This window comes from Conger conger, chromosome 1 (assembly GCF_963514075.1).
Source record: "Conger conger chromosome 1, fConCon1.1, whole genome shotgun sequence".
Taxonomy (NCBI): Eukaryota; Metazoa; Chordata; class Actinopteri; order Anguilliformes; family Congridae; genus Conger; species Conger conger.
In genome coordinates this window covers 62,998,423-63,061,416 of record NC_083760.1, presented here as the reverse complement: position 1 = coordinate 63,061,416, position 62,994 = coordinate 62,998,423, and the positions used below count along the sequence as shown (strand labels likewise).

Here is a 62,994-nt window from a genome sequence, read left to right as displayed (position 1 = left end):
CAGAGAATGGTGCAAAAAAAACAAAAAACTTGTTATCAGATGACACAGTACAAGAGGAATATTTCAAAACTGCCCCCATGAACGGTCGGACCCCTGACACAGGCCAGTGTCAGAATATGCAAAGGTAATGGAAATCAGTGATACTCTTAAAATTTACTCCAACAAAATGTACTGCCAGCATGTTCATGTTGTTGACAAAGCACAGAGGACAAAGCCCACTTTGTATCATTAGTTAATTTACGCAGAATATCAGCAGAAAGTATGTGTACCCTATATCAGTCACACATTTGCTTGTGAGTGTTATTCTGTGATGTGATGCGACATGTGCCTAGGGTGTGGAACAAATTATGCCAATTGATGCCAAGCAGAGAGAAACAGAACAAATAAGTTGTCAACAAATTCCAGACTAATGAGATTGATTTTCAGTGAGGCGTGAAAGCCCGTCAGGCAGACCTGCAACAGCAAACGTCCATCTCAGCAAGAAGCACTCCGTCCTCTTCAGGCGACTCCCTGGGGGCACCACAGGCAGGACTCACGCTCTATCAATGCAAACCTTTGTTTATGGGAGCATCTCGGCCATTTTGTTTTCTCATAACTCGTTTTGCTCCTGTGCAAAATACAGGAACAAGATGGCCTAATACAACCGTGCACTGAATGGTAACCCCCCTACATATTAAATAGAGAAGTCCTACATGTAGTGCATGCAAAGTTATAAACTGTCTCTCATTTCAACAGTAGATTCCATACATATTTCCCACAATCTCTCTGAGGTTAAGGGAAGTAACAAATGCCCCTGTGTTTTCTAGAGCCCGTCTCAGTAGTGATTCAGCTCTGCAGTTCTTAAGCCTCATTAATCATCAGAATGTATGATACTGTTAATTAAATCTGATGGGGTGACCCATTGGGCAAGTGAGGGTAAGTTGTGAAGCTTAAAGGGTTAAACTACCTCTGTTATTAAACCTTTCAAATCCCTCCTGCCCAGTACCATCAGAGCAAGGCACTGCTGATTAGAGTTGTCACATTGTCAGAGAGGGTCCAATGGCCTCTGCTGCCACCCGTTAGCCTTCCAACTAATTACAAACACAACCAGAGTCATGACTGTGACCAAATAGTGCAAAGCAAGCTGGGATGCTGTCAACAGTGAGAGGGGACACCTTGTTGCCTTGGCCCTGTTCTCCATTATTCCTGGCTTCTATATCAGCCTTTGTGCAAAACTATCCTATCCTGTGGTTGTACTGTCTCTCACATATTATTGTTAATTTGATTAAATACTCAAAAGGGTTGGGTGAAATAATCCTAGGGATGAAAACACTTCTAAAAGCTTTACATTTATTATTATTATTATTATTATTATTATTATTATTATTATTATTATTATTATTATTATTATTGGCGGCACGAATGGTGCAGTGGGTAGCACTGCCGCCTCACAGCAAGGAGGTCCTGGGTTCGAATCCCCGTCGGCCGGGGCCTCTCTGTGTGGAGTTTGCATGTTCTCCCCGTGTCTGCGTGGGTTTCCTCCCACAGTCCAAAGACATGCAGGTTAGGCTGACTGGAGAGTCTAAATTGCCCGTAGGTATGAGTGTGTGAGTGAATGGTGCGTGTGCCCTGCGATGGACTGGCGACCTGTCCAGGGTGTATTCCTGCCTTTCGCCCAATGTATGCTGGGATAGGCTCCAGCCCCCCTGCGACCCTGTTCAGGATAAGCGGGTTCAGATAATGGATGGATTATTATTATTATGTGTTATACATAATGTTATAATTACAACTGAATGGAGATGAATGAACTGAGCTAAACACAGTTAAGAGACAGTTAAGACTTAAGGTTTAAAAGATGAAGACATAAACCTTGAATTGTTTGGTATTTCAGCATTGTCCCTAGGGAAGGTATAAAAATCTAGCTTTTATTAATAAAAACTTTTTCAGAACATGCAGAATGTACAATAAACTGTATTTTCCACATTGTAGGTGGTGTAACTTTTGTCCTGCACTTGTATTTTTAACAATGGTAATAAAAACACTTTCACATCAAACAATCCCCTTCTGAGTGTGAGCCAACCTGAACTAGTATGAGCCACTAAGGTGCTGTAAAACAACAGATATTTTCTGATAGTTAGTCTATGAAAATCACCCAGAAAGTTATCTTCATGACTCATGGAGCACAGCAATCTGAAGCCACAATAAACACTATGTGTGGGGATACATTTCACAGAGCAGATATGAGTCACTGCATGCGAGATAGCGTCATAAGAATTCTATCCATTCCTAAGGAGCCAGCCTATTGCAGGTATTCATACCACAGAAATAAAATGTTCAAGGTCAAGTCAAATGTAATAAATACACAGGTAATTGTGACCCACATACCCTTCTAAAAAATGCATGTACATTCTCATAACTACACAAGACACACTTAACTGCATTCCCAACACTCTGATGTTCACTTTCCATATATTACCATTATGTCTATGACAATATTTGAAGGGAAATATGAGTTACATGAGCCATAAACAGCCAAATTCTGGCCAGCTAATCATAACCAAGCAAGCAACTGTACACAGCTATCCTAATAATACTGGAGACATACAATGCACATTAATCAAAACCTGGCAGTAGTAGCTTGCTAGTTAGCTAGATAATGTATGCTATAAAGACATGAAATCTTATTATAAATAATGTATTGCCCTGTCCCTTCAATAACAATGTTAGCAAGCTGGATATGCATTGAAGTTGTGTACCTAATGATTGCCGCAAAAGGGAAAAATGACCAATTCTTCATTCAGAACTGACCACCAAATATTGACTTACAGGCCTGAATACTAAAGTAATTTTAGTTTTACAGCTTTTCTGACATTCAGCCTTATGTGGCACACAACAATATTACATTTTAAAAAAAGTTGATTCAAAGGGAATTGTTCATATGAATTCTAGTCAATCACAATGTGAATGTTTAGTATGGGGGGATACTATTAGATTGTACACAGAGTAGGCCCCAGAGCTCAGTGCATACACCTGGAGGAAAGTGAAAAGATAACAAAAAAACAGATTTATAGCAGAAATGTTTACTTGTAAAATAAATTATTCTCACACTTGACACCCGTCTTGGTGATGGCAGACATTATTGCATGGTATTTCACGTAATTCCAATTGAAGCACACTACATTCACTTTAACCTGCAGCTCTATGGCCAGACTGACATTAGGTGTCTCAGAGGGTAGCTGACCTGTTACAACAGGATGTTTTTTCCCCACAGTCCCACCCACAACCAGAGCTGCAGCACAATGACAAACTGAAGAAATCCAGTTATTTGGACTGAAGTTCATGCGCTGGACTTCAAAATGTGAGGTAACCCTTTCCCCTCCTGATTATAGAACTTGTGTCTTCGTAATGATACTAATATACACATAATTATGTGGCTTGTGACTCCACTCCCAGCACATATGTAAATGTGCCGGCACCAGTGGCCTTACTGAGCTGACCTGAGTCAACAAGCAGCAGAAAAACATGAACTGATATGAACAAAGCCTGCCAGGCTGTAGCTCTGCAGATGAACAGTGGCAGACTGGCCTATAGTGACCCCACGTCCAGGTTCCAACAGAACTGCTGACAGGGTCTGGAATTCATGCAGAGCACAAAGGGGTTCTAGAAGGCCACCAGGCAACAGGCCCCAGTCCGCCCCACCCTGTTACACAACAACACCATGTCCAAGTGCAGCACCGGGTGCTCCACATGACTGCTGCGTCTGATTCACTCAGGCAGTGGGCTGCAGCATTCTTGGCTGTGCTAAAGCTAAAGGTGTGAAATGAGCCTGTTTTAATCAGTTACATAAGAAAGTATTTGATTCCTGCCAAAAATCCAACAAACATTCTGGAACTCTCTGCCGGTAGGGCAAAGAGTGAAAGGGTGTGCGAGTGTGGGTGGGCGGGTGGGGTGTTGTCAGGGGCCTCACTGTGGAACAAGGCCCTCAGAAATGCAGTTCTGCACTGCAGCAGGAAACAGAAAAGACAGAAATAGCCTGGGAAGATGACAGCAGCAGTGCAGAACAGGGTTGAGCCCGTTGCCAGCGTAATGTTCACCCCACTGTCACAGCCCTGACGGGTGGCTGAGCACAACATTTATTTTAGTGCAAATATTCTTGCCCCCTTTCAAATCAGCAGATAAGAAGGCCGCTATGCAAATTTTACCATGGTAAATTCTCCCTTTGGCTAGGCCTTCACTGGCTGGGCCTTTCAGTCTCCCGTCTGAATTCATTTTTGCAATTTAAAGTAAGTTTTTCGGTTCGCTAGGCCCTCATACCAACTGGATCTCACTTGCCTTGAGACTTGGAAGACAATACTATGAGGCACATGAAGCTTTAAAGCATTTGAAAGAAACAACATGATTTTCCAAGAATCTGGATGACAGCCAGTAACAGGACGTGAGGCAGGAGTCCAGTTTCCTGGGCACTGTTCCTGTAGTCCATGTTCTTCATAATGGACAGTTGGCTCAACCGTTGATCATCAGTCCTCCACCAGGAAGTTAATAAGGGCAGTCCTTGGGGACAGGATGGCCTTTCTGATGGTGCATTGACCAAGGAGCTCCAGACCAAGTGGGCTCTGCAGCACCAGTTCCCTCACCACCTCTGCGTTCTGGGCATGCTCCCGGGGGACAGTCACCGTCCCACAAGCCTTATTATTGATCTACAGGGCAGAAATACCTTTATTACGGATACATAGGACAGAGACCACAGGCTTTACTTATCTACAAGACAGAGAGACCTTTCTGACTGATCGACAGGACAGAGAGACCTTTATTATTGATCTACAGGACAGAGAGACCTTTATTACTGATACATACAGTAGGACATAGAGTCCACAGGTCTTACTGGCCTACAGAGCATATGCCTTACTATTGATCTACAGGATAAAGGAACCACATTTCAATATTAGTCTACAAAACACAGACAACACATTAGAGACAACACACCTGATCTAGCCTACAGACTAGAAGGAAGAGAAAGAGGCAGGCGAGCTTGAAGGTGAGTATCCTGGAGATAAAGCCTGTCTGTTTCAGAGGGAGAGGGCCAAAGGTCTCTGAATTGGCATGTATGTCTAAGGAAAAGCATGTCTAAAAGCTGTCGAAGCATTTTTAGGATGTCAAGTCTTCCTCTTTAAATGAATCACAGATTTTGCCACATTTATCCTTCCCATATTTGCACATAGACATTTTCTGAATAGCGCCATGTTTTTCTGTTTTTACAATGTGCCAGGGGGACAAGGTTATTGAGATAGCTAGTTGCCTTCCATCCATGTCTGTGGATTTGAAAGGTATGAGTCAATGGGGAGGGGCAGCGGATGGTTCAGTGGTGCGGGGCAGTGAGTGGGATGAGGCAGTGAGGCTCTCTGTGATGGGGTATGTAGTGACAGTCATTTGGCCCCTCAGGCTAGGCTGTGGGTAAAACCAAAAGTTTAATTACAGGAAAAAGGAAGGGAGAGAGTGCCCCCAAATCACTTCCACATGCTCTTGCCACACCCTCGATACTAACTTTCAATTGAAGTTATATTTTTATCAAAATGTACAATCTTCATAAAATTAGAACACAATGAAACCATCCATTGTAAACTAACCTTTATTTGTTTTAAAGGATTGAGAATTTGTAGCGTGTGAGCAAGAGTGCAGTGAATGAACAGTGAATATGTACAGTATGCAGTGAGTGTAGTGAATGAGCAATGAATATAACCAGTATGCACAGGGAGTGTAGTGAATAAGCAGTGTGTGTTTGTATGTGTAGAGAGTGTTTAGTGTGTAGACGGTGTCTGTGGATTGTGTACTGAACGTAGTGGCTGAACAGTGAAGGGCCCTCACCCGCACAGTGACCTCCAGGGTGTCAGGCTTCTCTAGGTACTCTGGGTCCACAGTGGGCCAGGACTGCTGCAGGACGTCCCCCTCCCGACCAGGGCAAAGACTGTTCCTCACCTGGGACACACCTAGAGGGATACATAACAGCCACACACACAGATGAGCTTATAACTCCAGGCATATCACATCTTTTCTACCACAAATCTTATAACGTTGCCACTGATTACAGCTATGCATCTAGTTACCCGCCATCAGTGGTATTCACAATGTTTAAAGAAAGATGTGTGCCGTACTGATTGGGATCAGGACATGAACTGCTTGTTTCTTCTCTTGACCTGCGGGTTAGCTGGAAGCTGCAGTCACATGCCCCCACAAGCTCTTCCTCACGCTGTAAAATTAGCACAGGAAGGATATGGACTTCCGTTCCTCCCGCTTGAGTAATAGAGAATGTGTCCTGCCTGCAAGCACCGTGTGTGTGTGTACGTTCTGTGTGCAATAACACCATGTGTTATGTGTAATCTTGAGGTCCCAGAGTAACAATGAGGTTATGAGATTTCACATGCAGTTAGTCCTCCACCACCAAGATTTACATCTCAAGCATAAGTCAAACCATCACTTGCAGTAATTATCTGTTAATAATCCAATTATCCCTTTATCAACCACAATAGCATATTGAGAGCATAGTGTTTAACCTCACTGATGCTTATCCCATGTTGACCTCAGTGTAGTGTATTAGACAATGCATAAATAAAATTAAGAAGTTCACCAAAGAACATGTTGAAATATTTTTTCTTTGAGGTGGATTTAAAATGAGCGCTATGCCCTACAGTGTTAAGAAATATAGTGGCTGTTATGATTTTCTCTTGTCCCTGCTCCATCTCCATTTAGCATTTTTGCTAGTGGTCATTTGTTTCTGTACACACCAAAAAAGTAACAACAGATGGTGAAGCTTTAACAGCATAGTGCCTGCAATTTCTGGAGTAAGCCTTCATCAAATGAATGCCATCAAGATTGAATTAAAAGCCAATCTAAAACAGCAAATATTGTTTACTTGGTGAGGTCAGAAGTCAGTTTTTGCATCACTATATCTAGGAGACACACCTTCTCCAATTCTGTCTGTAGATATTACACTATATTTAGTGGATGTCTTTATAGTATGCAGAAATGCGAAAATATGCACGTTCTGTACCACCTAATTATTTTGTTTTGCTGGACTGATTTACCCACTGGTCCAGAGCCCAGAGCTCTAACCTCTTCAATGAATCTTTTACAGGTCATGGGGACAGGAGCCTCTACAATGAATATATGCTCCAAAAAAGATAACACTATAAGAGTGTTTACTTGGACATGCACCTGAGCAAAAGTGTAATTGCTAATTTAGTCCTGCACAGACAAAATATTTTCCTTCTTTGCCCAGTTTGGTAATTCTGCGGTCTGCAAGAAAGGCCTTTGTGTCAACATGGGTTTGAGCTACGCAATTGGGGGGTGTCTCAACAATCACGTCTGCTGGATGCTGAGAGAGATGGACAGGCAAAATTGTATACGAATTTGTTTTTAGCAGACTTTTTGAACTCAACCAGGGGGAAGCAGAGAGGGTTGCAGATAGGATCACAGCACAGAAAGTGCCAGGATGGGATCACACTCCCAACCAATCAGATGGGGAAATTGAACCACCTGCCCTATTTTTGCAAAAATCACATATTGCTCACGTATTTTTCATCCTTATCTTGTATTTCTCATATTTTAAGACATTCTTCATTATTAATGTATTATTCAAAATGTTATTATTTAGCAACAGTACTGATAAAGTCCTATTAGTCTAACTTTGGCCAGTTCCATTTCTTATGACAGACAAATTGTTTTGGTTTACTGCTTGCCTTCTTGCATCAGAACTTGATACTAATAAGGCAAAATGTGTGCTACTTTGAGGGAATAAAAAGCATGTGGGAGAGAGGACAATATGGGTGGATGGATGGACAGAATAACAACGGTGAGAGAGGACAATATGGGTGGATGGATGGACAGAAAAACAACGGTGAGAGAGGACAATATGGGTGGATGATGGACAGAATAACAACGGTGAGAGAGGACAATATGGGTGGGTGGATGGACAGAATAACAACGGTGAGAGAGAGGCCAGTATGGGTGGATGGATGGACAGAATAAAAACGGTGTGGGAGAGGACAGAGAGCGAGTGAGAAGACAGGTAGAGTGGCTGCAATAAGAGCCCCTTCTCGTTCCTGTGGGGGGGGGGGGGGGATGGTGAGAGAAACAGATGTAACCCTAATAGAGCTGAGTAAAAGAGGACATTCATTCTGCTGGGGCCGTTACCCTGAAACCGATAGCAGCAGCATTGCTGCTATGCTACTGGAAGAGTTGCCAGACGACTCATAAATCAAGCTATTTCAGGGTGCAGAAATCATGTTACCCCCGGGGCACCCCATTATGTCTCCGTTTCTGTCCCTCCCTCTTCCATCGCTCATTCCATCCATCTGGCCTCCGCTGACACTCCATCTCTCCTGCAGGAATGACTCACCTGCCCAGAGCTCAGAGGCCAGGTGTGGAGCCAGAGGGGCAGCCATCACACACAGGACAGACAGGGCCTCCTCGAACTCCACGCTGTGCTCCACCAATCGGGCCGAGGCTTGCTAGGGGAGAAATGCCATTAACAAGCCTGATAATAGGCCAGACTGTCATTGACATCATGTAGCCGCACACACAGCATACAACACAAAGCATGATAAAGACAACACAACACATACAAGATGAGCTGGTACCACACAACACAAAACACATACAAAATAGGGCTGTGCAGATACTACATAATTGAAACACTACAGCTAAAACATGAAATACCACACATAAAACAGGGCTGCCCTCGTAACACACGTAATATACAAACCCTCACATACCACATGATTAGTGATATCTAGCCTTCCTCCCCCTTCCTCTATCCCTCTCTTTTTCAATCTTTCCCCCTCTCTATCTCCCTCCCCATCTCCTTCCCCCCTCCCCACTGTGCACAGTGTTTTGTTGGAGACATACAGCGCCCCCTACAGACTCACAGAAAGGACGTTGCTGAGGCCCATGAGGCGGGAGATAGCTGCGTTCAGCAGGAAATCCTCCGTGAAGTGATCCGTCACCTGGACGGAAAACAACAACTCCTCAGTCCCGCACTGCTCTTCCTGTACGTATGTGCATCCTCAGAGAGAGGGGCTGGAGCAGCAAGGCCTGGAACCCCAGCACCGATCCTCTGGGGTCTGCACACAGCTGTTTGCCTGGATGCTAATACTCATAGCCAAAGGCTCAATGCCAAGAGCTGCCAGCAAGTCAGACTAATACACTCATTTTTATGTGATCACTAGACAACTAAACAATATAGAGCTCTCACTAGGAGACAAGTGCACCCCGCTATGTATCCCAGAGATAAAGTGAGCCTGAGATATGGAGAGACCAGGAACAGGGCACAGCACCAGCCTCAGGACAAGTCTGTGACAAGCAGAGCTGGAGAACCAATTCCACATCACTGCCTCAAGAGTACTACTCTTTCTTAATTTCTTCAGAAAATGTAGATGTAAATATTCAAATTCAGTCAACTTTTTAACTGCTTTTAATATGTTAATGAATTGAGTACAATGTTTGTTTAGCTATTTCAAACTGTCATGGTGATTTTGTTATGGATATGGTTGTAACTGCGCATACAGCCTCTGAATGACTCATCAAATATTGGCATTCATTTTTATTCTATTTAGTAGCTTTAAAGCAGAAGCTGGGACTTCTTCATCTATAGACTTCCATTCATTTTGAGTCTTGTGGACTCCTAAATGACACCTCAAATCTGTAAAAAGAGGTGAGCAGACAAATGTAATGTGATTTAAAGAGTGAGCAGATGAATGTAATGTGATTAACAGAGTGAGCAGATTAATGTAATGTGATTTACAGAGTGAGCAGATTAATGTAATGTGATTTACAGAGTGAGCAGATTAATGTAATGTGATTTACAGAGTGAGCAGATTAATGTAATGTGCTGTAAAGGGTTCAGATTAATGTAATGTGATTTACAGAGTGAGAAGATTAATGTAATGTGCTGTACAGGGTTCAGATTAAAGTAATGTGATTTACAGAGTGAGCAGATTAATGTAATGTGCTGTACAGGGTTCAGACTAATGTGATGTGATTTACAGGGTTCAGATTAATGTAATGTGCTGTACAGGGTGAGTAGGGTCACGTAGGGAGGCAGAGACAGGGTGTTACCTGAGCCACCGTGTAGTTCTTGCACTCCCAGATCTTCCTGGCTGCTGCCTGCTCCTTCTTGCTGAGCAGGGTGGGGTTGGGGGCGGGGCTTGCCTGACGTATCGCCCTAAACTTACTCACCAGCCCCCACAAGCGAACCTGCCATCGTAGCACGCCAGGGAGTGCATCCGCTGTGAGGTGACATCACATTACATAACGCACTGGGGATGGGTGACATCATACACATGGGCCATATTACATCACACCAACATGAAACAATGGGGATGGGTTAAAAATGGTTGGTTGGCATTTATATAGTGCTTTTATCCAAAGCACTGTACAATTCATGCTTGCCATTCACCCATTCATACACACTCAAACACCAACGGCAATTGGCGGCCATGCAAGGCACCAACCAACTCGTCAGGAGCATTTAGGGGTTAGCTGTCAGGGACACTTTGACACACCCAGGGTGGAATCGAACCAGCAAACTGCCAGAACGACTGCTCTTACCGCCTGAGCCGATGTCGCCCCTTTAATTCAGGCTGGGGCGGTGTTGTTGTTCGAGTCGGAGTGGCTGTGGACCAGGGCTCGTGATTGAGGCGGGAATGGGGTTAGGGTTAGGGTAAGAACTGGGAGGGGACTCACTCTTAACGTCCCACAGGATGTGCTGTTCAGGGGGCGCAGCATACAGGATGAAGAGGCGCACAGTGTCAATGCCGTACTGTCGCACCACCTCCTGCGGGTCCAGCCCATTGTGTTTGGACTTGCTCATCTTCTCCCACGTCACCTGAAGCTTCCTCCCACTGCCTGCCTGCACTGGCTCCTCCCCTAGGGGGATGAGGACAGGTGGGGATAAACACAGGGGCAAGACATCGCTCTCTACTCCACCCTCTTCAAGATCCAATTAGAGCTTTCAGTCAGCTCAGCTTGTATGCCTTTTCATTTCATTTGGCCTTTCACACACCGTTACCTCGGAGTGACATACCTGCTCTCCATCATCCCCCTGCAATCTTTCCTCCAACCGGTAAGGGAATTTTAGTGTGTGTGTGTGTGTGTGTGTGTGTGTGTGTGTGTGTGTGTGTTTGTGTGCACGCGCATGGGATCTATCTGAAAATGTATCATTCAGGATAGATGAGCCTGGATCTGGTAAGAACTTGGACTGGAGCAGGATATCCTAACAGATCTTCAGTAAGTGGCCGCAAACCTCTCGGGAAAGGTATTTTTACAACTTCAGGAAATAGTTGCAGTTCCTGAAAGCTCAGCTGATTCCACCTGCTGGCCCCTACCTCACACTACACTACAATAGAATAATTTTCAACCACTAACCATACAGTACTCACAATAAGTGAGTTTCCATTTGAAATCTATACCAGCTTGCAAAATAAACAATAGGAATTATTTTTTCCCCTCTTTACACAACCTACAACCCTGTTCTCACAGGTGTGAGAAGTTTGGTCATATTTAAGATGAAAAGAACGGCCTCAAATGTAGAATCCAGCAATGAAAAGGGGCATTCTGGAGACTCTATCTGACCCTTTTGTTTACTCAAACAGACAGAAATAATTGCAGTTCATTTGCGGACGTTTCCTCTGATTTTCCTGTCTGGAAGCACTCCGATTGGCTGGTTGCCGAAGCGCTCCATCCGATTACTGCCACGGCGTCACTTCAGTGCCACTATTTACAGAGTTGCCTAGCAACTCAAAAGCCAAATCAAGTCCCAAAACCCCAGAGAGAGTTGGAGAGAGGGAGGGGATGTCAAACAAGTTCTCTTTTGTGGTTTCGATGAGGCTATATTTGACTTTATGTGCACCATAACCAGACTACTCCATAAATTAGGAGAAATTATCAACATCTGCATCCGTTCTCCACCAGGCCGATTCTCAGTCAGACTGAATATATAAATTGGAACAGATAAAAAGCTTCACATTTCAAAATAAAATTATAATTTTGAAATTACACACATGACAAGCTTTTAATTCACAAATCTTAAGCCCATAAATACCGCACTTTGAACTCAGCAGAGATCCTACTGCCTTCCCAGCACAATCCCCTCCCTGCCCGGCAGCTCACCTGAAAAATCGATGTCCTCTCGCCTCAGGTATTGACCACTCTCTGCCACTTTAAATGTCTGACCCTTAATCAGTCCCTGGACCAGCAGGTTCCGGAAGGGCTCCCTGTGGAGGGATGGAGTGTTCAGACACAGAAGTACACACAGGCATGCACACAACTAAGTGCACAAGCACTGAACAGGCATATTATATGCGAGTACCTAGTACTGTATAGGTTTAGTGCACCTGTGTATACAGCACTGGACAGGTGTAGTGTACCCGTATATACAGCACTGTACAGGTGTATTATTCATGTGAACCCAGCACTGTACAGGTGTAGTGTACCTGTGAACCCAGCACTGTACAGGTGTAGTGTACCTGTGAACCCAGCACTGTACAGGTGTAGTGTACCTGTGAACCCAGCACTGTACATGTTTAGTGTACCTGTGTATACAGCACTGTACATGTGTAGTGTACCTGTGTATACAGCACTGTATAGGTGTAGTGTACCAGTATATACAGCACTGTATAGGTGTAGTGTACCTGTGTGAAACCAGGTTCTGGTCATGACAGAAGTGGCTGAGAAAGCGAGCATAGTACAGGTGCATGACTGCATGTTCCTTCCCACCGATGTAAACATCCACAGGCATCCAGTGATTAGCCAGAGCACGGTCAAACGGCCTGGGAAAAAACAAAGAAGCAGGGATGAAAGATAATTCTTATCTAAAGCCGTACCCATGTATACCACTAGGGGGCAGCCATGCAGAAAAAAAGATTACACTATCACAGCATTACAGTATTATTGCATTATAGCACTTCCAGGATTAACAAACTAACTGAAGGCCTGTGCTCTGGAGAGAGCAGATATGGCCTGGAGCATTATAGGATTAAAAAATTATTTCAAAAAGAACATGGCCAAAAAAACACACTGAGTGAAAGCCTCTTTTGTTGCAATAGCTGGAGGATCAGAACAGAGGAATTGATCCTGAATAGATTCAGAAAGTATAAATGCCGAGTGCTTAGTGCCTTTAGGGCAAGAATGACATGGTTGAACCTGATAAGGATGTTTATTCTCAAACAGCCATTCCTTAGTTCACCAAGCTCAAATTAATGTAATTGACATGACCAGAGTCAAATATTGGAAAGAAAACAAAAATACAATACATTTATAAAAATGTACAATGCTAAGAGAAGTACATAAAACTCACTATCACAATATATCCCATACTGTCAGTCTGAGGACCCTGACAGCTTTGTTCTCAACCTGCTGAAGGCTGATTTTAAGATTTGCATCTTACAGCCTGCAACTGAAGAAAATGCCCACCATCACAGCAGCCTTTACATTGGCGGATTAGGCTACCCGCACCTCTCTCACATGCTGGCTCACAGTTAGGGGGAGGATTATAAATCCAGCTGATCCAGAGTCTCTGATCCCTAGATAAACAGCTAAATTCCACTTTTAAAGGGTCGCACCTGTTTTGCACTGGCTGGGTGAGCTTTAAAGCAGTGGGCCTTTGTGAAAGCAGTCATATGTTCAAATCCCAGAGGCTCTCTCCCCCCCAGAGAAACAGGCAGCTCTCTTACACACAACAGGCGACACATGAGGCCCCGCCAGCCAGCCTCGCCACAGGCATCAGCTCTGCAGGGTAATAATGTAATAATGATAATGAATAATACTCAGCTGTCTAAATGAGAACCAAGCTTCTCTGGACCCATTCCGCCCTCCTCCCCCACCAGAACACAGCCAAAAATAACCCCTGTCACAGACAGGGGACGAAACCGATTGCTTTTCCTGCTCCAGAATAATCTCTCTACCTTAAAAAGCATTGTCCCTTAAAGCCGCTTTTCAGCAAGGGCTGTTCACAAATTAATCTCAACATATCACTGCAGCCAGAGGTAATAGTTTGCATTCTCAGCAAAGTCAGATTGTGTGTGTGTGTGTGTGTGTGTGTGTGTGTGTGTAAATGTGTACATGAGTGAGTGTGTGTGTGTGTGTGTACATGTGTGAGTGAGTGTGCGTGTGTGTGTGTGAGAGAGAGAAATAGAGAAAGAAAGAGAGAGAGAGAGAGAGAGATAGAGAGAGAGAGACAGAGAGGGAACGAGAGATGTTATTACATAGCTAGCATCTCTGTGGTGCTGGTATTCCCTTAAATGTAGTTACCCCCATCAAGCTCTCTGTGTACCTGTCTAATGTTATTCCATCAAACGTTCATCCAGTTCATCAGCCCTGCTTGTGAAACCCATCCCCCAAAAACAATTCACACCTGACAGTGAGCAGGAGAGAGCAACAGGGAGGGAGAGACGTGGAGAGGAACAGAGAAACCCAGAGAAAAAGAGTGAGAAGGAGAGGTAGAGACAGGCAAGGAGTGGGAGAGTGTGATATAGGGAGAGAGAGGGAGGATAGTGGAGAGAGCATGAGAGGGGAAGAGAACGAGTGGCCGAGACAGGCAGAGAGTGTGTGAAACAGAGAAAGCGAGTGGGCAGCTCTTCACCTGAGTGTGTTGTGTGGATCCGTGTATCTGAAATAGTACCAGGCTGAGTCCACAAACGTATCCATGGTGTCTGTTTCTCTCTGTGCCGGGCCCCTGCATCTAATGGAACGAAAAAGACAATCCCATGTTACTTATTCTATTACCTGAAATATTATCCCACACAAACATATTTCACAATATCTCAGTAGGCTGTTTAAGAGAATGCTCAAATCCTCAGAAGCCCACCATTCTACGAAATGAAACCATGAGTAATGTTTTTTTTTCCCCATGACAGCAGAACAATGCTGTCATTTCTTGAATCCCTGACTGTCACATTAAGTTATAGCAGGATAAGGACACTACTCAGTAAGCACCTAATCTAATAGCACCTGAGCTATTCAGTAACGAGTCTCAGTAGAATAGACACAGCCACAATTACTGTGGCCAGAGAGCCTCTGCCATTGCAGACTGTAATCGCAGCTGCACGTCTGGCCCAATAGGACTGACTGTGGCTGGGAAAAGGTGTGAAATGGAGCCTTCGCAATTCCGGTTTTAATATCACACGCTCCCCCCGATGAAACAGTCCCTCCCCCATCCGCCAATGACTCCCTATTACAGGAACTGGACAGTGAGGTATGTGCCTGAAGGTTGCTAGGCAACAGGCTAGGTGTAGCAGACTGATTCCTTCAGAAGAATTTGCAAGGCGCACTTTCATAAGCAAACTGGGGGCAGGAGGGCAGAATAATCTAGCTGTTCTGAGAATTCTGCCAGCCCTCCTTTCATTTTTGTGCCTGAACCAGACAAAGCCAAATACGCCCTGACCCACACAAATTTAACCAAACAAACCAGTTCACACAGACTAAACATGACCTGATCCACACTAAACAACCTGATCTACAATAAAAACAAAGCGAACACAACCCCAACTGCACAGACCAAACATAACCTGATCCACACTGATCTGTAGCCCACAGCACATACAACAAAGGATATAGCAAGCAGCTGGGCCTCGATATTCGCAAGGGTTACCTTTCACAAGTGCATTATGGACAAAGTACATTCTCTACAGGTACCCTGAATTACTACTATAACTTCTATGGGTACTGGGTAATGGATATAAACACTACTCTACCTTTAAGAGGTAGACAGGGACTATACTGCATGTTCTAACAAGGCCAATATGGTACTACTCTAACCAGTTCGATCATAAGCACCAGAATAGTTTCTTATATATGAAAAAAGCAATAATGAAATTATAAAAAAAGAAACACAAAAACATTACACATTTGCAAAATATATGCAGCAGCCAAAAATAACGTGAAAAGCTGCATGAGATGCACAAGAAAGTGATTAGGAGTTAAAGAAAAAGAGATATGGAAAAGAGCAGATCTAGAAAAGGGTAGGGCTGGGTCACGAGGGGATGGGCACAGTTGGGTTAGGCAGGGTTGGGTGGTTGTGGGCAAGGTTGGGCTGGGCTGGGATGGGATGGGCAATGTTGGGCACATTTGATTTGGGAGTGAGCTGAGCAGGGTTAGGCAGAGATGGACTGGGATGGGTGGTTGTGGGTAGGGTTGGGCTGAGATGGGCTGGGATGGGTGGTTGTGGGTAGGGTTGGGCTGAGATGGGCTGGGATGGGTGGTTGTGGGTAGGGTTGGGTTGGGATGGGCTGGGATGGGTGGTTGTGGGTAGGGTTGGGTTGGGATGGGCTGGGATGGGTGGTTGTGGGCAGGGTTGGGTTGGGATGGGATGGGTGGTTGTGGGTATGGTTGGGCTGGGATGGGCCGGGATGGGTGGTTGTGGGTAGGGTTGGGTTGGGATGGGCTGGGATGGGTGGTTGTGGGTAGGGAGGGGCTGAGATGGGTTGGGATGTGCGAGTCAGTGCCCCATTTACTATCGACAATCTTTTTTCACCCTGGCCTCCCCCAGCAGACAGAAATCAGTGTTCCAGGACTAACCCCATTCAGCTCTCAATCAGCACATTGGCAAAAAGACAATATCAGTCCACAGGAAATTAGTCTTTCTCTTAATTTGCTTCCATTTAGTCGAAGGACAAAACTGAAGAAAGTACAATCTCCTGCTTTCTCTCAGTCACATAGAATTTCTTATGCTCTATCGCACCTTTCATTTAACACAGTCCATGAGTTTCCCAGCACAGACGGCATGAAAATCTGAAAAACAAGAGTCGAGGCTGCAAACTGGGTTTTAACAGGGGCTTTAAATTTGTAATTTTAGAGAGGGCCAGCTTTAATCTCTGCACATTTTATCAGCAATTGTCACAACAGAATGAGGACTGCTTGTGGGTGTGCGTGCATGTGTGTGTGTGTGTGTGTGTGTGTGTGTGGCCATAACACAGCTCTAAAGAGTGCTTGTCCTGAGGAAGGAGCACAAACAAAACCAATGTTCTGTCATTCAGGTAATTTCCTCCAATGCACATTAAAAATGACAATAATACAAAAATACAATTGTTCAAAAAAATATCTGGACATGGCACCTGGGGTTTCCAGCCAAGAGGAACACAGCAGTCTTTACCCTTAATATATGATATATATTAACCACAATATGCTGGATTTTTCTAGAATCTTAGCTGTATTAAGAAAATGAATGCATAAAAACCACCACAGAATCTAGTGACTAACTGCTGGACCTAACAGGCAAACCGAGAAGATTAGAGAAATGCGTCTGTTTCCCAGCAATCTAGCACCTCGCTGGCAAATATTATGTAAGGCTGGCGTTATTATCAGAACAAGCCGCATTGATACATATTATCCACTGGAAGAGCCAGCTCTCCTCTCAACCCCTACAGACAAACAGGAGGGTCTTTTACAGTGTATTTATCTCAAGTGAGTGGCTCCTAGAAAGCCAGTGACTATTTCTATAGAAAAAGGGATTAATAAGCAGACAACACTCACACAGCATCCATTATGAGAAAGAGACGGCCATTACAGAAAGAGGAGGAGTCCCTGCCCTGCAGAATCTGGACACTTCTGCTAATTATTTCACAATGAGACAAGGTGCCTACTGAACTCAAGCACATATGTGGATAAAAATGCAACTCTACCAAATGAAAATGAACTACTACACTAAAGTTAAAGTAGACAATTAATGAATAAGAACATTTGGGAATAATTTGGACAATATAAATATAGCACAGACTAACTCAGTCACTCTGTCCCCAATTGTATTTCTTTGCAAACACAGACTGAAATCACACACCAAATGAGATGCATAATTTCAAGTACATCTTTCAAGTTTAAAAAACGGAATAAGATCCACTAGTGTTATATTGTGTTACTTTTCATTTTCAGAAAATTAATAAGGCTATAGCATGATGAAGCAGGAGACATCTTCAGACTGACTTTAGTTGCACCAACAAAGTTCCTTACAGTTCTTCCATTGCGTGAATTAAAATTTTGTTTTGCTCATCTAAACCAATAATACAAAATTAATTTATTAAAGGTGCTCTATCTAACTTTTTAACGAAAATAAATAAATAAATAAATCCAGATAGCTTGCAGATACAGTGGGGTCCACAAGTCGGAGACCACATTGAAAATCTGGGATTTATATTTCATGTATAATAAATAAACAGAAACAGGATGAAAGTTTAAACAAATGAAACAAATGAAAGTTACTTCAAAGCTTGCAAGAACTACTACTACTAAGAGCAAAGAGGAGCAAGGAGGGCTGCACAATCCACAATCACCTGACCTCAACCCCATTGAACATTTATGGGTACACTTGAAGACTGATAAAAGACAAGCATTCAGTAACACCACAAGATGCCCTTTGAAACACTGTCAAATAATACTGGAATAACATGGATCATCAGGTTTTGCACAAATTAGTGGAGTCCAAGACAGCTTGAGTGCAAGTTGCCATTAAAGCTGGGGGACAAAACAAATACCAAGAAATTCTGAAAATTTTCACACAATTCTAGCCGTTTGCATCCATCTCTCTATGAAAATCTTATGTCATGTCGCCGTATTGAGTGTGAGCAAAGATATTGAGATAAGGCGAGGGATTCATCTAAACTAAGGCTTTTATTGAATTATTGATTGCATATGCCCTCTAGCAAGCAGTTAATAATAACAAATGTAAAAATATTAGAGGGGCCAACAGTGCACTTTGGTCTGGAGCTCTAGAGAAAGATTAACAATCCAGATCCAGATCTACCTATCTAGATTCTTTCTTGCAATTCCTGCAGGTCTGAAGGGGTTTATGCCTGTGCAGACATATGGCCTGCACGGCCCTAAAACATGGCGTTAATACCCCAGTTTACAATTTACACATTGGGCAGACATATTTATTTGCCTAACAAATGTGCATTTCACATAGTTAGCAAACAAATTGGTAGCATTATTACCAATATCATTCAATGCTTTCAAAATGTAATCTTCAAAAACTGTGAGAAGAGGAAGAAGAAACCCAGTCTGTACCTTGAGCACAGCCAATCAAAGGCCCTCTTCCACCACACTCAAGTCTCAAAGTGAGAGCTCAAATTAAACCCTGAGCTTGGCAGTGCAGACAACCCAAACAGTCGCTCAAGCAGCATTTCTGACCTGGGACAGGAGCAGTGGATCCAGTCGCTGGCAGCCTCCAGAGGAGACTTCCCCTTCCCTGTGAGGGAGGGCAGCTTCGGAAGCGTGACGGGGAGATTCTGCTCCGGCACGGCCACGGGTCCACAGGAGGGACAGTGCACAACGGGGATGGGAGTGCCCCAGTAGCGCTGCCTGGAAATGAGCCAGTCACGCAGATTTGAACTGGTCAAATGACCACCCACTTTCCTGTCTCTGGCCTTCTGGGTAATGGAGTCAAAGGCTTCCTGTCTGCTCAGGCCTGAGAACTGAAGAGGTATAAGGGAAGAGGGGGTGGAAAGCGTTCATAAGATACAATTCTAATATGATGGTCGTGCATGTTTTTTTTTTTTTTTTTTTTACTCCAATACTGACACCAAAATAAATAATATATGTATTTTTCTATCAATGACACCTTTCACTGACATGAAAAGAAAATCAAACTTATTATCTTCAGAACTGACATGTGTAAATGCAGAATGGATACTGGTACTTCAACACCATATTTACTTCAAGGTCCCATATTGTGGAAAATATCATTGCTCTTGCCAGTTGGACTATAAAGGAGTTTAAGGTGTTATAAAAACACTGTGAAAGTATCAAAGCGCACAGTCCCCAAATAAATGTACACAATCTGCATGAAGAAAATGTGCACTGAAATGACCCGCTTGGACAGTGAAGTTATGACATCATTATGATGCGCTCGTTTGCTTCAGAGTGGCCCACCTTGTAGCTGGAACAAAACCAGGCGCTCGGCACAGATGGCATTCAGTTTGTTGGAGCTAGCCAACCAGTCATAACAGAGGTTTCACTAATATCAATGAGCCTTAAAGACACAGTCACTAAAACAGCCGGTTCTTGTTAAAGCACTTGAGAATGGACAAAACTGGATAGAGATTGTTTTTGGCACTTGAAATCACACAAACGTCTTCTTATGGATATCAGGACTAAAAATAAAACACTGGGAAGTGTACAGTATGGAAGCTTTAATAACCAGGGAAGTAGGACTGAAGGTTCACACCTGCCAGCAATATAATGCCTGTAGCCTCACACCTACGGTTAACTGACGACGCATAATACCTCCAGCCATTGTGGGACCCTGGCCCGTCCCTCAGAAAAAGACGGCAGGAGAGAAGAGAGTGATAGAGGAGAGAGAAGAGCTCCACACCTCTCCAGAGTTGAGCAGTATCTGCGTTCCGTCTGGTCGGCTCTCCAGGACTGGGTCCCAGTTCAGGCCCAGTGCCATCGCTACCGACGCTTCCTCCACACTGCTGTCGGGGATACCTGCCAGAAAGAGGGGAGAGAAAGAGGGAGGGAGAGAAAGGGAAGGATGAAGCAAGAGAGAGGAGGGAGGGAGAGGGGGAAAGAAAAATGAAAGGGAGGGAGGAAGAATAGTGAGAGGAAGAGAGAAGGAAGGCAAGAAGAAGGGCAGGGAAAAGGGAGGGGGAAAGGGAGAAGGTGGTAATATGCCTCAGAAGTCATGTTGTTGGTGCCTTTGGCAATATGTATGTATGTATATGTGTAATATGTATGTTTCTCAGCATTTCATAGATTAAAAAAAATCTGACAATCTATGGGAGAAATGAATGCATTAAAATAAATTATGACATTTGGACATCTGTTTGTATATGAAAAAAGAATGCTTTACATCCGATTTTCATCAATTATGTGTAAATGTAAAAAAATTTAAATAAAAAAAATTGTCACACAATCATGCACTGGGCTGAATCTTGGGGAATTCTGAATTACCATTCACATGTCTGGCCATAGCTATTACCCATTAGTGCAATAAATTACACATTTTTCTTCTTTGTATTGTATTTTATTGTTTCTGTTTGAGTTAGTAATTTCCTGAAGTTATTCAAGTGGTTGCTTTAAATTTCTTTGCTGCCTAACAGACTTGAAAAGTCTGAGAACCCTTCTATAACTTGGGCAGCAGTGTTCGGTTTTTGTTAGTAGAAATAATTATTTAGATTAGAAAGCAGAATCGGAATGCAGTGGACCCAGTACCAGTTAAGAGAGAAATGTGTCCGGATAAAAAAATCTAATCTTAAATCACAGACTATGACAGAGACAGTTATGTGAAACTCCCATTCCTTTTTCCCATAGAGTTATTTTTTTCCATTGTGCTTTGATCCATATATGGGCAACAGTTTTGCTCTGGTTTACATCAGACTTCCAAGGCCTATGGGCACTGTTCAAAGCATAACACTGAGACATACCATCAGGTACAATAAAGACCAATGTACCTCAAACCACCGTGTCTTGCACCAACAATCATTCCACAATCAAAGTCACTTCGATCACATTTCTTCCCCATTTTGACAATTGGTCTGAAAAGCAGCTGAACCTCTTGACCACATCTGCATGCTTTTTTGTATTTAGTTGATGCCACATGATTGGCCGATTAAATATTTGCATTAACAAGATGGTGTACAGGTCTACCTAATAAAGTGGTCACTGAGAGCATAAAACCCGCGGATAAACACAGCATGAAAAAATGCACAACATACCTCATGTGTAGTCAGTAACAGGAGACAGACTGTACTAACGTGAGTACCGCATGTGTAGTCAGTAACAGAAGACAGACTGTACTAACGTGAGTACCGCATGTGTAGTCAGTAACAGGAGACAGACTGTACTAACGTGAGTACCGCATGTGTAGTCAGTAACAGAAGACAGACTGTACTAACGTGAGTACCGCATGTGTAATCAGTAACAGGAGACAGACTGTACTAACGTGAGTACCGCATGTGTAGTCAGTAACAGGAGACAGACTGTACTAACGTGAGTACCGCATGTGTAGTCAGTAACAGGAGACAGACTGTACTAACGTGAGTACCGCATGTGTAGTCAGTAACAGGAGACAGACTGTACTAACGTGAGTACCGCACGTGTAATCAGTAACAGGAGACAGACTGTACTAACGTGAGTACCGCATGTGTAGTCAGTAACAGGAGACAGACTGTACTAACGTGAGTACCACATGTGTAGTCAGTAACAGGAGATAGGCTGTGTTAGAGTAACTGAGGTTAGTAGCAGTAGGAGACAGGCTGTACTAATGAGAACTCCATACTACACTCAGGGCAGCTGAGACATGTTTGCTCCAGGGTCACTGGAGGAAACTCTAAGCCTAGGGAGCACCAATCAGTGGAGATGCCTCATTACCCGATCCATCTGGGGAACACGTACGTACGTACACACACACACACACACACACACACACACACACACACACACACACACACACACACACACACACACACACACACACACACACACACACACACACACACACACACACACACACACACACACACACACACACACACACACACACCTACCTATTACACTGTCCAGATGACCCTGGAACTCGGTGCAGGCAGAAACAACCACAGGGACTTCCTGGCCCGTGAAGACGTTGAGAGCAGTGACAGTGGTCAGGCAGTCTGTGGGTGGTGTCAAAGGTCATTGAGGCAGTGGAGGGAACTGGACCGAAGCATTAATTAGGCATGCACTCCCCTGGGTCTTCATTAACAACAATCACTTGTCAGAGAGAGAGCTCCCCCTCATCCCACCTCCCAATGGCTCTCCCAATTAAAACATTCAGGGAGTGAGAGCAGCAGAATGACACCCCCACCCCCAATGACGCCCACACAGCTACCACCGAAGGCTGGGAAATCTCTTGCAGTCGTCTCACTACCTGTCACTCACACACACTCCCCTTCTCCACCACATTTCAGTAGCAGGCCAGTGCCCAGTACAATACAAACCATAACAGGCCTGCCCACACCTATCCATCAATACTCCAAAAGTGCTTCTGAACAGGCCCCATCTTAAAATGTCTCCACAGACTTCTCTAGAATGCGGTCTGAACAATAACATACAAACCTCTTGTCTGTGGAAAAGAGCAAATCTGAAATTTCCAAACGTTACAGAGAAATGTTAGTCTTTTTGTTAAATAAAGCAACATAAATAATAGACCACTTTTCGGCTAGATTGATTGATTGAAGGTGTCTGGGATTACCTGGAGAGCCAGACGCAAGCAAATCAGCCAAAAGCTGGAGAAGATCTGTGGCCCAATATGTTCCCCAATATGTTTGGAACAATGTACCACCTGATTTTATTATAAAACTGCAGGATAGTGTACCAAAGAGGATTAATGCATTTTTAAAAGAGGAAGGGTGGTCATGCGAAATAATGACTTGATTTAGTTTTTAACTGTCCACTGCTCTACAGGACATTCTTTTATATTTTGAAAGTTTCAATTTCATTCCTTTTGAAAGCAACTTCTCTTTGACATGTGCCCAAGACTTTTGCACAGTACTCTATGCTTTCCATTACATTTAAAGTCTGAATTTAAGACAGTAAATGCAAAGCCCCCAACTCATTTGAACATCTCAATAGAGTTAGAGTACAAACATGCCCTTGTCTGTCCGAGATTGGCTTTATAGGGTTCAATAAAATAAATGTACCGTAGAATTGTTTTAGTGGGAAAGACATTGGAAGCACCCTTAACTGTCCTAGGCTGAGCAGAATGGAAACTGTCCTGCACAGTACCTTTCCCAGGCTGGAAGGCCTCCTCCAGCGGGGGCCGGACGGGGCTGGAGCCCAGCAGGAGGCGATGGGAGGGCAGGATGGCGAGGTAGGCAGCCCCGTACACCGTCTCAGGGGCAGTGGTGTAGGCCGCCAGAGTCTCTCCCGTCTCCCGCCCGTTCACCTGGAGACCAGCGAACCACACCGCGCGTTCATACAGACGCAACACCAGATTCACCACTCCACAAATCCCACTCCAATTTCAACTATCAATGCATTCAGTCTCTTCCATTTCCTTTCCAAATGCGGCTAAACCTCTAGGCATTCTACATAATTTTCATAACTATTGGTACAAATTTCAGAACCACTTTCCCAAAAACAAAACCAGCAATTAATTCTAAAGCATTTTAGAAATCAGTTTGTGTTAGAAAATGACATTCTTGCATTATAGCACAATGCCTTTTATGAGTCACCGTCAGATAATGCACTTATAACTGAACAAATTTTGAATGACTGCATTTGTCCTTAACATCTCTCCTGTCAGTTATTCTAATTCTTTTCTATAATTAAATTCTTTAGTTACTCATCACTGTATTCACAGAACAGTGATTGTGAAGAAAATATTGCTTGTTTGATTCCAAATGGCAGAATTTCAAGGTACAAAAGCAACTATTTAATAAACAATGGGCACAAAAGCAGAACACGATAAATTGATGGAGAAATAAGGATAAAATGCATGAATATGAGTATTGGCAGTCTTGAAGGAAAAACTACATCAGCTCCAATGGTGACAATATTCATCAACAACACTGCAAAAGCCAACAAAAGAGTTTGCATGCTCCACAGGCTGGCTACATATGGAATTGGTGATTATAAATTTTATATAAACTCCACATAGAACGTTCAGTGGAGGGACTGTAGGTGAGAGGTGAATTTCCTGTAAACACACTGACAGCACGATAACATAGTTAAAGCTGGTGTTGTTCCAAACCAGCCTGACCGTCTTACAGTGCAGTAAAGGAGAGTTCCTGCTGCAAAAATGACTTGGCAGGCCCTTCACAGGTGGCTGGTCTGGCTAAAGCATTCTTCCTCGGAGCAGTGATGTGGCCCTGCCCATCGATGCATGGCTGGCCATAAGAGCACTGAGGGTGGCAGGTTTTTTGGTGGGCAGGAGTTTCTCTCATTACCGGGGCATGTGCGGTCTTCATGCACCAGCTGTGCTCTGCAGTAATGACGGTACAGCTCAGCTGGGGGACTGCATGATGAAATGAAGTGGCCACTGGCGGCAGTGTAAAAACGGCACATGATACTCTGCACTATCCAAACTTCACGGAGCTGTGGCACAAGGCTATACATACAGTGGTGTGAAAAAGTGTTTGCCCCCTTCCTGATTTCTTGCATGTTTGTCACACTTAAATGTTTCAGATCATCAAACAAATTTATATATTAGTCAAAGACAACACAAGTAAACACAAAATGCAGTTTTTAAATGAAGGTTTTTATTATTAAGGCCCTGTGTGAAAAAGTGATTGCCCCCCCTCTGTTAAAACATAACTTAACTGTGGATTATCAAACCTGAGTTCAATTTCTCTAGCCACACCCAGGCCTGATTACTGCCATACCTGTTCTCAATCAAGAAATCACTTAAATAGGACCTGCCTGACAAAGTGAAGTAGACCAAATGATCCTCAAAAGCTAGACATCATGCCGAGATCTAAAGAAATTCAGGAACAAATGAGAAAGAAAGTAATTGAGATCTATCAGTCTGGAAAAGGTTATAAAGCCATTTCTAAAGCTTTGGGACTCCAGCGAACCACAGTGAGAGCCATTATCCACAAATGGCGAAAACATGGAACAGTGGTGAACCTTCCCGGGAGTGGCCGGCCGACCAAAATTACCCCAAGAGCGCAGCGACGACTCATCCAAGAGGTCACAAAAGACCCCACAACAACATCCAAAGAACTGCAGGCCTCACTTGCCTCAGTTAAGGTCAGTGTTCATGACCATAAGAAAGAGACTGGGCAAAAATGGCCTGCATGGCAGAGTTCCAAGATGAAAACCACTGCTGAGCAAAAAGAACATTAAGGCTCGTCTCAATTTTGCCAGAAAACATCTTGATGATCCCCAAGACTTTTGGGAAAATACTCTGTGGTCTGACGAGACAAAAGTTGAACTTTTTGGAAGGTGTGTGTCCCATTACATCTGGCATAAAAGTAACACCGCATTTCAGAAAAAGAACATCATACCAACAGTAAAATATGGTGGTGGTAGTGTGATGGTCTGGGGCTGTTTTGTTGCTTCAGGACCTGGAAGACTTGCTGTGATAAATGGAACCACGAATTCTGCTGTCTACCAAAAAATCCTGAAGGAGAATGTCCGGCCATCTGTTTGTGACCACAAGCTGAAACAAACTTGGGTTCTGCAGCAGGACAATGATCCAAAACACACCAGGAAGTCCACCTCTGAATGGCTGAAGAAAAACAAAGACCTGCCAAAGTCCTGACCTGGATCCTATTGAGATGCTGTGGCATGACCTTAAAAAGGCGGTTCATGCTCGAAAACCCTCCAATGTGGCTGAATTACAACAATTCTGCAAAGATGAGTGGGCCAAAATTCCTCCACAGCGCTGTAAGAGACTCATTGCAAGTTATCGCAAACGCTTGATTGCAGTTGTTGCTGCTAAGGGTGGCCCAACCAGTTATTAGGTTTAGGGGGCAATCACTTTTTCACACAGGGCCATGTAGGTTTAGATTTTTTTTCTCCCTTAATAATAAAAACCTTCATTTAAAAACTGCATTTTGTGTTTACTTGTGTTGTCTTTGACTAATATTTAAATTTGTTTGATGATCTGAAACATTTAAGTTTGACAAACATGCAAAAAAATAAGAAATCAGGAAGGGGGCAAACACTTTTCCACACCACTGTATGACTGGGAATTCCAGAATGGGAGAGAAGTAAAATAAAAGCTGGAAAATAACACTGAATCAATGACTGCGTCACAAATTAAAAACCTGGGGTTGAGATGGTGGTTAGGATACTATGGAGAGTGGGAGATAAAGACAGTGTTAGTGTTCCACTTTCACAAGTAACACAAAAAACAAGTCCGCAGAGCATGTAAACCCAGACTGATGTTAGAGACTACCCTTTGAATCACCTCAACTTCAAATCTAATTCAACACATTCATACATTTTACCAAGCAATCGTTAGCAGCTCTTTTTTAATTACCCGCAATGCCCAAGCCAGACCCCAGATTTATTACTTTTCCCAGACCCCTGAAGATACAAGAATCCATTCCTTCTACTTAGAAATGTGATCCATTCTCTCTCTTTAGAAATGTGATTAAGATTTTAATAAGAAAATAATTTCCCCTGTATATTTTACTCCCCTTTGAAAAGAAAACAATGTGATCATGGTCAGGAAATACAGGAAATTCAAATTCACCTTTTTAAATATACGTATATAGTTTGAAAAAACTCAAAAGCATAGTTAAAACATCACATAACATTTTTTGTGAACATTGGACATGAACTGCCAAAGGGCCCTAACACAATTTTGGTTCTACTGACTGTTTAATCCAGCACATTTAATGATGAAGCAGTGAAAATGAGGTTAAAGTGCAGACTATCATCTTGGGCAGAAATGACAGGCTTTTTTATACATAGTCCTCCCATTGAACTGCTTAACTGTTTCTTGGCCAGCTGTGTGTAGTTGTAGTTCTTGTACATTACGTCATGTAGAAGAAAACTAACAAAACAGCAAGAGTTGATTCTAGGTGTGGCATATATAATTGGATCATGTTGCTGTTCTCACTCAATGACAGTAAAGCAGGCTATCATGAGGCTGAAAATATAATAAATGATAAAGAATAAACTGACCGCTCTGGGAGTGTCAAAACTGCTTGGTACATATTTAATTTGATTATAACATGTTGCATTTCGGGATGGAATTTTTCTATTAGTATTATTACTAAAATAAATAAGTGTAACAGATGAAGCATGATATACCTTCAACAGGAAGTCAAAGTAGCAGCCGGTGCAGTCCCCGATCCAGTTGGCCTGCATAGCCTTCACTCCATACCATTCAGGAAGCTCAGCCAGAGAGTCCAGGAGAGGCTGTCACACACAGAGCAACATTGACATCCTTCCCTCGAAAAAAATGTTCTATTAGTATTATTGTCCCACCCCCCAAAACACCTCTAAAATTAGAACACCTCTGAATACACCTCTGAATACAAACTGAAAGGATATTTCCACTAATACACGCATTTCAATAAATAAAAAACACTTCCATTCTGTACTCTTACAAAAACCAATAGAATCTACTGAGGCTTGAGGTCAAAGCATTTTGAGGTCTGACTGTTCTGCCTTGCTTCTATATGCATTTAAGTCCTAGTGAAGTCAGATGTTTAGTTTTGCAGTTATTTCACCATTTTCCTGTCTATACTCTGACTAAAGGCAGACTAGATAATTCACCATGAGAAGCTACTGTACATATTTATATTCCTCATAAATATGGCTCAGGCAGTAAGAGCAGTCGTCTGGCAGTTGGAGGGTTGCCGGTTCGATCCCCCGCCCGGGCTATGTCGAAGTGTCCCTGAGCAAGACACCTAACCCCCTTGCATGGCAGCCAATCGCCGTCGGTGTGTGAGTGTGTGTATGAATGGGTGAATGAGAAGCATCAATTGTACAGCGCTTTGGATAAAGGCGCTATATAAATGCCAACCACTTACAATTCATAGAAACTAATTTTTTGTGTTGTAAAGAGCCTGTACATGAAGCCTACTCTTCTATTAACAGCGACTGGATTGGGTCATGGCTGCTCCATTTCCCCGTGTGGAGCACAGTCCCTCCCCCTTTCCTGATGGACCTGCAGCTGGGCTCTCCAGCTTGGACCAGAACCAGAGCTGTTGTATCCATTACCACCTTCAAACCACAGATCCTCAGAGGCACAGGGAAGCCAGACACATCGCATCCTTCCGCTCTGCTCATTAACACGCAGTGACTAATGCGCTCACAACAAAGAGCAAGTCTGTCACTTCACAAGGAGAGAGTGAGAGGGCACCATCCGTCTCATTTCACAACTTCTCTGCCTCGCATCTGCTCAGGAACATTAACACGTTGCCATCCTTTAACTTTTGCAGTTAAAACCTTTCGGGGGGGAAAGCGCCCCTCGTCTTCAGTCAGCAAAGAATCTTTTGTCTACGAGGTGGAGAGGCAATGATTCATCTGCCCAGAGACACATTACTAGCTGTCAGAACCAAACACTATACAAAGGGAAAGAAAAACTAAGTCCCTGCTTCAGTTCTACTAGGCTCTAACAAGCATCTGAAAGACAAACTATATAACACATTCTCAAAACCCTGTTAAACCACAAAACGTATCTGGAGAACTGGTAGAAGTGTCTCCATAGCAACCAAGCAGAGCAATAAAACACAATGTCAATAAAATGAATGTGTCGTGTAGGTGTATGTGCGTGCTTTAGTCACAGCAGATATAACTGAGCAGTGTACTACTTCTCTTATTGCGGACCAGATATAGAAATAGTTGTGTTCATATGTAAGCAGGTCTACACAAAAATAATTTAAATGCAAACAAGCAGAATTAGCCAAAAAAATATTAAACAATGAACCCTTAATTAGCTGTCAGAAGTCTAAAAACTGTTTGCAGACAACAGAGTATCCTTACAATCACACCACATGCAGAGTGTTTTCAACTACACACAAAGTATCCTTATAGTTAAACAAAATGCAGAGAATTGGTACAAATAAATCACACAACGAAAAAATCTTACATTGCTTCAAGATCCAGTTACGACGCTTGCATGCCCATTCTAGGCGCTTTCGGTGGTGTACAGAGGTTAGCATGGGCACTTTGTATGGTCTGCGGCTACGTGGCACCATACACATCAGTGTGTTGTGACACATTCCCCCCATAACCACCATTTAAATTTTCTGTGAATAGTGCCACAGTAGCCCTTCTGTCGGTTCAGACCAGACCGGATAGCCATGAGCCTTGCGCTCCCAACACCTTGTAGCCAGTTTGTGGTCTGTCCCCCCTCGGACCACTGTCGGTAGATACTGACCACTGCTGACCGCGAGCACCCTACAAGCCTGACCATTACAAAAGATGCTCCGACCCCAGTCATTTGGCCATAAAGATTTGTCCCTTGAGAAAGTTGCTCAGGTCTTTACGCCCGCCCATTTCTCCCACATCCAACACGTTGACTACAAGAACCAATGGTCCATTTACCATCTAATATATCCCAGACCTTGATAAGCACCTTTCTTACAAGATAATCAACATTATTTGCATGGTTTACCATTTCACAGAAATAGCTGCTTTTCTGTTGAGTCCCCCCATTTCACAGAGAAATCGTAAGAGCTGTGAAGGAAACCCCTAAAACAACAGTCTGAGGGCAGGGGTGGAAATAGCACAAGCCTCCATACACTACACAGACTTCAAGAGCAGAATTACAGAGGCTACATGGCTCAACACAAAAACAACCGTTTCAGTAAAATGGTAAAACACGCACACGTAATTACATGTACCATGAAATCTCAGTGTGAATACTCAATATTTAGTCCACTCTCTCAGTGTGAATACTCCATACTTAGTCCTCTCTCAGTGTGAATACTCAATATTTAGTCCACTCTCTCAGTGTGAATACTCCATACTTAGTCCACTCTCTCAGTGTGAATACTCAATATTTAGTCCACTCTCTCAGTGTGAATACTCCATACTTAGTCCACTCTCTCAGTGTGAATACTCAATATTTAGTCCACTCTCTGTGTGAATACTCCATACTTAGTCCACTCTCTCAGTGTGAATACTCAATATTTAGTCCACTCTCTCAGTGTGAATACTCCATACTTAGTCCACTCTCTCAGTGTGAATACTCCATACTTAGTCCACTCTCTCAGTGTGAATACTCAATATTTAGTCCACTCTCTCAGTGTGAATACTCAATATTTAGTCCACTCTCTCAGTGTGAATACTCCATACTTAGTCCACTCTCTCAGTGTGAATACTCAATATTTAGTCCACTCTCTCAGTGTGAATACTCCATACTTAGTCCACTCTCTCAGTGTGAATACTCAATATTTAGTCCACTCTCTCAGTGTGAATACTCCATACTTAGTCCACTCTCTCAGTGTGAATACTCAATATTTAGTCCACTCTCTCAGTGTGAATACTCCATACTTAGTCCACTCTCTCAGTGTGAATACTCAATATTTAGTCCACTCTCTCAGTGTGAATACTCCATACTTAGTCCACTCTCTCAGTGTGAATACTCAATATTTAGTCCACTCTCTCAGTGTGAATACTCCATACTTAGTCCACTCTCTCTGGGTGAATGGACCAGAGCAGGGGTCCACCTTGGCATAGTTGGTGGTTCTAATGAACCACTGCTTCAGCATCTTCTGCTCCACCACTGCCCCGGACCGCCAGGATCGACCACTCTCATCCACCTGCTCATCAGCCAGAACAGTCTGATCCACTGGATCCCAGTTCACTTGCGCCTGGACAGACACAGACACAGACAGACACAGACACAGACACACAGACAAACAGACAGACAGACAGACACAGACATACAAACACAAACATGGGCACGCACACGCGCGCACACACACACACACACACAGTATACACACACAGTGCACAAACAGACACAATGAGAGTGTGGTGTTTAGGGAAGTTGACGGTTACGGTTATATTATCCGGTGGGACATTGCCCACCAGGGCTGTTCTAGCCAATTCCCAGCTGTAGTAAAATATGTCATGTACAAATGTAAGCCCTCTATAAAGGTGAACTTTGTCGACAATATATCCACCAAATTGGGGGTATAAAGCAAGTACATTCCCCGTGGAATTGCACCACAGGTCTTTAAGGGGAAAGGGTGACTTGATGTTCTCCTTAATGAATCCTGCCTGAGTCTCAGCAGCACCCAGCCTCAGGCACAGTACGGTAAGGAGAGCAGAGTGAATCGATACTGATGACACCATTATCTGAAGACAGGCCTGGCCCTCTTAATTTCCACATAAATAGTTCAGAGCCCAACTGGCCAGGAATCAAAGATATAACTGAAAGCAAATTCAGATGAGTTTTCACGCAAGAAGCTACATTTGGCATTATCTGTGAACATCACACCAACCACCCCAAGTGCAATCTGCTTTGCATGGCAAAAGAGATGTCTGACCTGATCATCTTACAGGAATTAAAGGTCCGAATTCTGATTCATCTTTCGACCACAGCAAATACAGTATGTTAACAATCATATTTAAAGCAGGTTGAAAAGAAAAGAGACGCAACACAGTACTGGATGGACTTGTGAAACACAATTCTTGATAAACAATAAACTTAAAAGCTAATAATCAATTATTTGACCACAAATGATCCTTTTCAACTTTTTACACTCTCCAAATACTTAGCAACTTAGTCCCCTTGTCAATATATATTTTAATAATTGGGCAAAAACAAGTGTCAGGTCACCACTTAGAGCCTATTTAGACATTTGTAAACTTTTTTTGTTTGTTATTATTGTCTTTATTCTGTTTGTCTTTATTTATTTGTACCTCTTTCTGATAGGCCAGGCCTGCATCAAACAGTTTGACAAACAGGTACTGGGTCCACTGGTAGTAGTTGGGTAAGCAGGTGGTGATTTCCTATCCAGAGAAGAAAACAGGACATATACATGTATTAAAATACACCATTTCAAATCATACCATATGACAAAGATTCTGCATACATATCCTAAATAACTTGGGATAAGGCAGTAAAACGTGTGGTCTGTGGGAAATATAAGCAATAAAATCATTCTGTGTTTGTTTTTAGGTTCCTCACTTTAAAAGTGTTTCAGTTTCAGAACTTTTCTGAGCAATTACCCAGCATGCAAAATGCAAATTCAATTTACTGACACATGTAGAGAACCACGCCTGACCATCCTTTTGCATGGTGGATTGATGGAACATTTCTTGTAAGCGCAAATAGAGCACATATAAGACACTATTACATGTATATGCATGCATATATACATACACATACCCACGCAAAGACAGGGCTAAAGGGTTTAAGGGTTTAAGGTGGCAGTCCCCTTCACTTACCCTCTCCCAGTTAAAACAGAGACCCAAGCTTTCCAACTGCTCCCTCATTAGCTGGATATTACTGTGGAGGGTAAATTAAAATGGAACTGGTTTTTCACAAGAAGCGAAAGATACTCTTAATAATATCATTCGACATTGAACATCGTTTATAACCAACAATAAGAATGAAATAATGCATTGAGTGAGAGGAAAAAGAAAGGACAGTGAAAAGTTGATACATGAGGGAAAAGAATGGAGACAGAGAAGGAAGGTGGCAGAGAGAGTGAATAACACAACTACAGAATAAGACAAGCAGAGACAGAGAGGGCTAAATCACTGTAGCTTTAACCCACGGCAGTTTGATGGTGCTGGTGACTGTCTACGTTTAAACACATAATTGCAAAGGAAAGCAAAGGGACAGGGAGAGATTCACTCAATTAGGCCCGCTCAACATGGGGGATTGATAAACAGTTGGCTGGACGAGACAAGCCCCAGCCACTGTACACAAATACGCCTCCCTCTCTCATCCACATCAATAAATATCCAATACTGACTCCCAGTCACAGCAGGATCCTGAGAGCACAGACTCACACCCACACCCTGTCTACGCCTCAGAACTGATCCCACAATCACAGAAAGACCCGTTAACAACCGAGCCAAGCAGCCCCTTCATCTGCCGTTCTTCTCTTTGAACGAAGGAATGCGAGTGAAAGGAAGGAGGAAAAAAAAGATAGTTGTAGACACAAAGATGAAAGAGAATCAGGAAGCGTGTGAGCACTGAGCGGAGGAGAAGGAGAAACGGAGCGACTGAGAGGGAGAAAGAGAGGAGAGAAGAAAGAGAGCAAGGCAGCACCTTTTGGTCCACTCCTCTGGGTCTAGTTTCCGCTCGATAGCCGCATTCTCTGCTGGGAGCCCGAATGCATCCCAGCCCATGGGGTTCAGCACCTGCAGACACACCAGAAACACTGACACCCCAACACCTGCGTCTGTTTCACCCCACAAACACTGATACGGCCAAACCGCACCTCTCTAAAGCAGGGAATCTGAAACTGCACCTCTAACACAAAGTCTCACATAGCAGCTGGAAATCAGGGAATCTCAATGTACAAGCTGCCTCAGATGTGTATTTGCTTTGTGTATCGGTATTTTTAGTTGGCTAGGTAAGCAGTGTTTGGATAGTTAACTTTAGTCACTTTTGCTGTTTGTTTGTTTCTTTGTTCTCAAAAAAAAAAAAAAAAAAAAGGCCCTCGTCCTTATCTTTGTTGTACAGGTAGCAGTTGAAATTGTACTTCCCTCTAGGGTCTTTCAGCGAACTTATCCCTGGTTATGGGTATGCACTTTGTTGTACGTCGCTCTGGATAAGAGCGTCTGCCAAATGCCAATAATGTAATGTAATGTATCTAATGCATAAACATACCCGCTGAATCACAACTACCACCCCATGCTGTTACATAGACCTCTTAACTGATGAAGGGAAGTAAATATTGACTCCAAAAAATAATTATCCCATGCTACTATTATAAAACTTCCACATCAAGCCGAGGCACTGTCCTTTCCTGTGTGCGTATTTTGCTGAACAGTAGAAACGGGTAACCGACACTGTGCAAGGAAACACAGTAAGTGGTTAGATTGGTCTGGATGAGGCCATCTACTGAGTGAATGAACACATAATTACTCAATATGGTTTCTGTCTCCATCAGGACCCATTCCCGGAAAAACAACACATCATTTTCATCTGAAAATGGGGACCACATCACTCATCGTATCCATGAGCATACTACTATTCATGCATAGAGCACAATTAATTGTAGAGGAATTTGCAAAATGAAGTGAACGGGAGGTTTCTATGCCCTTGGTGAAACACTAATGGTTTATTGCCCTCAGTGACTCCTTTTCTGTTTGGATGAAGGCCCCTAAACTCCCTTATATGTGTCTGCCTAGGTATAAAGATGGGTGAAAACATGACAGTTTCAGAGAGCTACACATGCTTGTACTTTTCTCCATGATCATGAAATAAAGGTGGACCATGATTGAAGACTGTGTAGGCCCGAATTAATCTGAACTAAATAATTCCTCGACAATAATTATATTTTCTATCACACAAATATACCACAGTGCATTCTTTTTTTATTTTATCATTTTATTCATGCCTGGAAGCTGACAAGGTTATCACGTCAGACACAGTTGAAGATCAAGTTATCTCAGCACTCCCCAGGAATCCCCACCTTCTCCAGCTGAAATGAGAAAATAACAAATCTTGCAATGTCACTTCTCATGTGATACTCTAGTGAGATCTCTCTCGCTTGCTCTCAAATGCTGGAGTAACAGGGCACTGACTCCAACAAGTCTGCAAGCTTCTGACAACATCTATGAAAATCCGTATCCTTGGCAACTGTGGAGAGCCAATGAAGAAGCAGAGCAATAGCAGCCATTAGGCCAATGAGCTTGTCTTATACAAAGATATGACTATCAACTGAACATCAAATAGATCCAATTGGTGCATATAATCATTATGAAGGGGTATAGAGATGTGGTATTTTTTGTCTGGGATAATTGTCTGATTCTTAAGAAATTGCGGCAGCTCTGGTTTAATAACTATGAAAAGTCCACAGCAAAGACCTTCTGTGACAGACAGGCTTAGCAAATCTTTGTCCCAGCATTTCATCAGCACGGATCAAAGAGGCCGAAATGAAACGCTTTATTTTCAGTCCACTCTCCAGCACCCCCACTAAACTAGATCCCCAATCTTTCCACCTAAACCTTCCCAGTGCCCACAATCCACCCTCTCAGGACCAGAGACTATGGCCTGGGAGACTCATGTGACAGATGACTGATGAACCACAGCACTGGGAGGATCCATTCATTTAAATTATCTATGAATGAACTGAACCTGCTTTTTGACTCTGGAGAGAGGGGAGAGGGCACATTTAGTTCTTCTTCCATCTGGAATCCAAGATAGCAAAGGTCGTGTGTAATGTGGCTATTCACTGCCATTTCACACACAGACAGCTTTTCATTTTAGGCTGTGGTCAGCTAATCAGGCCCTGAAGCAATACACCGCACCTATGTGAGATTTCTAAGAGTTCTTACAATGCCACCATAAAAACACTTCCTGTGTCTAAGGTCTCTGCACATCCCCAGGACAAATGTTACCGGATTATATTGTGAGTGAACAGTACAATTAGAACCACCAACTATTGATTTGCTGAGATAAAACTATGTTGGTTAAAGACACACAGACAAACACACACAAGCACCTACACACACCTACAAACACCCACACGCACACACACACAATACCTCACAGTCTTCACACCTAAGGAAAGCACAAACTTAAGTGCACACCTCCGCTTTTAAACTCAAATCAATATACTCGCAGTCAGCCATCTCATCACATAACAATGAGGTTTGCAGTTTCTCAGCTCAGACACAAAGCCGTGCGGAGGATGTGAATGGCCTTCACCGACTAACACTGACAGGGGCTCCTCTGAAACGCACTTCTTTCAGCTCTGACTCACTGAATATGCCTTCACAAAACCTTTCATTTCATACGCCGTGGTTCTATGCGATTCTAGCACCAGAGGGAATGTCTGGCTCACCTACCGAGGTGGTAGGCAGGTCGTGTGTGTAAGTACATGTGTGTACACTAGGAATGTGAGGTTTCATCAGATACCTAAAAATGGATAATAAACAAACAAAAACCTTGCCTTTGAGAACTGCCTGTCAGATAAAAATGTGGAGCAATGCACAAAATCAGGTTGAGTAGCTTTAGAAAATGTGGAGCCTGGAGACAATCGAAACAATCCTATCAGTACTTTCTATGAGAAAACAGGAGATCACTTGAAATATAAATGGAGTGCACTTCCTATTTCAGCCCTTTTGGCTTATAACAAAGGCAAACAGACCTAACTTAAGATAGCACTGCCGTGTCAGATTAGGAATGCAAATGTTACAGATTTATATCTCACAATAATAAAAGTAATAACAATAACAACAACAATAATCATACATATCTTCAACATTTATGAAAAGACAGGATGCATCATAAACTATGTCCACTTGCATAAACTATGCTATTAAAAAAATATGAAATTACTGCATTCACACCTACTTAAAATATTAACATTACTATTTTAATGATTAACCAACCAGTATTGGTAGCACTAAGCCAACAATCATACAGCCTGCATCTGTGAAAGAGTGAGTATGAGTTCATTATAAGGTGGATGGAAGGTCTTGGCATCCTTGCAGTTATCTCCTGGCCAGAGAAAGAGAGCAGAGGACGGGGCCTGTACCTGGTGCCCTCTCATCCTCTGAAAGTGGGCGATGGTGTCGCTGATGGTGTACACACGCACGTGGCCCATGTGCAGGCGGCCGGACGGGTAGGGGAACATGGACAGCACATAGAACTTCTTCTGCTGGGAATTCTGGGAAACGTAGTCAGCAGATACAGAGGGAGGACAAGCAAGGCCATTAACACCGGGGCCAAAAACAACTTCTAAATCATTCTGAAGACTTGAAAGACCCATACCGGCTCTTGAAAAGATCCATTGTAAACCATGGCAGCAGTACATAAAACGTTGCACAGAAAAACAAAGGGTTTGATTTACTAAGACATTTAGCATGGGAAAAACCAATAGCACAACTCATGATTGGTGCAGTTATTGGTTATGCATATGCTGAAGGGTTTTGCATGTGCTAAAGGTCTTAAAAAATCAGGCCCAAAGACAAAGATATGAAATTCACACCATGTATATAACAGCCAAGCAACCTTTAGAATCGACGCAACTATTTTTTTTAATGCAGGTGCTGATAAGTGCAGATATTTACTGATCAAAGCAACTGAGAATATTAACCCAAAAGCCATTACTGCATTCATATTTTTTGCATTTCTACCATGGTTTTCTATGGCACAGTGTGTCTTTGTACTTTTTAAAAAGATGATTTAATTTAGTTTTCATATTTTGGCTCACTGTACTTTTCATTTTAAGGTAACCTTTACCTGCAAAGATCATTGACTGAATGGGAAATGAGAGAGCTGCAGGTATATTTGCAAATGAATAAACCTTATGAAGATAACGGAGAGAAATGATAGCCTGTGGAAATGACACAGTAAAGTAGGCTATAAGTCCCGCATGGTGAGCTATATCATTTGTCCAGGGAGGGAGGCTTCCAGCTGGAGGGTCTCATCTCATTGTGCGCCATTGACTGGGTGCCCAGACCAGCTCCATATGTGGTGTGCTCCTCATAAACACTGACTGGGGCGACATGGCTCAGGCAGTAAGAGCAGTCGTCTGGCAGTCGGAGGGTTGCCGGTTCATTGCTGTGTCCCTGAGCAAGACACCTAACCCCCAAATGCTCCAGACGAGCTGGTCGGCGCCTTGCATGGCAGCCAATCGCCATTGGTGTGTGAGTGTGTGTATGAATGGGTGAATGAGAAGCATCAATTGTACAGCGCTTTGGATAAAGGCGCTATATAAACGCCAACCATTTACCATTTACTGACTGTGCTGCTCGCACAGAGAAAAGAAGCAGAGGCTGGCAGAATATTCTCTGCAAACTCTAGAGACTATTGTGCGTGAAAATCGCAGGATATCAGCAGTTTCGGAGACACTCAAACCACTCTGTCTGCCACCAACAATCACTCGACAGTCAAGTCACTTAGATCATGTGAACATTAACTGAAGCTCCTTACCCGTATCTACGTGATTGTATCCACAGCACTACTGCCAAACAATTAGCTGATTAGATACTCGCATGAATAAGTAGGTTTAAGAAGTAGAGTTAAAATGTTCCTAATGAAGTGCTCGGTGAGTGTATATTACATTACATTACATTATTGGCATTTGGCAGACGCTCTTATCCAGAGTGACATACAGTTGATTAGACTAAGCGGGAGACAATCCTCCCCTGGAGCAATGCAGGGTTAAGGGCCTTGCTCAAGGGCCCAACGGCTGAGCGGATCTTATTGTGGCTACACCGGGATTAGAACCACCGACCTTGTGTGTCCCAGTCCTTTACCTTAACCACTATGCTACAGGCCGCCCCTATATTGGTTCCAGATATGCACAGATAAAAGATTTACTTAAACCTGAACAGTCTGTTTGATATTATAGTCAGAGCAAGCCTGTTTCTCTAAAAAACCTCACATTTCTATTCTGAGCTTTAATATTTCAAATGTTTTGTGTTGCTTTATCATTTTATGAATACCTTGATTGTGAGATCTGATAACCAGTAACCATTTCAGCCTACACATATCCACTCTGATCCGCCTTTCTGAAGCGCATAGTTAAAAATAGAAAACTCATACGCAAACAACCTGAAGAGCCAGCTAATTAAACACAGGCCAGATTTCTAAAAATGCAAGAGGCTGTCCACTAAATCAGTATATACAGTCGCCTCAAAAAGTATTGGAACAGCAAGGCCAATACACTGAATACATTTGGGGGAGAGAGAGAGAGAGAATTTCAGTTCAGAATTTCAGCTTTTATTTCCTGGTATTTATACCTAGATGTGTTAAACTATTTAAAACATAGCACCTTTGGTAACAGACCACCCAATTTTCAGGTGAGCAAAAGTATTGGAACAGAGAGTATTTAAATCAATTAAAGTAAATAACACTGCATCAAGCCTGCAACCCATCACCATACTGTTGCATTCTTCTTTTGTGACGCTTTTTCAGGTTTTATGGCAGCGTTCAGTTGTTGTTTATTTTGGGGGAGGGGGTTTCCCTTCAATCTCCTGTTCAGGACATGAAACACACGCTGAATTGGGTTAAGGCCCCGTCGTGTTGGCAGCGTGTTTTGGGTCATTGTCATGTCGCATGATCAAGTTCCTCCCAATAAGTTTGAACATATCTCTTTGTAAGTTGGCAGACAGAATGTTTTTGTAGACTTCTGAATTCATCCTGCTGCTACCATCATGAGCTACTGTATATCATCAATAAAGATTAGTGAGCCTACTCATGCACTTCCTCCACTGTGCTTCACAGATGAGCTTGTATGTTTTGGATCATTAGCAGATCCCTTCTTTCTCCACAGTTTGGCCAGTTCTCTGGTCTTCATGTTTGTCTATCTTTTCTAACACAAATGCAGTCTTCACAGGCAAAAGTGCAAGGCTATAACCAAGAGACATTCAGAACTATATATTGTTTAACCAATCAATCTAACAGGACACATCTGGGCGAGAAGAAACACCTGTCACACATACCAATACTTTTTCTCTCCTAAAAATTGGGTGATCTCATACAAAAAGTGATATTTTCTAAGTTGTTTAACAAATCTAGATACAAATACCAGGAAATAAAAGCTGAAATTCAGATCTGTCATCTCATGTACATCCTTTGACCTGAAACTCAATTGTCTTCAGTGAACAGCAAAAACAAAATAATTGACATTGCTGTTCCAATCATTTTGGAGGGGACTGTAGGTGAATAAATAAATACCATTATATAGTTTGAATGAGGAACACAGCAAAACAAAATTATTAAAGAGAGTGGTCATTTTTGTTTACTGCACAGTATGCTGGGTGTGCATGGTGGGCTGAAGAAGTATTGGCACCCTTGATAAATATGCACAAAATATACTGTAAACTAACAGTTAAACCGTTATTCATTCATTTCATCCATTCATCCATTTTCTAACGTGTCAAATAGTGTTCTTTATTCATGATTCAATGGAATCAAGCGAAGTCTTACATTGTTCAATTAAAAAATGTATTTCCCAAAAAACAGGTTTCACAATTCTTGGCACCTCTGGTTTAATACTTGGTGCAAACACAAAATGAATGCCATGAATCTTTTCCCATAATCTGTGATAAGGCTGGAGAGCACATTTGGAGGGATTTGTGTGATTTGTGAACATTCCTCCATGCAGAACATTTCAGAATCATTGATGTCCAAAAGGTTTTTGATGCAATTTAAATTGTTTAAATCATGTTATTTTCATTTCAGTGTGGATTTTAATCTACCTATGACCAATTCTCAGCTTGCTAGCAGAGTACCAAAATCGGCTGCTAATTTGTTTAATTAATTGTGCCATTGATATTAAATAGTGCCCCTGGATCACTGGCAGAAAAAGCATCTCAAAAACATCAATGACCCAACTCCATATTTGACAGCAGGTATGAGTATGCATTCCTCTTTTTCCGCCAAACCTGTCAACGGCGTATACGGCCAAAATGTTCCATCTGACCAAAGCACTCTCTTCCTGTCATAATTCCAATGAGGTTTGGCAAACTCCATCCATGCTTGGTTTTGTTTATTGTGCTCAGTAAGAGCTGTCTTCATGTCACCCTACCAAAGAGCCTTTTTTATGGTTCTCTTTTGCAACATGCAACCAATCTCTAAAATTATTAAACTGTGATCCTGTGGTTCTTTATGCCCTCCCTCACAATCGTCCTTACCATCTGTGAGGACAGTGTGCAGTTAGGTCCTCTTCCTGGCAAGTTTGCATCCATTCCAGATGTAATACATTTTTCAGTATTGCCCTTACAGTGCTAAATGGTATGTTTAACCGGTTGTCTTTTTTCGTACCCATCACCAGACTTGTGATGGTCAATTACATCAGTTTCTTCAGAATTGACAGTTCTTTGGCTTTTCCCATGCTGATGGTTACAAAGGGATTGTCATGCTTGTTAGGCTACCTAATTTTTTATACTCAAGTGAAACAGTGGTGGAAATACACAAGAGATCATTCAGACTGAGATTCACTAAATTAAGTAAAATCATATTGCCAAATTTAACTTCATTTCATTTACAATAATTGTTAGGGGTGCAAATAATTTCGACACCTATGGTTTTCAGAAAAAAAATTGATTAGGCTACTTAATAAATAAACATTGAAACATGGGAGTAAATGAAATAAAAGTATTGTTCCCAGATATGTCTGAAGATAAAATATTTATTATTATCTGTGTTGTTTATTATATGGAGCTTTTTTTCTTCATTTTTATCAAGGACGTCTATAATTCTGCATCCCACTGTACATAAGATTTACACTCACATCTCCTGGCCTGAATCTTTCTCCAGGCTTGGATGACTCACCTCCTCCTTCTGTGTATCCCTACGCCACTGCTCCTTGATACGAGGGGACCACCACTGCTCCACTTTCTGCCGTGTCTCTACCCGGTAGTCCTTTTCCCAGACACCAGTCTTACTGAACAAGGTCCTGCAGAGGGACTGGAGGTGGCAGGTTGGGGCAAGGGGCAGGCCCTCGCGGCCACACAACCGTGACCGAGCACGATGGCTCAGTGTCACCCAACAACCGACTGCCTGCATGGTTCAGTCACCTGAGAAACACAAGGATAAAGACACACTGATGAGAAAATCCAACAGAAATGGTATACTAATCACAGTCCTGCGCTATATTGATAGTCCTAAGAGGGAAACCTGTTTAACAGGGTTGACTCAAATATTCAGCCAAAAGTTCAATTCAGCTTTCCAAGTTTAACTTGCAAAGATATGCAAGAACTTGAGACAGCTCCTGCTTGCAGGTTCCATGGATTCCTATGGGAGCTGCTCGATGGCACATGAAGCCAGTTCATGGAGGCTGCGATGTTATGACTATGGAGCTTTTTCTGGCACCAGAGCATGAGTACAGGGGCTTTTTTGGAACTAGGTTACCTAAATGTGAAGGGATGAACAGGAATAAAAATATATATATTTCTCCGTGCAGCTCAATAAAAGAAATCTCTCAGGAGCATAATTAGTTCAGTGTGAATACATTTTATAATTTAAAAGTACTGTCCAAAATACAACATAGTATAATTTTGCCAGGTTAAATTCACAGTTCTGAATGGACTTCAATGGGACAATTAGCAATTAATAAACTGAATTGCATCTCATTACAACTGGAGTTTGAGAGCTTCTGGGGGAATATCAATCCCTGTTCCCCTGGTTCAACTACATTGCAAAGCCCTGCCTCCTCATATTTCAATAGCCAATATGCTTTCTGTTAAAAATGCAGGAATGGACACAATCACACACCTTTGTACACAAAGGTCTCAATGTCCATGTCACTCGCACACTGTCACTCACACACGTGTCACTCGCACACTGTCACTCACACACGTGTCACTCACACACGTGTCACTCGCACACGTGTCACTCACACACTGTCACTCACACACGTGTCACTCACACACTGTCACTCACACACGTGTCACTCACACACGTGTCACTCACACACGTGTCACTCGCACACTGTCACTCACACACTGTCACTCGCACACTGTCACTCGCACACTGTCACTCGCACACTGTCACTCGCACACTGTCACTCACACACTGTCACTCACACACTGTCACTCACACACGTGTCACTCACACACTGTCACTCACACACTGTCACTCACACACGTGTCACTCACACACGAGTCACTCACACACGAGTCACTCGCACACTGTCACTCGCACACTGTCACTCACACACTGTCACTCGCACGTGTCACTCACACACGAGTCACTCGCACACTGTCACTCGCAGTAGCCTCCGACCTCCTGTACAGAAGTTTAATTTCCTCAGGGTTTTACACAATAGCATGCAGAAACAACCCTTCTAAGGGCGATAATTAAGAAGCTGCCCTTGGAGTGCCACATGTGGTTCTTTAATGAGCGCTCTGACTGTGTCGGTGGCAGAGCAGTGACTTATTACAGCGAGGCTAAGTCTGACTCTGAAGTGAATGTTTTGATCACCCACGGCAGAGAAGTGGTTAACAAAGGATTTCACATATTTTACAGATACTCGAAAGAAGTCATTCAGGATAAGAAGATATTGTAAGTCAAAGATGTGAAGGCAAGTCCAAGTCTGTATGGCTGCCTGGTCAAAATGAGCTTGGTATTAATCCCAATTGATAAAAAATATCTTACACTGAGAAAAATCTAAAGGAGTGCCCTTTTCACTATTAACAACAAGAATAACAACAAAGTTAATATTGATCTACATTGTATTAACTGTCAGATAACACTTCTCAAAGCTAAATTTCTACAACGAATACATTGCAAGTGATGGGCAATATGTGACGTGAGAAGCAACTGATGCTCAACAGCTTTCAGCTTTTATACGCCCACCTACATTACATGATGAGACAGCTTCAGACTGGAGAGACCCGTGTGTTCTGCTGTTGAGCGCTAGTTCATTCAGCGCTGTCAAGGTTCTGTATGGACTGTTGCTATGGTTACGGTTCCCGACTCGAAATGCTTTGCAAAATTATTTAATAAAGGGCCTTTATAAGGACACATTCACGAAAATAAAAACGTTAGCTACGTTTTACAGGTAAATTAGCTAGCTAGCCATATAATGTTACCCGATAAACCATCCAAACCAATTATGTTATGGTAGCTAATTTAGTTCTTTATGTTATTCAGTTAGCCTAACGTTACTAACTAACGTCGTTAGTTGTGCCGGAATGATGATCACCAGCTAGCTAGCTCGAATTGGGCCTTTTGAGAATGCCCCAATGTAGCTAGCTAGCTAGGTAGATATCAGGCCAAAGCTAAGCTAACGTTACAGCAAATAAGTACAATTTTTGCGGAGCTCAACTATTCCGTTAAACATAGCTAGTTTGCCAATATCTACAAAATAAGTTAATAGTTGACAAAGCACCCACTGACTAAGTTAACGATATAGCTAGCCAAGTTACTTGGCAGCATAACCGTCATATATAAATGTAGTTAGCAGCTAGTACAGAAATTTGTAGTAACGTTATGGCAGTGTAAGTTAGTGAGTGTTGTGCAGCTATCTCTGGTAAAACTAGGGAGGACAACCGAAAAATGTTTTTCCGGAAATCAACATGAATATTATGATTATTATCTCAGTTTAACCTTAAATTAACGTGTGGTGGACAATAATTCTGCTTAGGTTGAATTTTAATGTGACAAAATGACTGTTTTTGTGGCTTTTAAGCGCTCATTTTACCAGCATTCCATCAATGTTAAATGCTGGACCCCGACGGCACCGAAAAAGAGGCAGATTTCACTGCCATTCCATTCTTTACGTATATGGAGCTCGAAAATGGTGACACAACAATAGCTTTTGCTGGTTTACTTCACGCGCTCATACATGGCAGTTGGTGGCAGTTCGAACTGTCAAAAGTGTGACTGGAGCCAGGTCAATATTTTTGCTGGGTACTCGGTATGTCCAGCCTTATAAGTCCAAAGTCCCTGGTTACTTTTTCATAGTTTCAATGGATTTTGACAATAGACATGTCAGACTTCAATCATGTTAACGCTCTCGAGCGTGCGTCAAAGTTTAGGTAGCAAATAACAGTGCTGTATCCTTCTGACGTCATTTACATAGCTACAGAACTGTCCGATCACGCCGAATCACTGATAGAAACAAGATGAATTAATGACGATTCAGAAAATGTATAACTTTTAAAGATTTAAATAAATCCTATGGTGGGACTTTTGCCATTTATGGACGGTACGACAGAAAATTCCGGTGCCGTCGAACTTAATCGAATGCTTTTATTTATATCGTTCGAATGACCAAGTGCCGTTAAAAAGCAAATTGTATGGCTTTGTGCTATTCGCGTATGCTAGCTACATCATGCTAACATCGTACAGGGACCAGTAAAGGCTTAGAACACACTAGCACTTAGTTATTGTAAGTTTGATCACCTCTACTGTAAAGTAAAAAAGTGGACAAATTACGTTTTCTGTGAGAAACCTATTGGCGAGCTCACGTGCACACACAGCGGTCTACATTCTAAAGCTCCACTTTGCCCTCCCTAGTAAAACACAAGTAAATAAGTTAGGCTACCTTAATTTTTTGTGACCTTGGAAGTAGGCAGAGTAGCTAGCTAGTTTCCATAGTGACCATACGCTGCTCTGAGGCAACTTGCTGATGAATGTTCCTCCATTAAGTTTCAGCATAAGGTTACCACCTTAGTTTGATAACTGAGTGACGTTTATGCAGCCCTAGAGCTGATATCTAACGTACGGTTAACGTAGTGTGATAATTTGAAAACGGATTTGATTCGGCCAGTCTAAACTAACTAACTAACTAACTAACTAACTGCTCACGTTGGTGAGAATCTTCAATTATTGACAGCTGACATTGGCAGGTCAGGTAACTCGTGATTCCACCTGATTCAAATCTAGTTAACGTATCTAAAACATTACAAACCATGAGATCCCAGTTCCCTTAATTCTCAGTGTTTCTTTTGAGTTTTGTAATTTTCCACAATGCACAAATGTTGCTTGCTACGGTTGCTCTAGCTAGCTTGTTACTCCTTGCAGTTTGTCACTAATCGCCTACTTACTGTGTTCAACTGCAGTAGTAAAATGCTTCCTTTTAAAGTTTACTGTGATCCACAATAACTTGATTCCAATTAGCCATATTGTATACGGTAAATTAAGCCTTAAAACGTTTCATAAATCTAGTATTCCGGAATGAATCAGTTGATGCAATCACAGTCACATTTCATGACGGACGCCGCCATTTTATTCAAATCAAACTTTATTTGCGATTCTTAAGGAAACAGTGACAATGTACAGCCAGTGATTCTAGCTGTTTCTATCCATTCTTGGCTCAAGTTTCCAGCACTGATTTCCATATAATTGACTCTCCCACATTAAAAACATGATTATTGTGATAATTCTGGTATTGGAAGTCTCAGAGAATAGAGAAACGAATGGTCGTCAGTGGAATTATATCAATCTAAATCACTTAGCAGGTAAAAGTTCCTGTTGCAATAACCAGGATGGCATTATCTTACAGTTCAAAATATTTTGAAACAATCATGGCAACAAGCAGTCAAATGCACAAGCCCCCTGTAGCTATATGTAAGCAGTTAAAGCATACCGAATAAGAGATACAGTACTGTGCAAAAGTCAAAAGTGCAAAGCAGGCACCAGTATAACATTCTGTACAGATAAGATTCTCTCAAAAATCATTCAATGAAAGGTCCTAAATAAACGTACTACATTTTACATTACACTTTAGTAATTTGGCAGAATAGTTAAAAACTGAATCAAATCAATATTTTTGTGACCACCCTTACGCGTTAAAACCGCATCACTTCCCTGAGATAGCCAACGCTGTCCTGAAGTTCTATAAGACAATCAGCAGGGAGGTTGTTCCAAGCATGTTGGAGAAATTGGCTGGCTCCTTGCTTCTGATCTCAGACAGCCTTGGTCAAGTTTTTATGTAAAAAGTAATCAATTACTTACAGTAATAATACAGTAAAATTAAATACAAAATTGTCTCTGTAAAATTAAATCTTTTGGAAAATTAATATTTGGAAATCTCAAATGTGTCCTTTTATACTAACACACACAAAAAAATAAACATATATAATAAAGTCTAGGGTGCCTAAGACTTCTGCACAGTACTGTATATAATAAAGTCTAGGGTGCCTAAAACCTCTGCACAGTACTGTATGTGTGATCGATTGATGTGTGATTGAATACCTTCAAGGTTTTGGGATTCTACCCCTTTTATGGCATTCTCACTAACTCCTAAAATATAATATAATGGTATTTTATCAGGGTATCCTCCAAGCAAATTAATGAAATAACTTCACACCACTCCTAGACATTACAATAATGATGCCATACATAGAACTACAGAAACATTTAAAGAAACTGAAAAGGACCATGAAACATGGCAGCATGAAGTTATTTAATGCTTCTTTTAAAAAATTAAAATTAAAAGTCAGGTCAAAAACCACTGTATTCTTCTGACTCAGTAGAGATAAGTACACCAGGGCATTTAAAGCAGAGTGGACATGTGCTGACCCTTACCACAGTCAAAAATTCTGAAAAAAATAATGTTTTTTCAAAAGGTCATTTCCACAGCAGTAACAGTCTATGTTTATGTATTGTCTGTATATTTGCCCATCCCACTGGCTGCTATCACAGAGCAGACCCAACATGCCCTCTTTACTGAGCAGGCAGTTGGATACAACAAATTATTCCAAACGTAAAACTTAAATTTTAACTTGTGGGATGGAATTAAACACATTCCATCCCTAGTACTCCACAATTAATGTTGTGTTAGGGGAAAATGCCCTTTTTAACATTTCACAGGTGAGCATCGTCTGATGAAACAGATCCAGTAAAAAACAACAATAGCTATTCTTCAGTTTAACTTTCGTATTTATTTGCAAAGAAATGACAGAAAGTGAGAAAGCTTACCGGCTTTCTGATTTGCATCAGACACAGTGAGACTCTTATACACACTTTTCCCAAAGGGGGGGCTTTACCAAAACAAAAAGACATGAAGCTGGCCACAAACATTTATCAGTATTTTGTCTTCTGAATACCCCTTGTTGACCTTGCTGTAAGACCAGAATGTGCTAGCTGAGAAGCAGAGACATTAAGGTCAAAGGCTGTCTGTCTGCTGGAGAGAGACAGAGAAAGACTCATAGTAAGCACTTAATTCAGAAAGTGGTCTAATAGTAATAAGGATTATCACTAAAAGGTTATTTGTAATCACGTGATTGTCCTTATGTTAACACACAAGAATCAATTAAGAAAATTACCCTTACAGTTGAAAATTTACTTTTATGTGTGATAAACACATAGTTCTTGGCTATTGCATGCAGTAGCTACTTAAATTCAAATAGACATTGTAACATTAACAACACAACCCATTTGCCAAAACTTAAAATGTTTGGACAGAATCAGCATTTCACAGCACTAAACATCAGCTGATAGTTATCTGAGTGTATTATGTGGTAGATTCGATATTGTCTTATATTAATTCATTTCAGTAACAAAGCCATGACCTGAAATGCCCCGCTTCATATGATGTTCCACTTCTCATCTTACTTGGTTTAAGCAATGGAAATCAAACCTAAAACAATAGAGTTTGCTTTACCTTTTTATGTAGTGCTTGGCAGGCATGAGAATTCATTGTAGAATGTTCTGCTTGTTACCGTAGCAACCCTTTATCTCCCCAACACCAGATTGTTTTCTGCTGAATGATTTAGATTTGTGGAACTAGAGGCAAAGTGAATGCACAGAACTCAGTCATTGAGCTTATGAAAAATTCATGGTCTATCGCCATCAAGCCAGTCAGTCGTACCAATAATCAGTTCTGTCCATATTTCATAGAAAATATGTGATAAAAAAGCCATGCTGTATTATACAGTATTCATTCTGTGAGAAACCCAGAAAAATTGACGTTTTGTGCAAATTCCTCACATTCATTTATGTTTTCCAGCGTACAGTAGTTGCAACTGAGAAATATCCAACTTTTTCTTAATCTGTGGATAATTCATGAAACCATTACAATAGCTGTCTATATTATCTACTAAGCTCTGGTGCAATGTATTATATCATATTAAGGGGAGGCACCACAGGTAGAGTGATTTTGGCTGGATAGGTCAATTTCAGGATATTCAAATATGTATCTACTGTAGTGTCATCAGATGAAATTGCTCAGAAACAATGGTAAGTAGTACATTTAGATGTTTAATACCAGCCGTGTCAAGTATACCATGCAAGGAAGAAAATGTAAAAGGCATTTTCTCTAGATTGCATACATATTTCCTGTATGAATTAAACTTTTTTCTAACTTAATTTATTTATATAGCAACCAGATTTAACATAAACAGATTTAAAATAGCTGACAATTTACAGAAGCCTTTTTGATATATTTTGTCATTTCTATTTTATGGGATATTTTATGGGGAAAAATAGGCAAATATTAAACTTTTTCAGCATAGGGTTTTTTAAATAATCAGCAAACCAATAAGTAATAATAAAGAAATAAAACACCTATTGTGTCATTCATCACATAAAAAAAAAAGATTCAATTAATTCAATTTTTTTTACTAATATGCAGATTTGATCTTTTAATTATTCATGAGATAATTTTCATATGCTTCTAAAAAATAATCCAAAGAAATTATGTAAACAATAATAACTGCCTTGTCATTATTGATTATCAGCATTATTTGAAATGGCATATCATAGGAAAGTTTTCTGTTTCTCTATCTATCCCTGGTTTCTAAGTAAGTAAGTAAAAAAAAATAGTCAGGTTTATTGATATGCCAGTCCTTGTTCGACAGCTCTTCCACAGCTGCACTCTTCCACACCTATGCCGGAGCTGAGCAACAATATTCCCCTGATCATTCATTAAGTATGCATGGGCCAGGTGTGTTTTTTATAGTTATTATTGTTTTGATTTATCATCAGCCAGTTAACATCTGTTGGCGGTGGACATCAGGGGGTCCACTTCTGTTGTTGGAATCTGGGCAATTTGAACCTTGCATCTGGGCCTCGTCTTTTTTAGTGTTTGGTGTGTGAAGGGTCTGATATTCCTGACCTTACAGCACATCTGCCATTTTTACATTTTCACCCTGGCTTTTTGGAATATTCTGCTGTACAAACTTCCACATACTTCACCCTGAAAATAGAGAAAGAACTACTGAAAACTATCCTTGACAACTATAGTGGAGCAGAGTGCCTGGCACCAACCAGGATTATAAGGAAAAGAGATAGAGGTGGTATTTGGTGGGAAAAGTTGGGCCAAAAATAATTGGTAGTTAAGTAGTGCACTTTCTTAATGATTCAGTGGAATCAACACATCTTACATTGTCTTACATTGAAAAATATATATATTTCCACAAAAAACAGGTTCCACAATTATTGGCACCCCTGGTATATACTTTGCGCAAACACCCCTGGCAAAGATGACAGCGATGAGTCTATTGCTATAATTTGTGATAAGGTTAGATTTGGAGGGATTTTTGACCATTCCTCCATGCAGAACCTTTCAGAATTATTGATATCACTGGGATACCCCCCTCTTCAGTTCAGACCACAGGTTTTTCATTGGATTTCTGGAGACTGAGATGGCCATTGCAGAACATAGCTGTTATTTTTACTTCACCATTTCTGTGTGGATTTTGATGTATGTTTGGAGTCATTGTCCTGCTGGACAATCTACCTACAACCAAGTCTCAGCTTGCTAGCAGAGGCAACCAGATTTTCTGCCAAGATTTTGTTAGGTAACTGGTTTCAACTATTGGCATTGACAACTTGGCAAACCATTTGTAAATACTTTTAGCAAACTTGCATTGTCCACATAACTGAAGTAGCCTGCTCAGTTTTAATCATGTGGATTGCTGACTGTTCTGTCTCTATCACTGCCCCTCCTCCCCAAAAGCTGAGGGTTTATTACTTCATGGCTTGGGAAGAGGAACACACACACCATCCTGTCCCCATGGTGACATCCACATCCCACATTCAGAGGAAAGACAGTCCTCTCAGTTTCACACAGGCAAACGTGGTAGCTATCAAGGTGTGTAATTGTTCACAGAGGCTGTTAAGTGAAGTGCTGTTTAATTCTTAATTTTACACCTTATATTTGACAACTCCCTGCGGATTTGGCGTGAGAGGTGATATTAGGATATTGCTAGTTCCGTAAACGACAGCTGGTGAATTTTGGATAATTTTCTGGAGACTGCCCCCTCCCAACAAAACACTTTTCAATCCAAACGGGTGTGGGTACCTTCCTTCTCATTATTAATCACATCTTGTGGAAGGACGCCATCTTTAATTCCATTTCTAAAGGGGCAGTTCAGATGCAACATTTTCTAGAATTTCCTACTATTAAGATGCAGTTTGTTGTGATATAATGGAATATAATGTGCCGAGAATTTTGAAAAACTCAACAGCAAGGTTTCCCTATGGCATGGCATTACTCGCGGATATCGACAGAGATAAACACAGTTTAAAACTCATTTAAACCATTTCTGTGACTGTGGGAACAAACAAAAGTTTCCGCTGAAGCACAGCAGTATTCTGGATTTTCCGGCAGTGCCAATTGTTTTGATCAGTGTTTAGCCAGCTGTTTGCTGCACTTGCGTATCTAAGCAATAACTACATTTTAGTTAGCTGTGAACTTTAGTTAGTGTAATTGTGCCAAGACATTATATGAATTCCTTTAGCTCATGTCAGATTCAGGAGGTAAGAGCAGTCAGAGGGTTGCTGGTTTGATCCCACCCTCTGTTTGTTGAAGAGTCCCTGACCCCCAATTCCTCCTGACGAGCTGGTTGGACTGTGGATGAGGCGCCATGTAAATGCAGACATTTACATTTCACAAGTAACTCTGCCCCAGAATAGCCTATATGCTTCAGCGGAAACTTCTGTTGTTGGGTTCCCACAGTAGAATAAATAGTTCTCAATGAAAATGTGCATTTTTCAGCTCTGTTAATGTTCTGTGGACTCGGACTGTGTAAGTAGAAACATACAATATTTAAATTTTAGGGTGAACCAGTGCTGAGCTGTGTAGGGTTTCTTTTTGCATTGCATTCACCCATCAAAAAGCATCCACACACCATCACACTAACTTTTTTGCCATTGTGTGATGAGCATTGGTGTTTTTCTTGGGTAGCAGTGGGACTGCACAAATCTTTTTTTTCCCCACCTTGCTACTCTCTCATGAATCCATTCTTTGTCCAGCCTGTTTCTTATTGTAAATTCATGAGCACAGATATAGCTGAGGCGAGAGAGGCCTGTGGGTCTCTGGATTGTCTTCTGGAATCTTCTATAACTTCTTGGATTAGTTGTCACTGTGACCTTGGAGGAATTTTGGCAGGCCAGCCACTCCTGGGAATATTCACCACTGTTAAATTGTTCTCCATTTGAAGATAATGGCTCTCACTGGAGTCTGGAGTCCCAGAGCCTTAGAAATGGCTTTGTAACCCTTTGCAGACTGATATATTTCAACATCTTCTCATCTCTTCTGGAGTTTCCTCTGATAATGGCATGACAAACCTATGATTTTATCTGAATTAAAGCAGTTCTGCAAAAGTGGGCAGGAATATAGGAAGTATAGTATAGGAAGTGATCAATTGCAGTTATTGCGGCAACAAGTTTTTAAGATGAAGGGGGCAATTACTTTTTCACAGCGGTGATTTTGGTGTTTGACAACTTTTTTTCATTAAATAAATGAAATAGTAATTAAAGAGATGTGTTTATGTTAAGCAGGTTCCTTTTTTCAAATATTACATTTTACATCTAGAAATCTGAAATTATTTTTCACGACACAGTAAATGGTGCTTCGACATGCTTCTTGTCCTTCTACTGGATCACAGGCCATCAGCTTAGGCTGGGCCTGTTCATTAATTAATTTGACTAATTAGTGCCCTGAAGTTTCACTGCTGCTTCTCTCAGCATGAGGAGATGGGAAACTGAGGTTTGCACTTCCTGCTGTCAGAACCGCAGTCTGTCTGTCTCCCTCCACATTACTATTCTGGGATGAGGTCACACTCATGCACATACACACACACACACACACACACATACTCAACATGGACAAAAAAATGTTTAATATGATAAATTAGAGAAAATTGGTGAACACACCAAGAATGTCTAATCATTCGAGATTTAAGCAATTAAAACAAATCTGTTCGCACAAGTGGTTATTGCATGAGGTCCACAATTATGAAAAACTGTAAATACTTGTTTCCCTCCCATTCAAAGCCATTCTTTATTTGAAAGGGACTGCAAGGTTAGACAGCTCTAGTGATCAGGCAGGAGAGATTTGCTTTGCCTCCATTGGGTGAAAAGGAAGCAATAGTCATAATCAATGGGCTAAGAGGGTCTCCTCAACCAGCTTTACAAAGCATAACCAATGTGCATTTCTGATGATTCTGCTGGTAGCTGAGTGTTGGGTGCCAAGCATGGATCACTGGGTTCTGGGTTTTGGAGGATGGGTGCTAGCTATTGGGATCTGGATGTTTCTTATTTAGCATTTGGTGTTGATTTGTGGGTACTGGGTATTGGGTGCTGGGTGTTGAGGATCTGGTTTCAGGGGCTGAGGGTTGGATTCTGGGCTTTGGGTAGTGGATGGTGTTTGCTGGGTGTTGTTGGGTTAATGTATTGTATAAGAGTCACACTGTTTGTTACTCCACCAAATCAGAGGCAAGCCACAAGGCACTAATGAGCCTTTTTGTAATAAATAAGAAAGAAAAGAAAATTAATAGTTTATACCCTCTCCTTCTGCACAGTACACTTTCATCTCGGTTCCATTTGCATTTTTGGTGCTAGAAAAATTTACATTTTCCGAGCATAATTAATGAAAGAGAAAGTCATTTACATTTCCTCTCTATTCCCCTGCATACTGTCTCGGACACATTGATATTTCAAGGACCAGAATTTGGGAATTGGGATGGGTTGACAATGGTGTTGTATAATAAAAAGGCTGATAAACAATATCAAGCAGAGCAGAGCAAGAAGCTTTCAGGTGCAAATAAAGGAAGCTTCTGGACTGGCACTGATACGAGTTGGCCCTTACTTCAAATACAGGAGGGGGAATTCTGGGTAAATGAAGCCTTTTAGGCAACTTGTCAAGAGTAACCAATACAGCTGTAATACTATATTTATCTCAAGAATATAACAGAGGAGAACACCTTGTGTGTTGGACAGTTGCGTGTATACCTACTATGCTTCCGTTGAAGAGAGTAGTGCAATTAATAAATTACTAAAAACTTAAACTCAATTTAGAATATGTAGTGGTCAATTATCACTTCGTGTTATTATTAATTTTTTCTCGTTTTGTTATGTTTCTCTAAGCACAGATAAGCCAATAAAACAGTCTAAAAGATCTCAGTGGTCTCTACTGTGAGAAGTTTTCATGAAGACTTGATAATTTCCTTTGGAGAAAACAGTTTAATGAAATTCCCCACAAAAAATACATACATAATATGCATACATAATCCTGCAGTTGCAGTCGTCCCCAGTCTGCAATCGCAATCAAAATTAACAATTGTCACAATTAAACTGCCCAGACATCCTATTACAAAAGGGTTACCTGTCCATGAAATTATCATCTATTAATGAGATTTAGGTGTCACGGCGGCGGGAACAGAGGAACCAGAAGCAGACACGGGGGTGTCAAGAAAATGGAAGGTTTTAATAATGGTAGATGAAGGGGCAGACAGAGCGTAATCCAAACAGGAGATGGGTCAAAACCAGGAATGCAATCCAAAACCAGTGCAGAGGTACAGAATCCACAAAAACATGCGAAGAGTCCAGGGAAGCAGGCAGGGGTCATACACAGAATCCAGGAACGAAATCAAAGAAACAGAATGTCACAAGGGCAAGGGCTCAGGAAATAAGGGTTCGGGAATAAAGGGGGCTAGAACTGGGGAAAAGGAATAAAGGGCTTGGGACTCTCTCTGAGAATGCAGAGAATCAGGAGATGTAGTGATAAGAAGAGACAGGTGCGAACACTTCCCTGAAACTAAGCAAGTATTCAGTGATAGAATAGGGAGGCGGAATTGAAACTGGAGATGCGTTAGTAAGTTAGTTTCGTGATTAAATCACAAATACCCAAAACTAATGAATGTTAGTTTGTTAGTTTGACGAACATATTAGTATGTTAATATAATTAGTACTGTACAAATTCTATGTTAGCTGGGATTAGTATATTAGTGCTATCTGCAAACATGAAATGGAGAGAAAACAGGAAGTAAGAACACCGAGACAGAAGGAAGCGTGGGAAACCGGAGAATTCCGAAACTACCCGAATAGTGAAGCACGCAGACAGGGGAGTGACTGGGGGTCGGAAACATTCAGACACAGAGATCACAGTTGAAGACAAGTGCAAAGAATGAATGTAAACAGAAAACCAGGCATGAATATGAAATATTAATCATAAGAATAATGATAATAAAGTAACAGACAGATAACAGGAACATAACATTAGGATGATGGAATAAAATGCCCAAGGGCAGGGGTATTCATACAGGTGGGACATTAATCCACATTTGACCTTCTGTGTGGTTAAGGGCTGTTTTAGCTGATTACTTTCAACTAATTATAAAACAAAGCACAGGTGAGCCATGGTCATGGATGTGTCTGAAATGCTTGTCCTGCCCTATGGTCATTTTAATTATATGATTCATAGTTGTTTCAGGCAGCTGTGAAGATTGGGGCTACCTCAACAAAAACAGGCATACCTTCTATCATTCAAAACTGTGCCACATCCGATAAAAAAAGAAGTTAAATAAGCAGAGATTTTCCCTCCATTGTAAACAAGCAGTTTTCCTTATTGAACACTTGCTCAATATTGATTTTCCATTTCCAATGCCTTGAGAGCAATTTACAGTGATTGTGTGTTCTCTAATTACTGAATATTGTTCCTGCTAAACGTTTACCATGGCGAGATGTTCTCAGACAGTCAATATGCTGATTGATTGTAAATCATTTTTGTACAATTGATTACTGTAAAATCTGTACAGTTGTTTAATAATCACACCCTTGAGGGCATTTCAATCAAAGCCTTTATTTGTACCTATACAGTATATGGCAATATAGGGTAGGGGAGAACAGGGCATATTGTCACACTTTTCATATAATGGAATAAATGTCATACCCAATGAAAGACTGTCTCAAGCATATATTTTGTATTCATTACATCTTCATATCTTATTTCAGTACGGAGTTATAGATAGTTAAGTAGAGGTTGTCACACTATGTGGGGTAAATTGTCAGATCGGATTTTTCAACAATTAAGAACACAACCAAGTCATTGTGAAGATAGTTTTTTTGACCCAATTAAAAATTCTAAACTAAATGTAACCAAAGGACCAGCGGGGCCAGAGCTGGGAGGTGCTTTGTGCCCTAAGCGCAATTGCTGGTACCTCGTTATTGTTAGCAGCAAACCTCTGTACCTGTCAATTTACACCCCATTTCCCATCCACAATCTTCCAAATTAACAACAGCAGAACACTGTGGCATATGACATAGCCTGCTGTATATCTGACTAATCTAACACTTCAGAGTCAACTGGGTAGAAGCATCAATTTGATAGTCAGACTCAGCTAAAGCCTGAGGGAAATGTCTATGATTTAAACTAAGGTAACTACCGGGGAACAACGAAGCACTTTAAGGTTTGAAAATATATATACACACATTAGAGCAAATATGTTTAATCCAGAAAGAAGATACATGTCTTTGCTATGACTATAGACCACCGGCTACGGGGTAAGTTTAAACAGCGCCCAAAATGTCGAAAAACGGACTGGAAAAAGATTTGTTTTAAAACAAGTGAAAAGCTCGTGAATCCAATATGTCTTACCGGTTACAATCGGTATTATCTTAAAATGTCTAAAACCGGGGTCTCCAACCCTGGTCCTGGAGAGCTACTGGGTCTGCTGGTTTTTGTTTTCACCTTAAAATCAGCACCCTGTTGAGACCCAGGTAACCAGGTGAGGTGAGTTAATTAATCAATTAGTGCAGTTGATTACAGTTAAGTGCAGAGTAACAACGAAAACCAGCAGACCCTGTAGCTCTCCTGGACCAGGGTTGGAGACCACTGGTCTAAAATGCCTTATAACCCACAAGATTTAAATGACGTGTCAGTTGCGGTCACATATCATTCAGTTATTCTAAAAATACGCTGGTAAAAAAAAATTACTTTCATGGTGCTAAAACACAGATTTATCAATAACTCTTGATTAAGTTTTCAGACACGAGAAGCGCGTTGCTATAAATACATCAGTGAAAACAAACCCATAATTCTATGCAAAATCCACACGTTTCAACATGCCCCGTGTTCGTATGTGCCCCAGTCTCCCCTACATAGTATATAACTTACTTTTAAAAGTAGGCTACACAAAAATAGATGCGTCATAAAATTAATTCATTTATTTCAATTGCGCTCCGGGAAAACATGACTGAAATACGTTGTCAGCCTCATTTGAAGACAATGGACCTAATCCTCTGCAGATTACTTCCATTCCACCAGTGCCCTTTAAAACACAGCCGAATATGTGATAATCTGTTCCTCTTGTGGGATTCAGTTCGTTACACACAAGCAAAAGCTTAATTTGTCCCATACATTTTAGTGTTAGCAGGTTAGAAGGGTTTGTTTTGCCCACTTTTCGACAGAGTGTATTTGTGCTGGCGATTATCGAAACTGAATGGTGTTTCTGAGAGCCTTTTCTATAGCCTATTCTATGATCTGCTTCCTTCCGCCGACCCGTACTGATATTATGAGACTATCCTTCACTTTAGACATGAACCAATTAATTTCCCAGGACAATTTCTTTTTCCGCGTTTTTTTTCTTTTTTTCCCCATTATCGACTGCTTTAAATATGTAACGTTATTTTTGCTATTGTTGATTTAGACAACACACTGATTTATTGAATAGCTACTTCTGTTGTGATTTAAATGGCTCTTCCTGTGCCTTTGTCTGTATTTACTGATTATGCAGTGGGACATAATGTCTAAATTTAGACGAGGTTCTTTTCAGGGTAGTGTATAACTCAGAGGTTAAATTTGGAGGGATATGCCATGCAGGTGCCAGGCGCCACCCTATACAGTTTTGGGTGTCTCACACCTGGGATAATTACTGAAAGCTTTCATGGTGCTGAATAAAGATCAGTTTGGCACTGTGTACTCTTAGGAGATGGACAAAATAGGGGAAGGTGTTCACGCACGGCATATTGACAGCTGACGTTTCCATTTAAAACGGATCACAGTAGGTAAATCCCACAGTCCCATGACAACAGGAGTGGCTGTGCGTGTGCGTGCGTATGTGCGCGTGTGTGACGGTGCAATCTCTGACAACGGCGGCAACTCCTCCTCAGTAGCACTGCAGCCCGCGGAAAATCATGCGAACAGGATAATATTGCTCTGTGCCATGCTGAGCATTTCCCCGATAATTCTGCTGGCTCTGACCACCGCTGCTGGACTCTTTAAGTGGTCCTACGGCTGGAGCGACGAGGACCTCTTGCTTCCACCGATTAATTCCACCAACAGATTCCTGGCAAACTTGGAAGTGGATGTTAGGTACTCCAAGAGATCAGTGGAGGAGAGCGAAGCCTCGTCCGAGACCTCGCTTCAGGCTCTCTGCAATGTTAGCGTGCAGAGGCTCTTGCCCACCTCGTTGGTCGCTCGCTGGGACAAGCATTTCGGTTTCCAATGCGATGTACTTATATATACCACAAATAACCATGGGAGAGCTTTCTTCTCCGCCGCTTTTAATCGGGTCGTCTCACCTGTTGTTATCGAACACTTGGGAGTCTCTGGCGGCCAACAGGAATTCAGGTTGTGCGTCGGATGTGGTCTCTCGCGGAACAGGCGTTTCGGTCAAGCCAGATCTCACTCTCCGCAGACGGGAGACCCCCTAAATTTCTGCTGTCTTGACTTTGGCTTGGATGAGCTCAAAGGGGATAAGAGCTGGAGGCTGAATCGCAAGCCTATCGAGTCCACTCTAGTCGCGTGTTTTATGACTTTAGTCATAATCGTATGGAGCGTTGCTGCTCTCATATGGCCAGTACCTATAATTGCAGGATTTCTGCCGAATGGAATGGAACAGCGGAGACCTAGATAAGAGTAAGGTGGTTTTCTAACCTTATGTATTAATGGGCGGATTTGGGATGGATAAGAGTAGCCTACCGCGGATCTCTACCCCTTACTTATAAGGGAATGGACTGCAGTAGAACCGCAGAGACCGAGATGAGAGTGGACGAATCAGAGGTTTTTTATTTGGACTAATTGCACAGACGAATGTACCTTAATGTACCTGCAGAATACTGTTGATAAATGGGTCCATTTTGTTGTGTTTAAGTTAGTAACATTTACGTAGTTAGTACATGGCTATCTTTCTAATTATCAGAACGCGCAAGTGTGTACGGGGCTGGACTTGTTAATTTTTTATGAAGGAAATTTGTTTTTATAAAGCATTTTATTTTATAGCGTAGCCTATTGTTAATTATTTTAGCGTAAAATCGGAGTGTTTTTTTACAAATAGCCTACAATGTTTGTATCGTTTCTAACTTCATAGAATTTTACTTCAATATGTTCTTGTGCACAAAGTACAGCTACTAAAAATATTGTATAGCCTATAAGAGTGCAACTTTCGTGCGTTCAATATGAACGGTTACATTTTATGGGAAATTATTGATTAATGATTATTAATTGTTTTATTGGATGTTTGATTCGCAGAAAGAGTACGGGGAATTACTTAAGTTATTTCCGTGGGTAAAATGTAGCCTAGTGTTTAAATATGGCTTACATTAAGTATAAACTATAATGCGAAAATAGGCTGTGTATAATAGTTTATTATATACTTATAGGTAGCTATTACAGAATTGTGTTTGTATTTATTTGTATACTAATAAAGTTGACATTTTATTAAACGAAACGTGAATTTTCTGAGAGCTTGGCGATATGTCTACTACTTGGGAATTATTGCCGTCGTAAAGAACTTTAACAAACAATATTGTATTAACGTGCATTGTGATTTGGCATCGCACAAAGTGATCGAGAGCACGGTTTGGAATAGTCACCAGGCATATAAGTGCATGAAATATTCCGGGTATTATTTTTAACTAGTCTTGCATTAATTGCCAAAGTATTACTAAAATGAATTAGGGAACAACCGCAGCATATTAAGTTACATACCGTATAAGGCGGTAATATAATGTTGAAAACACTTGCAATGCATTTGGAACTTTGGGAATAACAGTAACTAGAACTGAAATACAGAAGAAACAAAAAGCAACACGATCTCCATTGTTCTGCCTGTACGGTTTGTAAGAGCTGTTGTGAGAACACAATATTCCTAATGAATTGGAATTTGGAAAATGTGTGTTCAATGACTCATTTTTTGCATTTATGATAGCCATATGTATAGTGCCATGGAAAAAGTTATTCACACCCTTTGTAAATGTTGGCTGCATGAAATAAATAGGTAATGAGCTAAAATCTATGTATTGAAATAAATCCCCACAACATAAAATTACATGAACATGCTGTTTTAAGTCCATGTATGTTGCCTCACAGCACTCCCTGTTTTACTGCTTTATCAAAGGAGGCAACAATCCATCACCACGGAGAAAAATGAACAATCCTCAGAGGAAACAAGACAAAGGACTGTTGATATAAATAAACATAGGCCTACTACTTTCTACTATGAGATCAATAATGAATTGTCTGTTAAAGAATGTGAGTGCATCTTGCCACCACACAGAGTGAGGCAGATGGTCTGATAGGCAAAAGAAAGTCTAAGGGCTGCAGTTGGAGATCTGCAAACTTTGTTGCGTCTTGAGGAAACAAAGACTCCATTTCTACCATCAGGTGCTACCTTCTTGCTAATAAGCATTAAGGGTAAGGAGTTTGGTAATCGGCATTGGACCATGGATTGAAATTCAGTGTTAAGGTCGGATGAGACCAAGATTTTCGGCCACATACACCAGAATATCTCTGATGTCAGAAGAAGATGCTTGCATTGAAAAGAGTGCCATACCTATGGTGAATTTCTCTGTGGATCAGTTTTTCCCAATCTTGAATGAAAATCATACTCATGCTGCAATATTCATTGCGATTATGGTGAATATTTGTTGTTGGGTTGTTTTGCATCTACTGGCCCTGGGGCTTTTTGTAAGGTCAATGGAATCATGAAATTAAATACGCAAATACCAAGACATTTTGCCCAAAAACCGGGTTAGCTCTGCCAGGAGGCTAAAACCTGGCCACAAAATGACCTTTCAGCAAAACAGTAATACCAAATACCCAAAACAGTGATGGCATATTGTGCTGCAACTAGTAATTAAATAAAAGTGCTGTACCCAATACAAATTATGTCCAAAATCAATGGCAGAATAGTTTCTTTGTTAAACAAGCTTGTTTGCTAGATTCCCTTGTCTGACAAGTAATTCAGCATTCTAGAAGACTACAAAGCTAAAACTCAAGTATGCTCTGAAATACCATGGAAACTTAGTCTAGATCTGCCTGCTTATGTGTTGAGTCTTTATCTATGAGGCTTGTGAAATATCTACTGTGTTGTAAGCAGAATAAACATAGATAATGAAAGTGCCTACATTTTCAAATATGTAGTTTGTATTGAATGGAGCTGTTACTGCATTTATACTGCATGACTGCACCCAGAGAAGTGTCCCCTCTTAATATGATTGCATGACTGACGGAAAGTGGTCTATGTACAAACACCGAGCCTGAGCACTAATTGAAGGGTCTTTAGCTATGAAGCACTATTACTAGCTTTATCCAGCTATGGAAAAACAGTTCTGTTTTCAGCAGGCAATGTAGCTGGGTTGTGTCATAACCTGATGAAAACACACTATCTCACTGTTCCATAGAGATAGCTAACCATCATCAACTGAACTCACTGAGTTTCCCACCCCGTGATGTGAGACAGGTCTATACAACCTCAATCAACAGACATACAGAACAAGTCATGGCTTATTCAGCACACACTGAACAAGTCATTATAATTTGACCATTTATATATTTATTTCCTTCATGACTGTTCAGGATGAGAACGTATATTAAACATAAAGCAACAGTTCGTTATTATGCAAGAACAACATGTAGGACAAAAGTGCTTTTGAGAAATCAGACACATTTCCATTCTCCTCTTTAACTATTGCTATGGCATCGAGAGAAGAAAGTGGGAAATACAGGGAGGGGAAATCCAGGGCTATACAGCAGGCAACACAGCAGTTAGATATGCTTCAGAAAAGTCAAATATTATGAGACTGGAACAGTAATGACACGTCAGATTTCAACATTTCCTTTGGCAACTCCTCAAATATCCTTGCCTCTCTCATTCAGATGTTTGTATCCCTTTGAAATAAACCTGTTCGTAATGCTGGGTTAAAGTCCCAACCCATGCCCCGCAATATCCAACCCCCCTAACCCCCCACCCTTTCAATAATCACATTTGAATGAACATCAGCACTCAATGACTACCTCTGTCCCACTCCTCCATCCTGCAATACAGTCGGTGACTTTTCCTGCCATTGGGGCTTTCTAACATAAACCACATTTGCAAGCATTTCAGGGCAAATTGTAGTAATTATATATGAGTTCTACATTGCTTACCCAGAGTTTTATAAAAGGAACTTTCATCCATAAAAAGTTGTTTGTATCCACATTTTATTTTCTTTTATTTTTTTGTCATCTAAAAATCTCTGCAGGAATATTTTTATTGAGTTTGAGTTTCTGATATTACACTGGAAAACAAGTGTTCACTGGTGTCAGAACAATGCTGGAGGGGGATGCTTCTGAATGACATTCATAGTCAACAAATTATGTGGATTTGCCAACACCAGATAAACAATTATTTAATAGTTTTGTCAACTTGCATTGTAATTTGGTCTTGACATTTGATCTGGGCAAAAAAGGAAACAATTTTAACGAAAATTTAAATAATCCAGAGAACGCAGTCTTTTACTTTCAAACAAACATTCAACATAATCTCACTTTTTAAATGACAAAC

The 62,994-nt window shown here is 41.5% G+C and overlaps 2 protein-coding genes across 3 annotated transcripts; one reads left to right on the top strand and one right to left on the bottom strand.

The window, feature by feature from the left end:
* Positions 1 to 3,043: 3,043 nt before the first annotated feature.
* On the bottom strand, positions 3,044 to 46,218 carry lars2 (leucyl-tRNA synthetase 2, mitochondrial). Of its 2 annotated transcripts, none has more exons than XM_061261141.1 (21): positions 46,048 to 46,218; positions 41,828 to 42,072; positions 37,080 to 37,211; positions 33,638 to 33,729; positions 32,806 to 32,866; positions 32,278 to 32,367; positions 31,077 to 31,220; positions 27,706 to 27,813; positions 23,725 to 23,884; positions 22,509 to 22,613; positions 20,333 to 20,448; positions 19,150 to 19,433; positions 14,612 to 14,710; positions 12,663 to 12,800; positions 12,142 to 12,245; positions 10,717 to 10,899; positions 10,090 to 10,259; positions 8,901 to 8,978; positions 8,372 to 8,483; positions 5,842 to 5,963; positions 3,044 to 4,676 (listed from the first exon to the last, which is right to left on the bottom strand). In XM_061261141.1, the coding sequence occupies exons 2-21, from the start codon at positions 42,059 to 42,061 to the stop codon at positions 4,497 to 4,499; spliced, it is 2,712 nt and encodes a 903-aa protein (XP_061117125.1). In that variant the 5' UTR covers positions 42,062 to 42,072; positions 46,048 to 46,218; the 3' UTR covers positions 3,044 to 4,496. The 2 variants fall into 2 exon arrangements, with proteins under 2 accessions (XP_061117125.1, XP_061117117.1); XM_061261133.1 differs by lacking the exon at positions 46,048 to 46,218 and adding an exon at positions 45,546 to 45,902.
* A 12,109-nt stretch (positions 46,219 to 58,327) lies between these two features.
* LOC133107847 (transmembrane protein 158) lies at positions 58,328 to 60,498 on the top strand. Its single transcript, XM_061217096.1, has one exon. The coding sequence runs from the start codon at positions 58,393 to 58,395 to the stop codon at positions 59,083 to 59,085; it is 693 nt and encodes a 230-aa protein (XP_061073080.1). The 5' UTR covers positions 58,328 to 58,392; the 3' UTR covers positions 59,086 to 60,498.
* Positions 60,499 to 62,994: the final 2,496 nt, after the last annotated feature.

Bases quoted from the DNA above. Each gene is read 5' to 3' on its own strand.
- LOC133107847 (XM_061217096.1), top strand. From the start codon at position 58,393: ATGCTGAGCATTTCCCCGATAATTCTGCTGGCTCTGACCACCGCTGCT.
- lars2 (XM_061261141.1), bottom strand. From the start codon at position 42,061: ATGCAGGCAGTCGGTTGTTGGGTGACACTGAGCCATCGTGCTCGGTCA. The intron at 32,368-32,805 runs GTAAGTGAAGGG...TTCTCTGGATAG, and splicing joins TCTGTTTTAACTGGGAGAGG to GAAATCACCACCTGCTTACC. The intron at 31,221-32,277 runs GTACAAATAAAT...GTGTCTGTCCAG, and splicing joins GCCTGGCCTATCAGAAAGAG to GCGCAAGTGAACTGGGATCC.